This window comes from Vidua chalybeata, chromosome 7 (genome assembly GCF_026979565.1).
Source record: "Vidua chalybeata isolate OUT-0048 chromosome 7, bVidCha1 merged haplotype, whole genome shotgun sequence".
NCBI lineage: Eukaryota > Metazoa > Chordata > Aves > Passeriformes > Viduidae > Vidua > Vidua chalybeata.
The window spans coordinates 13,331,996-13,385,937 of NC_071536.1; the positions used below are offsets into that span (position 1 = coordinate 13,331,996).

The following is a 53,942-nucleotide window of genomic DNA, read 5'->3' on the forward strand; positions in this document are numbered from 1 at the left end:
GCAACAGAAATAATTTTTTAACTTCCTAACTTCAGCATTCTTCCATCTTTGTGTGAAACATCTTTGCATCCTGGCATCTGGACCTTGCGACTGAATATAAAACTAAATAGATTTTCATATGGAGAAACTATAGCCAACTCCTAGGTCTCTAGCTCAGTTAACAGCCTACAAGCACTTCTCAAAAATGACTTTTAAGCAAATGTCCCTGGGGGGAAGAGAATAGAATGATAGTTTTATATAGTTAGGAACCTTTGACAGTTTTGCTACAAATTACCCCCTTAAGTAGAATGAAGATTTACTTTCTAAAATGCTCAATACTATTTCCTTAGGTAAAAAACTTACATACCAAGTGTTTGGAGGAAGGAATGATTTGGTGGCTTGTGGGTGTTTGGTTTTGTTTTGTTTTTTTTACTGGGGGAGAACAACAATATCCTTTGAAATTCAGTATAAGGCAAAGCTCTGATGAATTTTTCCTTTTTCCACATAACTACTAGTTATACTGGTTCTGTAAAACAAATCAAGTCTTACAAATATTTCCATAATCTTTTAAAATTACACATAAAGATCCCTTTTATGAATTCAGCTAAATAGCAAAAAGAGCTATTTAAAGAACTGTGTGAAACTGTACATAAATCCAAATGTTTTAACATGAGAAAGGAGAAAATCAAAATCTTACCTCGAGTGTCAGTTAAGACCACAACTTTCTTTTCAGAGCAGGACCACAGCATAAATCTATTAATGCTTTCTTTTCCATCTTTGCTTTTCTTCCACCAAACTCTGTCTAAATTTAGGATTACTGTCCCCCCTTCTTCCTCCAACTTAATCTAGATTTTTGTATATTATTTTTCTCATTCTGTTCCTTCTTCCAACAACTTAGAGGAACATGGATAGCTTGTTTTTCCTTGTTAGTAGGTGTCATTCACCAAAGCAACAACCTTTTATTAGTGATACCTCCAGAGAAGCCTGTTTTAAAGTGAATCCTATATTTTCTCCACAGCAAAAAATGCTGAATATTCTTGATAGTGCAATAAAATCTATTTATTTAAGATGGGAGGACAATTTATTTACCTATAGTGATGTGAACATCATGTCCTGGGCTAGTCTGGTATAGACATGCATATTAGCTACTTCTAGCACATCCCTGATAATACCAATGAGTGCTTTCAGACAGAACACCCTTCTGCTTGTTTGTCACACATATAGCAGAGTTGTATATTGAGAAACTGTACTGGGATTAAACTGGAATTTTTGTCTGCCTTTCAAAACATAACAAATGAGGTATAATTTATTTTCCTTTATCTACAGAGAAAAATGTAACACACTGATCCTCTTATCACTCTTGAAACATGCACATGATAAAAAAAGAGAACACTTTTCAAAATCTGAGCATTAATGAATTGGCCAATTAATGTAATTCAAATATTAATTGAACAGGTGAACTGCAAGGATAACGAAAAAAAACCCATGTAAATACTTACCTGACATAATCAACAAACCAGAATTATGAGCTCTTTCCAAACATACATAAAATATACTGCTAAAATATATATGTAAGGCCCAGAATTATAATATTTAGAATAAAACAGATAAAGCTCAAATTTTAAGAATTTGTAAATGCATGTGAGATTATACAGCCTGCCACTGTAAGTGCTGACCTATATATACATCTTATTTTTTCAGGTCTTCACATTTAAATGCTATCAGTGATGTTGTTGTTTCAAATCTCTAAGTAGTGAAGTTTTGTCTTCATATAAACAGCAATTGTCTCCATTGAACAAGTTTCAGCTCAAATGAGCCAAATTTACTGCTCAGCAGTAGGACAAATACAGGAATTCATAACATATGCATTCCACTAACATGTATTAAAAAATGTAAACATTCTGTATTATACCTGCTGTCATGGTATCTGTGGGGATGATGCTGCAAAACATCCTGAAGGAAACGCTCCATCAAGCTACTGGTACCCATACGATTCCTACAGTATGTTGTAAAATGTCTGTGCTGGGAGCTGAAAATATGCTGGTGAAAGATGCAACAGATGATTAGTCTAATACTACTGCTAACACACAGGCCTATTCCTAAAAATTCCTTCCTAGGTTAAACATTACACAACTGCTATGAAAATATTTAAATAAACAGAAACATTTTATTTTACTATTTTAAAATAATCTTAATTGAGTTTTTTAAGTATGTTTAGGCAGTCTCAAATAATACCAAAATGTATTGAAGCACGTTTCTGAGTAGGAACTTAAATTAGTGGTTCTGGTAGCTGCTGACAAATCTCTTCTAACTAGTACAAATACTCTCACAAATCTCAGAGCTGCTCACAAGTCTCTTAACCAGAACAAATACTATAAATGTATCTGTAAATTACTTCTAATATTATTGAAATTCATATGAGCAAACATCCTGTAATTCACTTAAATTAACAAGAATTTTCTTAAGTGCAGAAGATTAAATAGCCTTCTTCTTTCTCATTGAAAAAGTCTGTACGACATGAGACTGACAAAAGAACCAAAAATGGTTGATCAAACGTCTCCAGCCTCGATATCTAACATATTACTATAACCCCAATACTTTAAAATATATAGAGATCTCAAGATTAAAGACACAGAGAAAACCATGGATGCAATGCAGAGCTGTGTGGCACTTCAGAAAAGCAGACTGCAGCAGCTGTGCCACTCCATCAGCATCTTTTACAACAGGTAACAAATAAGCAAGGTATCTTTCTGAGGGCACATATTGTGCAATTCACAAACCACTTATTTTTCACTCAGTATTGGTTGTTCGGTGTAGAAACTGATATTTATGAGTTGAGCCTTAGGTACTCCTTGCTATCTTCTGCGAAATTATGCAGAAGCTGTCTTACCTGTTCCAGATTACTGTAGTGTACGTGGCAACAGTTGCAGTATCCTTGTCTATTTTGCACAGTGGATGCTCCAGGCTGAGGATGTTCTTGTCCTCTTCTGTGTAAACTGAAAGAAGCATGTAATATTGTCAAGACATGTTGGGTTGTTTAATCCATGTCCTTAGCATGGAAATGCTAAATATCTATTTTACTACAGAGATGGGAAAAAACTTGCAAGATAAATGTTTCCATTTTAGAATTGTAATGGTAAGTGAGACTATGTATTTTAAAGTATTCTCAAGCAAATGTCACTAAAGAACTTCTTCCTTATATGCAGAACAAAGACAGCTTGAAGGCACAGTTAGCTGAAATCAGAAAATAACTGCCTCCAAAGAAAAAGGCAGAATCATCTTTTTGTTCATCTGTTTGTTAGTATTTTGAAATAAAAGAAGAAAAGACCAAAAAAACTTGACATCCACACAGTAGTTTGGGGCACTACAATGTGCCTTCCCCACAGTTTTTAACAGTACATGGGTGTAAGATACAAAGGACCTCCAATCATACACTCAATCAATTTTGTGTCACTGTCATCCATTACACAACGTAACAGATAAGGCTGAAAAGCAGATTCTTCCCATTTTACTTTGGTAAGCAGTAAGATGGATGCCACTTAGATCATCACCTAACTTACCTGCTGCTGCTGTCCTGTCGTGGAGAGCCCTCAACACCATGTCTTTGGATTCCTACAGAAAAACAAAAACAACAACCAAGAAATAAACCAACCAAACACACTTGTAGAAAACACAAAAACCAACAGAGTATCATGGAGATGGAGAGTTTTACATGCACTAGCTACTTCTCTTACATTTGTCAAAACTACTATTTTAAAGGAAGATAAAAGGTTTAGTAAGTTCAAAATAGCATGATGAGATTCTATTGTCAGCAGAGTTCATCCAACAATTTCATAAAATAAGCTTTACTCTTTCATAGCTGAGGTGAGTGAGTTTTTCTACTGATTTGTCTGGGTTCAAGACTAGGCAATCTACATTGGTACAGCAACATCCATGATTACGGAGATAAAATGTGAAGTGTCTCAAACAGTTTTCAACAGGACAAGAAAATTACACCTACATGGAAACTTTGTGGATGATTCAGAAGTCACTCCTTCCATCTAAGTTCCGTAATGAAATTTAAGAAATCAAAGTATGCAACTGAACTACAAGATTAGCTAATACTTCTATTGACAGTTATTACATTTTTAAATGTAAGTTCAACAAAAACTATTTTGAACTTTTTCAACTTCTTACCTTGTGCTGAAGAAGCAGAAGCTTCATCAGGCCGTTTGATTCTCTCAAACATCTGTAAGTAAAAAATGTTTAAAGTCAGTCCATGCTCATACCCACTGTATCCTGAAGCTACAAGCTACAAGCTCTTTAGAAGTCTGAACTGTTTCAGTTATAGACCAATACCTGATTTAAATGAAGCTGCATTCTAAAAAGAAACTTCTGCTTTCTAGGTTACCCTAATATTACATTTAACAATACATTTTAGCTTTGATAGAAGGGGGTAGCTTTTAATTAGTGAAATCAAATACTATACTTATGAGCACAGCCCACACTCTGTTAGGTTATTAAGCAATAACCTTGTCAAATTAATTAAATTACTTAATTTCCTCAGTTGCCTTAACAATTAAGACAAGAGATATATGTAAGGTAGATACCTTAGAGTCACCAATCTTCCTCATCCACCAAAGCTGACTCCAGACTAGCAAGCAATAAATGTCAAACAGGAGGCCATTTGCAGTGCAGGACACTTCTCTCATCCCATCTGGCAACACAAAAGTTAAAGAGCCTTTTAAAATAACATTAATAATGTATGTTTTCCATGCCCTAAGACATGTAAATTTTTCTGTACCATTTTGCAAACAGTTGAACAAATCTTTTTTAAGTCTGCAGCACATCTTTTCTAATATGGAAGCAATTTTGACAGTCTTTCCTATATAAATGTTAACAGTTCCTTCTGGAATAACTTTGTTTCTTCTTTCTTCCTCATGGGCCCTGTGTACTAAACGTTGTTGTCATTTCCCAGAATATGCACTGCTCATGATAAAATACCTGAGGTGTTATAGCAGTTATGGCCAGAAGGAATATCTTCATAGCTCAATTTAAACACCCCCTCACCCCCCAAAACAACGCAATCCACCAAAACACCAAACTCCTTCTACTTCCCATTGTGTTGCAATTTATGTAATAATATTAAAAAACAAAATAAACAAGAAATCCCGGGTTTTCAAATAAACCTTTTCATCTGGCAGCTGAGAAAAGCTTTTCTGATAGATCAACTGATCTCAGTTGTCCTGTTCTATTTCCTATACACTGCCAGGACCCGAAAGAAAGTGAAGGAAAAACACAAAAAACTATCCCTCATGAGTTATGCCTTATGTAAAATCACTTGTTCTACCTGCTTGAAGTCAACTTCCTGCTATTTTAAGTCTTACATACAATCTTATATGATAAAGCTAAAAGTGTGCAAGAGTGTAGCAGCCACAGAGGAGGCTACCCCATGGGTGAGGTAGTCAGGCAGCTCCACAGCCAGAAGGGGACAACCACAACCATTCATCCCCATCCACTGCCCCAAAAGGAGATTTAAAGCACCTGGACACACCAACGTTTAGTTTCATCTCAAAGATGCTAAGCAGTGGTAACTGCAGTATGTTGGAGGATGGAGGAAGGCCTATTGTCTTAGAGGAATTTCTTAGAGGAAAACCTATTCTCTTTATATCAGTGTTTTGAAAAACCATAGTGTACAGGACAAAGAAATAAGTCTGAACTCAAACTATATACAGCTTGCTTAGCATCTGAAGTCAAGCTTAACCCACAAGCTAATAATATTAAGGAAATCTGCTACGTAGATGCCTTATTTATGTTACCAAAATCTGGGTGGCCTGAGATCCTTACTTTTTTAAAAGAGGGACTACAGCTATAAATCCACAAAGGATTTTTCATATCTCCAAGGAAAGACTGCAAAATTCTGCGTTAGTTAAGATATTGACAGTGGGAACTATCTTAAACTGTTGGATTAAGAGTAAATAAATAATATCTATTCAAGGTTAAGCTTCAGTGTTTTACAACCAAAAAATCCTTTAAATTATAACAAATGTATAAACAACCAGTTACACACAGAAATATTTGATTTTGTAAAATTCTAATCAAGCTATTTTAGCAGCTGTCTCTAAAAACAATGCTTCGTTTTGGCTTCATTGAATTACTCTGTGCACAGCAGGCAGAGAATGAAAAACTTGAATCATATTTAACAATGAAACCAAAAGGTATGAAACGTACACATTAAAACTTTAAAAAATAATTTTTAAAAATCAGTGGTGCATTCTGATAGTAACTGAGTGTCAACGGCATCCGATAAACTCTCCAGACAGTGTCACTCTTGCACCGCAACAAGTAAAATAAAAAGGGTGAAAAGGCAATAAAAACTGCTCCTCGAAATACACCTCACAAACATCTCCGCCACCCCTTCACCTGAGAGCAACTGTGCTGGGCAGGCAGGGGGAGAACAAGTCCCTCCCCTAAGCAGGGGGACCTCCCTTCCCACAGCACTACCACAACAGGGAGGCGGCAGCTTCTCTCAGGAGCGGCCTCTGCCTCATGGCCTCACCGCAAGGCGCGGGTCCCATCCCGGCTGCACCGAGCCCGCGGTGCCCGCCCCGCCTCGCCTCGCCCCGTCTCCCGCCGGGCCCCGCCGCCCGGGGCGGAGCCGCAGGGCCGGCCGGCAGCCGAGGGAGCAGGGCCGGCCGTGCCCGCGGGCGCTCCGCCCGCCCCGCCGGGAGCCGGCACCCGCCGCCGGGCGCTGAGGGGACGCTGAGGCGGCCGCGCGCTCGTCCGCCCGCTCCTCATTCCCCGGTGCCGGCTCACCTCCATCATTCCCCGTTCGCTCTTCAGTGCCTCCCTGGGGTCAAGGGACGCCATCCTGTGCTTCCTGCTCCGGGTCGGCCGGCCGCGCCCCGCGAAGGGAATGGCGGGAGCTGCGGTTCCCGGGCCGCTGCTCCCGGCGCGGCTCGGGCGCCTCCTTCCCTGGGCTCCGCGCCCCGCCCGGCCGGGATCCCGGCCCGCAGCCGCCATGCAGGCCGGGCTGTCGGGAAGTGGCTCAGCGCGGCTCGCACGGAGCCCCAAAGCCTCGCTTCCTGCAGCACAGGCGCTGGAAAACTGCTCCACAACACCTCGGGGTGGCGTCTTTTTGTCAGCCCCGGCCGGGTGGTTTTGGTTACGGAAAAGTTACCTCTTAGCTAAGTTTCATTTCAACAACTGTACTAGTCATTTTCTCCTTCAAATCACACTATTTCGTGTAGTTGAGAGTAGGCTAAAGCGTTACCTTGTTTTATTTTCGGCCATTAAAAGTAGCTTGCTTTACATGGTGTGGCTTGTTCAAGTAGGTTTTATCAGAACGTTAAAGTCTGACTTTATCAGAGTTAATGCTAGAGCTGCTTCGCTTATAAGTGGGCTTAAGAATGTGACCTTACCTCGGGTTCTTTTATTTTCATTTACAGGGTTTTGAACGTTTACCTCATCTCCTGTGGGAAACCCGCCATTGCATATTCCTGTCATTATGCTGAAGCAGCAGGGTATTTAAGTAATCCAGGCAGTCACAAAAGTCAACACAACACCCTTATGTGTGAAGACAGGTGCAGATACAGGCTCGGATTGTGCAGTGGAGGGAAAACAATCCTGAATGCACTGCAATAAGGGAAATTTAAAGAGGTTGCTGTAAAACTGTGCTGCTGTGTGGCTATGTGATTATGAAACCATGGCTTAGAAATGTCCACCCACGCTGAGCAAGTAATTCAATACAAATTTCACATGACAGAAGAGTAGGAGAAGGCCTCTCTTTAGGAAGGCTGAATTTAGTTGCTGATGCATTCTTTTGATACATGCATGCCTATGAATATATCTTTCTTGCTGAAAAATAAATATTAATTACAAAACAAAAGTTGCCTGATGATGGTTTGTTGCCTAGTACGATACACAACTTGGGAAAACTGGAACTTTCAGCTGAGTGCATTTGGATGCATGAAAGGCTCAGGCACGTGCCCAAATTATTGCTCGTCAGCAGAGTTCATTGTTTAAACATGTGGCGAACACATATATAGACATGTTATTTTAGGCTAAAATAGTTTACTTTTATGGTGGTTTATAGCAGGATTAGTGAGTTACCGTGGCTCTGCTAACTCCATAGCTTATTGAAACAAAGGAAGCTTGGTTACATAGCTGAGGCACTGAAGTTTTTTTCCAGACCAGCTCATGTGAAAACAGAATCCCTTTTTAGCTATGCAAAATCTATGCAGTCTGTTTTATAATGCCATACAACATGTCCTCAGAATATTCCTGAATATTTTTGCAAGATAGAATGTAACATTCTATCTCTTGGACTGTCACTCAAGGATAGCAGAATTTAGGCTTGTGTTGCCAAGTGTTTCTTAGCTTTCAACTCTTTCTGTATTTATGAGCTAGAGGTTGCACCTTGATTCACATTCAGGTAAGGCGTTGAGAGAGATTACTTACTTTCAGTCTCCTCTTCCCACTAGGGAACTACCCCTCACATATGTGCATGAACATTGAGTAGGGCTGACAAACTTCCCTTCCCCTTAAAGAATTATACTTTCTCCTGATCTAAGCATCAGACATTTTCTCTTTGCTGGTATCTTTATTCATGTGTTCAGATTTTAAAAACTGCCCCATACCTTTCACTGCATTGCTTTCCACTTTTACTTTGATTTGTTGTGGTTTTCACTTCTGTTATCCAAATGTAAATCGAAGTTGTATCTATGAAGTCATTAAGACAAATTAATGAAGACAGACTTTTTCTTAAAGAGTGTCAAATAGCTTCCGACAGCTGGGTTCAGATTGGAAAAGAGAGAATGTGATGAAAGAAAATCAAGCTCAGTAAAACTAGCTGGCAGGAAATTCTTGGCTATGTTTTTAGTTTGTTGCATATGTACTTTATGCATTCTGATGTTATAAGCCTAATTTATCCTTAAATCATTGTTTTGGTAAAGTTCTCCAAAGGATCTGAGGTAAGTGTTGACTGTCTGACAGTTGAAACTCTGGGGTTTGAGCCATGCAGAGGTTACTTTTGCCTAATGTTCCTGAAGATGGGTTGCTGGTTTTAGCCTGGATTATAACAAGGCAGTGTGACTACATGTGTAGATTTAGAGAACTTCACATTCTGAGTAACCTTGGGGAAGAATTATCTTTCCAACTTTACAGTTGAGTGGCTGTTCCATAGTGCCTGGCACTATATTAAAACCTTTAATTCCTAAGAAGTAATTGTAGTCTTCCTCTGAAAAATCTGATGTTGGCCACTGGCCGATATCAGGTATGATGGAACAATTATCTGGTCCTCTAGAGTATTCTATTTTCCCACTTTATTATGAATTCTGTGATATTTAATAAGGTTTTCCAAAGTAAAAGAAAATAATTTGTCATCAGTGCAAAAGGCAAGGAAAATCTCTTCATAAAACAGAGCTTCTTGTTTTCTTTGCTCTGCTTTACTCAAACAGTTTGCTGGGGTTGACAGATTACTATTATACATTGATTCTTCTCTATTATAAGAAAATATTATTCTTCTTCTATTATATTTGAATGAAAAACATATGTTTTTTAAAAATAATAATGTTTTAAAGCATAATAATAATAATATTTTTAAAAATAATAATTACTCTGATATAGCACTGAAATTAAAAAAAACCAAGACCATTTTTTTCTCTTTTTTTGAAAGAGGCAGATTTATTATGGGCATTCTGCTTGCTTTGTCATTATCTAAAACTGAACTTTGCTTTTTTTTTGTATTCAAAGTTTTTTAATTTTAGCATAAGACTTTTACATGAGCTAATAATAAAAACATCTTCAATATGCAGGATATTAGCTTAACCCCAAAACTTAAAAGATACTATAAAGGTTATTGGTTTTGCTTCTCATTTTCTTGCCACAACAACCTTCTTAAGATTTAAAGTTTGAAACTTAAATTTTCTTTTTAGTTGCTTAATTGTGTAATCAACCACATTGGCAGTTGTGTTATAATTGAAACATGATTGGATAGTGACCAAGAAAAAAGTTTGAGATATCATTTAGAAGCTTTAAAGGACAACTTTAAAAAAATCATTTTTGAAATGCATGGGCTGAGCATTGTCTCCTAAAAATATTATTTTAATTTCTTGTAATCAGGTCTTACATTTTTAAAAGATTACTTGAAATACAGAACAGTTTGACTCTTTTTCCAGTATCTTATTAGAAGAAAATCCTCACCTAGCCTATTTTTGTTGTTATTTGGAGGCCATGCTACTGCTTTCACCCGCTTGCCTTGTCAGTTTGTGGGTTCTACGCATTTTTTTCCACTGAAGTTGCTCTCTGTTTTTTATTTCTGTGTACATGTACAGGACATAGAGATTTTTATTATAATAGTGCTGAGAAAAATTCTGGGATGCACTGACCCCAGAGGGTTTTATTACTGCTGTTAGGACTGCTGTTGCTGTTCATTTGGTGGCAAGTGGTCCAGAAGGAACAGCTGAGGAGACAAGTCTGAAAGGATTGCTTTAAACAGTATGGCTACAAAATGTATCCAAATCCAGTGCTTTCAGAAATTTTCAGCCTTTCTGTGTGATGGGCTTCTAATCATCTTACATTAGATTTCAAATCCATACCTTAGTTTTGCTGCAATTGTTTTGAATCTTTCCATCAGCTTAAATTAACTTGGTTTTAGGGTGTTCTGTTCTAAAAGAAAATGCAAAGAAAATAAATCAGCAGTTGAGAAGTTTGTATGCTAAAGAGCATTCTGCTTTCAGAGAACACGTTTTCATCATAAAATGCTGAACAGTTTCCTGTTACAGTAATTTCTGTTTTCAGTTAATGATCAGTCAGTTAACCTCTCCAAAATAACTCTGCCTGATTTTTTAGGGTAGTGACATAAAGGAAGGGTCTAGGTCAGTAATTAGGCTTGGAGTTGCCTGTACATGCCTGCTCATGAATTGCAGGATATTCTTTGACCTTCATGTTGTGCATGGAGTTTTTTTTATAACTTCAAAAACAGTTGCTCCTTAGAATTTCTCTATTCTGTTTTCCCATCGTTTCATATTTACTTCCAAATATAACACCAATTTTAAAATTGTCTGATTGATATAGTCAGATTGACCCTTGAGAATTGCAAGATTTTCAAGTGTTACTGTTGATTACCAAGTTACTTGGAAATATATGATAATTTCTCACGTGTATGTGCTAGAAGATACTATGGAAAGTCGTGAAATGACTCCATTTCCTCCATGCTCAAGGGGACTCTGCAGCCTGAGAGCCTTCAGCTATGAAGGCAACAGAAACAGCAGAGGTTCTTGTGCTAGCCACAGTCGGATAACATGGTGGAAATACACTTATACTCAGAACTGAATTAATCTCGTCTGCATAGCACAATGTTTGCTTTAGCCTGTTTTAAACCATCCATTTTGTTAACAGATAAGGTAACAAATGAATGTGGCTTTTTAAATCAGATGCCAATGTAGAGTGTCTTGAAATATTTTAAATGAGTATAGTAGATGACTAATTCTCCCTTATACCCTACCTCACATTTTGTCATAGTAGGAACTGAAGGCATTTTTGGGTAAGTAAGTATTAATTCCCATTACTCCAGCAGGCTATAATGTATTTCTGATAAAAAGAGATCATTTTCTCAGAGCTGCTTGGAAGTTTATTAATTCTGTTTATCAATAATTTTCAAGCTCCCAGAAGTTTTGAACCAGCTTTTACCCCTTGTAATATTCTGAATTAAATGTTTATATACATCCATTTTAAGGGAACTTTTCTGATTTTAAATAGATGCATATGAATTTAAGATAATCCAGAATGTAAAATGCTTCCGCAGCTTCCTTTTCTGTAGTGCCATTTTTAGGAGTTGAGAAGTTCCAAATATATACTATTATGTTGAGTCATTGGATGTTCTGCAGTTTAAGGTGGGGTCAGAATGTATTCCCAAGGAAGTTAATTAAGTGTTATTTTTCTCTGCTCTGGCTGTTCTAAATCATGTAAAACTTTTTTAATGTTCCCTCAATAAACCACATAAGATATTCTCTTATGTCTGAGAAAAAGCAGACTCTCTACTTTGCTTTACCATGGGAATAATTCAAAGAGAGTTTTCTTTATCCTATTCAGGAAGCAAGCAGAAAGTTAAACAAGAGAAGTCCTGGGTTTTTTTCCCAAGGACAAAACTTAATTTTAGACTAGGAATGCTGGTATGTAAAAATATTAATATTTGAAAAACATCTCTTTCTCTTATAGTTTGAAAACACAGAGGTTTTCATAGAAAAATTTTAAAAGGGAGAAGAATAACTTTTAAACAAAAAGCCTTTCATTTGATTTGTGCTTCTTCAGCATTTCACCTACTATTACTTTTGATCAGAGTTTAGCCTCTCGCTTTTTCTGATCTATTCTATGTTGTTAGATTGTCTGTGTTTCTAATACTGAAGTAATCAGAGTTCAATTTCTGGTTTGCACCCAAGGTACATACAATTAGTGTAATTTCCCTTTGCCTAGTCTTTCAACCTGAAATGGAAAAGTGATTGTTCCCTTCTCCACAAGCTTTGCTTCTCTTCTCTTAAAAGAAGGGAGCCTATTTTTCTTGAAAAAACAAGTAGCAACTTAAATATCCTTTACATAAAATGCTACGTCCGATCTCATGGATTTAGCATTTTATGTAAAGGATATGGACTACCAATTCATGTAAATTCCATATTGAAGTTCATGCTAAGTGCTGAATTTGGGTCATATAGTCTTCTTTAAATTAGATTGCAAAGTAAGGAGGATTTAAAATTAACCTTTATGTGTCTTCATAGAGCTTAAGAATCAGAACTAGAATGGTCAAATAAATATCGGGGGATTTAGCTGTCTCTTTGCTTAGACTGATATCCTATGCCTCATCCCCTGAGCCCACTGCTGACTTATTAGACATGGTGTTAATTTTGCTTTTATTGAAGGCCAAGAAAGAGTGAAGGTTGACTTATACACTGAGCCCTTAACTAGCAAAGTGTTTTTCAGAGCATCTAATAATTTGCTTTGCCTCTATCACAAGTAGCAGGTTTATAGGGATTTATCAGCTCCCAACTCATTAGAGGCTAAGAACTGGGTAGGATTTAGAAGCAAAACTGTTATCAGAGAGGACAAATGCAGAGCAGTAGACAGAAACTTGCATTGGTTCTCCCTATCTCACATTCATTTCTATGGATAAATAATTAAGTCCTTGTGGAGTCAAGGTCATGTGCTCCTCAAAACATGTTTGCATCCACTAAACAGAAAAATAGTCTGACAAATGTAGCTGACTACAAAAAGCAACTTTAAAAATACAAATTAATATGTATTGAAACCACCAAACCAGGAGCATCTCAGAACATCCTCAGAATATCTATAGGTCATTGAGTTTGATTTAGATTTGATTTGCATCAGCTTTGCACTTGGTGGTCAGGAACCATTCCTCATTATATAAAAGGTGCAAACTGAATCTTTGCACTTTAAATGGAAAATAAGATCTCTGTTTGTTGTAAGCATAGGCGTAAGCAATTATGCTGGGACTTGCATCCTGAGTAGGTGGAGCAACCTCAGTCCTGAAGAGGTGTGGTTAAAGTTCATCCCTGTGCTTTGGGTTTCTTTGAACCCAGACTGTCTAGGCTTTGGGCAGATTTTGAGACATCTGACTCAATCCAAGGTGTAGTAAATTCTGGCTTCACTTCTCAGACCTGTTTACAGAGGTTACTCTATAGTTTCAGGTAAATTATGTGAGGTGAAAAAGAGCAAGTTGGTTAATCCATACACCAGTACTGAAGATATGAAAATATTTTGTGAAATATGTAGTGAAACAACTATAGTTTGCATAGCCTTATTTTTGTGTCTCTAATCTCTGTAGATCTCTCTGAAATATTTTTTTCCAAACACTGACATTCCTTTCCATGGGAGGAGACAGCACTTTGGTTAAAATGGAAAAATACTGTTGTTGAGTTGGCTGGTTAGCTATTCAATTAATATAATCTTTAGGACTCACTGACATATATCAGAATTTTGGTTGTCAAGAAACACTCTGAAAATTCCATGGATTTCAAGTGTTATCTGAGTGGCAAGTATTATGTCTTATATTACTGTCATATGAATATAGAACTTGAATACCTGTGGTCTGAAAGTTATGTAGAAAATAATTCCTACTTACTTGTGGAAAATGAGAAAAAATGCACATATAAAAGCAAAATCTATGGAGGAAAAAGAGTATTTCTAATGGTATTTCTTCCTGGGTATCATATAAAAATACATTATATAATAATAGTTTACATACATTATATAATAACACATAATACATACATCACAAAATGTATACTATAATAAATTATTCTCTAATATTCATTATTTCATAGAATTAACACCCTGTTGACTGTGTTTGCAGGAGTTACATGAAGGAGTTACATGAAGTGCTGCAGCTTGACCTGGTATGTACATACATTCATATATAGATATATAGCCAAGCCATATATGCTTGTGTGTTTTGACCTGACTAAAGTAATGAGCAAAGATTTTGCCTTCTGCAGAATTATTGAATTTCTTCAATGTGTTATACATGAAAATCTTTCAGATCGTTAATGTCAGCATAGAAAGAGGTGTGGACCTGCCTAAATGAGCCAAACCTTCCTTCATCGGGTGGTTTGTTCAAATGTGTCGCTGGAGAATTTTGTCAGAGTTGCTGACTCTGGTATATAGTGGGTAGTTAAGCCACAAGTAAACATTACAGCTTTACCTAAAGGATAGGCATGAATAGCCATTAGTTTCACAGGAAGGGAGGAAATTACCCTTTTCCTGATTGTCAGGTAGTTAAACGTGGTCTTTCCAGAGTGGATTTTAGTCGATGAAGTATTCAAACAGTGCGGACAAAGGAACAGTGAAGAATTACTTTTCTAAAAAAAGACCTAACTGTAAACAGCAGTAAGTAGTTGCTTTCTTGTGTTGTTGAGCTTAATTTAACCCTGAGAAAAACTAAATATATTTTGTTTGATCTAATTTGCAAATTCTTGGTTTGTACAATTTAACTGAATTAAGGAACATTGATAGAATATTGATTAGTGCTGAGATTATCAGCACATACTAATAGGCAACTTGGTAAGATCCAGTGGTCCCAGGGGTATAATTGTCAGAACGATCAGGCAATTGTTGGCAAACCAGATAAATTAAAAGTTACTTTTTAAAAAAAATTGTTTTGTAATTTGTGCTTTACTGGTTAATACCAGTAAATACCAGTAAAGCATTTCTGGAAGTTTTTCCTCTGTATATTTTTTCCATACATCCTGTGCTTTTGTTTTGTTTTATAGGGTTAAAAAGCCCACAAATAATAGTAAGTGATTTTAAAATTAACTTGCTTTTCAATAGACCCAGTTTATTCACTGCTGGACAGCCCGATGTCTATTATCTGTATATAAATCCTCTCCTTTGTTCTTTTTCCATCAGGTATAAAGTAGTAGTTCCCTGATTTGCAAGATCCAGGTGCACTGTATGCTGATGAATGCATGTCCCTCTTCAGAGCTCTCTGGCAAATTGGCTTTGATAACTTATCCAGTTGAAAAAGCACAAATAACACAGCAAAATACAAATTTAACTTCCAAATAGAAAAAGGAGAAGACAAGAAAGTAAACAAGGTATTTTTTTTAATTCACTAATTTTCTTTCAAGCTTATAACTTTCACAAAATTATCTGCAAAGATCACACTCAAATGATGTCAGTGGTTAATGGGTTGCAAAAAAGTGTATATTAAAAAGCCATGTAAGTTGTGACTCACCATTCCAGTTTACTGTGTCTGAGCATAGAAAGAACTAAAACAATGAAAGATTTAGAGCCTAAGCTTACATTCTTTAGGGGTTTAAGATTTCCACCGTGGTTAATCAAAACTCTAAACAGAAAACAAGCAGAACAAAGCCCTTTCTGATTGAATGCAATTTTCTTGGTAAAAATTTGTTTTCTTATTTTTTTTTCTCCCATATGTTACTATGCTGGTTATACTCTGAAAGTTGGGTAATTGCCTATCAATCAAAAGTCCTTTTCAATGGAAAAGGAGAAAATCTAGGTAGGACAGAGAGGTAAAAAATTATTCTAAATGCAGTAATCTGCTGTTCTTGAAAAAAAAAATCTGATTTCCTATGAAATTAGGAATTCATTCATCCATTCATTTTAACTTCCTCTGCAAAGTGACTTTTGGGCCCTTAGCATTTGGTATTTCATATTTGGTGCAGTGGTAAGGAAGGGTGAAGAAAATTGCTCCGTGGGGTTTAATCCTCCCTTGATTCTGAAGGATGGAAAAGCTGAGGTATCAACACCAGTATATGTTGCAATAGTCACAAACCTGTTTTTAATTTATGTTGAAGGGAACAATGCCTTAGGGACAATTTCTTACTACCCCAAACTGCAAGAATCTTTTGCACTCTCCAGAATGCTCCCTTCACCGGGAAGAGCATTTGGCAAATTGTGACTGTTTGCTGGGGGTTTTATCTTTTTTTGCTGATCATGTCTGGGGGTTATCTACCTCTTAATTTTCTCTTTTGTCCTGCTGAAATAATACTGAGCAAACCTTTGAATTAACTGCCTTACAATAATCAGATTTGGCAAAATACCTGGAGAGCCACAGACTCATGTGCCATTACAGGCAAAAAAACCCTCAGCAGATCTGTTGTTAAACGGTGCCTGTATTTACCTTATTCCAGTATTTACAAAATAAGATAATTACTGTTACAAGAGCTTTTATTAGTGAAGATTCACCAATCAGTTACCTAGAGAAAACAGGAAAACTGTAAAATACAAGAAATAAACAAGTGTAATGCTTTCCTCAGGCAACCCCCTCTGTTTGTCCCCATATATTCCCAGGAATCCTGCTCCCCTGTCCTTTCCTTATGGTCCAGGGGCTCTGTGCATAATCCCCATCCTCCTTTTGTGGAAGTAGAGGCTGTCCCACTCGTGTACAATGTACATTTAAAACTTTAGTATACATGTATAACTTTCAGTGTTTAAAGTAATATTGGCAGAACAAGAAGAACTGTCATGGAGGAAAGACAAAGAAGACTAGTTTTGCTAGAAGGAGTTTTTGGTTAAGAGAATCTGTGGTCTGTGAACCTAAAGAGAGTTGCTTAAGAGCTGATAGCCTTGTTAACCATATGCTGAAATCCCAGTTTAACTGATCTCACTAAGTGCTTCACTCACTCTTCTGTAGTTTTTTTATTGTGGTTTTGTTTTTTCCTTTTTTTTTTTTGTGCTTGGTTGGTTTGTTGGAGATTTTTCTTTCTAATTTTTCACTGGTATCAATAGATTTACTATCTGGAAAATTTGGCCTTGACTAGATTCAATCGGTGTTGAACATGTTACATGTTTTGCATTAGGGACAGCGGAGTACCACTATTAAGATATTGTTTCCACTGGCAGGGTAGACTGGCAGATGCTTAGCTGATTTTAAATGGTATGATTAGTGTGGTACCATCAGAGTCAGGTGAGCTGTGGTAGGTAGATACTAGGGAAATAATATTTCCATTTTACTGACTGAGAAATTGAGTGACGTGGAGATCATGAGGCCTGTCCACAAAACCTCATCAGGCTCTTTACAGAACTGAGAGTCAGGCCCAGTCACCTAAAATCCAGTTCAAATTCCTGGCCAGTGTTACACTCTCTGACGGAGAGAGTCACTAATTAGTGTTTTGAAGATCTTACTTCTCTCTTACACACAAAAGGAGATTAATCTACTAATCCTAAATACCAAATGAATGTATCACACTGTACAGTTACTAAATGATGCTTTCAGTGTGACTTTTTAAACATCTTTCAGCTCATTCAACATTATTTTCTATAAACCAGAGTGCTTACAAAGAAATACTGTTCAACCTCTTCTCTGCAGAACAAAAAGCAGCCCACAACTGTAAGGTCTCTTTCCATTCATCAGCCACCACATCTGTTGCTTGCTTGGACACTGACCAAAATGATTCATTCAAATGTCTAACATTTATTTTTGGTGAAATACTGGGATTATACAGCGTGGCAATATTTCAAAAATGGGTCTAGAAAACCAAGGGAAGTTGGAAACAACTTCCTCAGCTGAAAACAAACACAGCGTTATATCATTCTGCAGCTTTATTAGAAGGAAGGCAGTGGCCAAGTGAAGCAGCTGGAATCACACTGAAGTGACTCTGAACTCTGCAGATCATTCCATTCTTCCTTCTGCTACAGAGCTCAGATCCCTGATTTACAGTGCCTTTTGTTTCAAAGGACTAAGCAAGGTAGGTCAAACTCTCTTGTATTTAAGATCTTTCTCTCCCTTCTCTTCTAAATAGTGAGTCTCTACAGCTGCAACAACACTTGCAGGCAGATGTTGTAAGGTGGTATAGCATATACTGGCTAAAAGAGCTTCTTGGAAGCAAGAATGTGATACTCATTTACTTCAAAGATTACTTTGAACCACCCCAGCATCAAGAAAAGGTATGAAAATGTGTGTGAATTTTTAATTACTTTTGAATATGTTAATACACACTTCAAGGAGTTTTACCCTGTCAGCGAATGGTAAGTGACCCTGACTTAAATCTCTCTCTCCCCTCTGTGTCCCCTAGTGTGTTGGATTTAATTTTTTTGTTTGCTCAGGGATAGTGTGTCTTCTATAGCTATAGCAATTTCCAGTATAATTAGTTAAAAATACATCATTTCTGATCTGAACAGGTTCTCGAATAGAAACTGGAAATCATTTCAACTTAAATAGCAGATTAACAGAATACTTCTGAAGAATTGCAGTTCTGCAGAATTAAATAAGGTTTCTGTGATCTCAGCTGGAAAGTGTGTGTGTTTTCCCTAAGCATTGTGGAATAAGGTAGGATATGGATCTAGCTTTCAGTAAGGATATTGGAAGTGCAATAAGATCTGAAGCCCTGTATGCTACTGCACAATGAGACAGGAATAGGTTCCACCTGCTATTCACACTTAGTGATAGCAGTGTCATTGTCACCTGTCGCCTTTCTAGATGAGATCTTGCAAGCCAAACAATATCCCAGACCTGTTTTTGTGGACTTAGAAAATATGTATACATTGAATATTGTTTTTGAATTAAAACACATTTGATTTCTAGCTGAATAAAATCGTATCACTGAATAATATAAAATGCTTATTAATTCATAGCTAAGGAGAAGAGAGTGACTAAGGGTATGTCAAGGTAAAGTAGTTTGTTAGAGCAGATTTGTAGAAACTGATTTCAGGATTAACTTACTTATGATAGGATAGCTTACTTTCACTATCATAATGTTATTGTTCTGCCTCAGAGCTGGGAAATGCAAATATTTTGATAACCCAATATAATTTTGTTTGATGTCACTGCAACTTCTGGCCAAATTTAAAGCATTATCAGCAACTTATGCCAGGCAGACAGGATAGAGGTCCTATCAACTTTACTTCAATCCTAGGGATTTTTTATGTGCCATAAGTGAGTCCACTTCTGTTGAACTGAGAATCTCTTTGATTGTGGCACAGTGGAAGTTATTTGACTCTGGAGAATGAATGTATGGTTTGGATTCTCTAATTGCCTTTGTGGAAAAGTCAGGGACACTCTGTCTAATGATTCCTAGGCAGAATCTGATTACAGATTTTTACTGCATGGGTGAGGGCAGAGGAAAAGTGTTGATCAAAATAATGCAATTTCTATGTCCTGTACATTATACATTCTTTCTTTTCATTTTAAGAATTTCTTTTTCTGCTGACAACCAAATGAGGAACTTCTGAAATACTTCCATTTTTGTTTATTTCTGATAGATTCATTCAAGAGGAAAACTTATATCTGTTTCCTAAAAAAGCCAGTTGCCTTAAAGTATTTTCTTCTCCTTCTGTTTTTTAACAGACACTTGAAGTTTGTGATCTGTTATTTGATATCAATTTTGTATTAATAACTCTGCTATTCCAAGCACTAAGCAGCAGCTAGGTTTCCAGGGATTGTAATCTATTAAATGGTCTTATTATTTGCTTATTTATTTATTTAGTCTTATGGAATGTGCCATCAGTTCAGCTGTCTCTCTTACTGTGGTGGCTGGTTGTCTGGCTAATTTGCACTCATTATTTCTGATAATGGCTTAATTTGTGTTCATTCATTCTGAAGCGAGCAGTTTTGCCACAGTGCTGGGCTCTGTTGTGGCTGGCTTTGCACAAGAGAGCTGACTGTGAGGAGCAGTTCCTTGTGGCCTTTTAGCAGAAGAAAGGGATTGCTATGACTGGGGTAGGCAGTGTCCAAGAGACATTGCTTCTAGAGGGGAGATGCCATTATGTGGAGATGAACTCTCATAATTGCTTTCACTTTTACAGTGTGCTGGGGGCTCCTGAGACAAAAAGAAAAAGTTGTGTGTCCTCAAAGGTAGCATATAGTACTTCCAGGGGAGTTCAGCTACTTCTGTACTCTTTGTATCTTCAGTATGTTCCAGGGGTTGAGGGCCTTAAAGCAGGAGCAAAAAGCCACATATTAGCCCATGGTTGCTTTCTGCTGGCTTGTTGCTCCTACTTCTCTTCCCCTACCCAGGCTTTCTTGTCCCTTTTTGATACTTCCTGAAGAATGTATTTCAAGAATCAAAAGGCACAAGTATGAAGAACCAGCATCTTTTCCCTCTATCCGCTGAAGATATTTGCCTCTTTATTCATTTGGCAAGTTTTTCTGCTCCCAGCTTTACCTTCAAATTTACTGTTTGGCTTTGGGCAAGATATACCTCTTCCTTTCCCTACTCTTGTATGTGTTTATTCTGTTTAATTATAAACAAAGCAGGAATTGTCTTTTATTACATGCTGTAGTGCCTAGATCCTGTGAGGCTTTGATCTCAAGGACTAGGGCCTTTGGGTACTTTCCCAACATAAAATACTTCCTTCTTTCAGCAAGTGTGAGCCTGACACACAAGTTTTATTCCCTTCTGAGGCCTTCTAGAGGAGAGAGAGAAAGTGATGTGTAGTAAGTTGTGTACAGTCAGTGTACTGCCACTCCCTACGCTCCCATCTCTTGTTTCTAGTAATGCCCTTTTACTAAGCTTCACCCCCACATCATCATAATGAGGTATTTTGGAGATGTTAAGAACTGTTGCCCATTTAAGAAACCTGAATAATGTTGTACCATATCTGGCAGAGTCAAGTGAGAAGTGATTTGTAAAGGTAATATGGGAAGCCTGTAAAACCAGTATTTCCAAGCTCCTAATGTAACACCTTAATCATAGGTGCCTTATATTCCTATCAGTGCTGGGGAGTGTTCCCAATACTGTGTTAGGGAAATAGATAAATATCTGGTCCTCCTGATACGGTGTTTAACAATATGAATTTTTCAATTTTGCAGGAATAAAGACAGTACTTACTATAGACCTGATCTTATAGTAAAAAAAATAGTTGGCTTTATATGAGTAGGGAAATTAGAATAACACTCATACAGGAGTAGACACCCTTAATCTACTGTATACAGTGATCCTAGTATATTAACTCTGAGGACATAATAAAATATGTTATCCAAAACATTCCAGCTGATAAGATATGTACTAGCAGTATTTTGGAATTGCATGTTCTGATCTATCCATGCAAGACTATGTGTCAAGAGTAATATAAGCATAGCAATATTACGTTTATGCTAGAACAAACTGCTGAGTTATATAAATGAGGGGTAGAATAAACCTAGGAAAGTAGAGATCAATTTAGAGGGCAGTATACAACCAAGCATATTGTAATAAGTGACTAGGAAATTAATCTGCGAAACTGAATAGGATATAAGGAGGCATATTAGAGGAATGAGTTGTGGATCTCTAGGGTTATTTCTTAGCGCTTCTTTTTAAAAGGATGTAAATATAGCAGATTGTAACCTATTTTTTATCTGTTACTCAATAGATATTTTGTATCTTGCTGGAGAGAGTGTTACTTTGGATTTCTTCTGTAATGATCTGTTGTTACTCTGCAATGCCTTTTGAATGGCTGTAGTTAATTAAGTGTCCTTAATTAGTCTGGGAGTCAACTGCAGAAAAAAAATCTGTCCATTTACTCTGTATCCTCCACTCTCACTTTACTATTTTTTTGGTTGGAGGTAGTTGTGGTTAAAGCATGTGTTTTTTGAAATAGTACAACCATTTAAAAAAACATGCTCAGAGCTGCATGATCATGTAATGATCACATGAATGCTAGTCAAAATATTCTTTCATCACAAATATGTGAAACAGTTGCAAAGTAAAAATTCCAAGTAATTTTTGCATGAAAACTTTAAAAAGCCATAATTAATTAGAAATGCAAGCATTCATTATCCCATCAGTCCAGTCACTGCGAAGCTGAAGCACTTAAATTTTTTTAATCAGCTATCTCTGTTGCTCTAGGTATGTAGTTATTATGGTGGCTTATAGCCAAAGAAAATCCTGCTGGCATTTGAGGAGGAATAGAAAACACGTGAAGCTTCCATGGAACAGCACTTGATCAGTGTGTTACCTCCCAGCCAGTAGGATTCACGGTGTACCTGCTGGGCTCTGCCGTCTGCGAGCCGTGCCTGGCAGCTCTGGGGTGTGTCCTGGGACTGCTGAGACACAGCAGTGGGGATGGCAAGCAAAGGGTGCAAATCCAGGCTGCTTTTCTGTGCAGGGAAAACAGACCAGGAGCAGTAAGGGCTGCCCAGGTAAGTGCTGTCTTCCTCCACCACAATGAGCATGATGGCACAGGGGAGCCTCCCTTCAGGAAGGGAAAGGTCTCCCAGAGGTGAATCTGGTTTCTTCACCTCACCATGAGAGAAGGGACAATGCTAAGTTTGAGAAAGGAGGATAGGAGTGTGGTTGAGCCACTAAGCAGGGACTCTAGATTTAGCACTTGGTTTGATCAGAGACTTCCTGTGGGTCATTCTCAGTATTCTCCAGTAAACCAGACTGATGATACTTCTCACTTGAACCTCGCTTCAATAAGGGTTATGAATACTGAAGCATTATGACTGGTTATGTAAATACTTTGGCAGTGCTGACACATACATCAGGCAATCAGTTGGAAATACATCAGGCAATTTTTAAATCTCAAGTGTCACTGTTTAGCTAAATGTCTATATTTTTTGTGAGAATATTAGATTTTTCTCTCTAAAAATGGTGCTACTTTTAAGTGTTTCACAGATATGACCAGTCATTTTCCTGACTCTGATGTACGAATTTTGTGGTTCTGTGATTTGCAGTGGCTACAGCAACTCCTTACATTCCAAAGAAATATTAAAATCTATATTCTTACTTTTAGCTGTATTAAGAAAAGGGAATAAGAGCAGAAACAAGTGCTAACTATGGAGTTATCAAGTGCCCTCCCCTTTGCCAGTGCATATCATGGGGACATCTGGGTTTCTTTGTCATTTTTGGGAATGGAAGACTTGGTGCTTGGGATCAGCTTGAAAATAAATCAGTTTCAATGATATGTAGTTGGTGGTTGCAGACATTTATCAGGTCTCTGATTGTGGAAATGGTACACTGCTCAGTTGCAGCCACTGTCTAGAAGATATTTTATATCCAGGCCAGAACTACTGTGATACTTTTCCTATTACAGCAGCCTTATTTAGATATTGGATTTTCCATTTTTTGTTTAACATTTCTGTGTTGGCAAAACTGCTGGTCTGAAATTGTAGATTTACCAATATTAACTGAGTCTGTGCTATATGAGTTTGTTAATCCTGTAGCACTCACTTTGTGTGAAGTGTTATCAGGCTATTATCTGGTCAAAGGACTTCAATACCACAGATGAGATGGAGTGTTATGACTAACAGGGTCATGCTTGGCCTTGCTTGAAGAAAGTTAGTTTTGGCCTAAGTTCTAGGACATGTCTAGTTAGTACATTGCAAATACATTTCTAACACTGCTTTCCTGAGAGACATAATGGAGAATGATTGTTATTTGCATTCCTTTCTTATCTGCTAGAACAAATCCATCTATATTGTGGCTCAAAAACATTTCCAGTCACATGTCATATCTGTTGTGACCCGCTGTAGTTATTGAATTCAGGATGACATATGAAGTAATTAGGTTACCATATATCTAACCGCCATTAAAAGGATAGTCATAAGACAATTGTTTGTGTGTGTGTGTGTGAAAGAGAAAACATAGACACAAGCCTTATTCTGCTTTTGTGTGTACCAGCTTAAAATGCTCCTTACCTAGTAGCTTTGTCTGCAGGGCCAGTTTTAGGCTGAATCTGTAGCATAGCTATGATTTATTTTTGTAGTATGAGTGTATCAGGCACCTCCTCCTATAGGAATGTTTCTGCATAAAGGCAAGTGGTTGTCTTGTCTTTGTCCTTTTGAGGGAGAAATGTGAGTCTATGACAGTCTGTAATTCCATCGGTATTCCTCGTATTCTGATGTACAGACTTTCTGGTTACGTGATTTGCAGTGGCTACAGCAACTCCTTACATTCCAAGAAATATTAAAAACTACATTCTTACTTTTTTTTTCAATTTCTTTTCAAATCTAGCCTATATCTTTGTAAAATGCTTACCAGAAATACATGTGTACCTCTAATGAATTTGCTCAGCCTTCTCAGTTTTGAACTTTACAGATAAACCACCAGGTGTATTTCATGTTTATGTTTTTGAAGCTTGATAAATTAAAAATTTGTCACCTCAAAAGTTCCAAAAAAAATTATGAGGGCTTTCAACTGAATTCAATACCTGGATAAACTTGCTGCCACAATATGACAAGCAGGCTCTAAGTGACCATTTGTAAAACTAGTTGTTCTCCAGCTTTTGACTCTTGCAGATGACAGAAGTTGAAGTGATGCAATCAAATAAGCTTTCCTTTAGCCACTGATAATACACATGGAATGTGATGTGCTCACAGTTGTTCAAAAAGACATTGATAGGAGGGTTTGTGTAATATCTTCCCTCTATGAACTGAACTGTTGAGACAGCCAACCCTCCAAACCATAATTTTCCTAGTAAGTCAGGACCCATTACTGTGACCTCTGAAACCAATTTAGCTGGCCAAAGGCTCTAACAGTGTTTGTCACACTGAAAAAATAGATTTGGGGACTACCACTCAAATATTTGTGTTGACTTTTAACTAACAGAGACAATGAATAAACTCTTCCCTTTGACCTTTCTGTAAAATTCAAAAGTAATGAGGACCCAATGTGAGAGAGAGAGGTTGTGTGGGCTGAGTCCCAATGTGTGGTCAAGACTGCCAGTGTAATTCAGTTAGGTCCTAACTTGTGTGGTGCCCAGGGAACTTTGAACCCCCAGGAGGACTTTGCTTCCAGTGAAGTGGATGAAAATTGCAACTTTTTTGTTTGTTTTCTTCTATTTTAGACTGAAAGCCCAATGTAATTTAATTCCAAAGCCCTTGCACTGACCTCAGGGCTGAGGTGTGGAGAGGTCAAATGACTTCCCTTGGCCAAACAGGATGCATGTGGCATAGCCATGAATAGGTTCCAAAGTGCTGTCCCATGGCATAACTCTAAGGCCATTCTTAGTGTGACAAGAGCTGTTCTATTTTAGGCAGATCCTATCATTTGTCCAAGTTGTCATTATGGCTTAGCTGTAATAGTGGCAGAGGACACGAACTCTAGGTACTTTTAGTAGAAGGCTGTGAATATATCAACTGAGATCCAAGTCTGTAATTCCCTGTTGAAATACAGGGAAAGACTGTTCATGCAACACGTGGTGAACTCTCTTCCCAGCAGTTCTGTGGCTTTGTATTTTAGAAATATTTCCTGATTATTTGTATTTCTTGGTAATTCTGCTTTCTGTCCCAAGATCTGAAAGTGCCAAGAGCCATCCTGTTATATTCCTATAAAGTCATTTAGAAATTAACTTCTGTTTTACAGAAGAGGACAGGAAATGAAACCTCCTGGTCAACTGTTTTCATAATTAAGCAACTGAATCAAGGAGGCTTAGTTTTCAGAGCTGCTTGTGGCTCAGCAAACAGGAATGGACTCGTCAAACAGCTGCTGAGCATATACTTTACACAGGGTGTTTACTATTTAAAATAATTTTTTTTACAAAAAGGACAGGATGAAATCTATACTTGGTTATATTAATCCATATGCAACAGAACACTGTTCTGTAACCTGTGGCTGCTCCCAAGGCTTATTGGCAGGCCTCTAACCACACTTTCCTGTTTATTGAAAAATCTTTTCTGTGCACTGGCTCCCCAGACCGGCAGACACTGAGCCAGTGAACTGCACCAAACCTCCCTTACCCTTTCTAGCAGTTGTCTTAAAGCCAAGCAGAAACTGCTGTCTGAAAGTATTGTTTTCTTTACTGAGCCTCAGTATGCAAACACATTCATGAGAATGTTTCCAGCTTGGAAAGTAAGCCATTTGTCAAGGATCATGCAGGAAATTGGTGACAGAATAAGGAATACAATTAGATTTCTTCACAAGACCTAGACTTGAAATGCAAGATAGTTTTGACTCTGGAAATTTATTAATTTAAGAGTCATGTATTAAGAGATAATGTGTTTCAGGACCACAGAGAAACATCCCTGCTGAATTATGGTTAATGAAAAAAAATCTGTGTCTTCATTGATGTAATCCAGTGTAACTCAACTGACAATCACCTACTGCTTATCTTTTTCAGGACAGGGCTTAACACCACAGGTCCTGCTATAGAAGTGCTTCATATATGTCAATGTCAGAAGTAAAAGTTTCTGGGCTTTGCAAATGTAATTGGCAGTCTTTGCTGAGCCTAGCCATGGAGTCTAATTTCAGCATCTGTACACTGGGAGCAGTGGTAAACAATGTTCCTTCTGCTTTTTTACTCCCACTGCTAAAGAAGACTCCCTGCATTGAAGACTAGAGTTAGAGAGGAGGAAAAATAGAAGCCTGGAAAAATAATTGCATTCTAAAGGTGTGCTCTTTCACTGGAGTTTTAAACTACAAAAGGCTTGGGAAATATTTGGCATTTATTTGGGTGTTTTTTCTCCTGTAATACATCATCTTTAAAATACTAAATATAAAATTAACATTGTTGGTCAGTAGGCAAATGTTTATAATTGTCATTATAGTTGGACATTTTTTTGTTTAGTTGCATAAATTTGATTTGAAGGTACAGTTTTTTGTATAGGCAAACCCACTTTAAAATCTAGTTGTTAACCTGACTGTCCTCTGAAACGGTCCAAATATAATGTTCCAGATGTTAGTGGTACTGCTCCATGTTTATACTCTTCTCTCAGCAGCTGTCAAGCTGTTTGAAAAAATTACTCAGATGGGTGGTGGTGGTATTTAATGTAGAATCCACCCCCCAGGGGCATGTAATTAAATAAATGCAGCCCAATAAGTGTCATTTATCAGGACAGCAAACCAAATAACATTCTTTCAGCCTGATGTAAATCACAAATGCTATCATAGCCTCTTGACAGAACAAGCTGTGCTGATTTTTACTACATATTTTTTTAATCACGAGATATAAAATTACACAACCTTTTCTTCCCTTCCCTGTCTATCCATCTACAAATGACAAGTCTAATCCTGCTAATGTGTGTACACATGCGTAGCTTTGCTGATGTAAGTAATCCTTTCAAACTGAGTGAACTACTTTTTGGAGGAAAGGTAAGTACAGGAATATGAGTTTGCAGATGTGGTTGTGCAAGCAGTGTGCTCTGGAGACCCCTCTCCTGCTGTCCTTAGCATGCTGTAATTAATGGCATTACAGGAATGCAGGGCTGAGTTCCAAAAGCACGGGCTGAATTTTGGTTTGGGAATGGAGATAGCGCTCAGAAATTTAGCGGTAAGATAAATCATAGTACAGCTAATAGACTGCTCTCAGGCACACATCTTCAGTGCAGCTAAGTCCAGCCAAACTATTCAGCTTTAAATGATGACAGAGTTTCACAGAATAATTGTTTTGATAATGCAGAGACTTTTGTCCGTGGCCACATGTGATGTGCTGCAGCTTTGTCTATACTGCAAACTAAACACTGAAATAATACTGTGAAATAACTTCTGACTGCTTTTCTTTCTGTTGTTCAAACTCTATTTCCTGTCTGTTTTCCTATTAATTTCTTTTTTTCCTGTCCGTTTTGGTTTATATTCCACTTTCGTCTCCCCCTCACCTTTCCTCCCAACCACAGAAAGAATTTCTATGTGAAAAAATCATGTTGTACTTGCAAGTTCCAGAAGCTTTTGCAAGGGAAGAAAACTGAGAAAATTCTGTAATTGTGTCTTAAAAAAAAAAGAAGGACACAAATATTTTCATTTATAGGTCTTACAGTGTGTTTCTTGTCCATGGGAAGCTTTACTTTCTTTCATCTATTACCTGTTTCTCAGCTCTCTAGTGGAAGAACACCACAGTGTGTATTATCCCTGGAATGTGTTCTATATATTTCCTTCTCTACATTCATTGCTGTATTAAGGAAATCCAAGATGTTAAATGGGCCTGAAAATCATAATTTCTTGATACAAAGATGTACATGGAAGAGATTAATAAACCCATGAACTTTTAGTTGCTGGAGAAATTGCTGTTTGTCATTTTGTTTACAGAGCAGTAAAGTATAAAACCTGACCAGAAAAGATTAGCACAGTCATACTTCAATAAAACTTTGCATCTGGTCTCCTAGAAATTTATCAGTGATACTGTGCTCAGTGATGTCTGTTAAGAAATTAATGTAAGGAAAACAGTTATTGAAGATTTCAAGTTCTGTTCTGATTTGAACATTTCTTGAAATGCCTGTGACCAAATTTCTTCAGGAATTTTGTGCTAGCAACTGACAGATAAAAGGTGACAGATTTGCCAAACTAAGGCAATGTTTTATTTTTATGATCAAAAACTTGAAAGAATTGCAGTTTACTATTTACAGTGCAATAAAACATTTCTCCTTTGACCATTTCATTTCTTTTCTTCCCCAGAAAGCCACTCTGCAACATGACATATGAAGATTTTGACAACTACTCTTATTTCTACTATCTGTCTGAGGAAGATGAGTCACCCCAGTCCTCCCTCAGCATTGCCCATATTATTTCCCTTTTCTTTTGCAGTGTGGCATTTCTGCTGGGAGTGCCAGGTAATGCCATTGTCATCTGGTTTATGGGCTTTAAATGGGATAAATCTGTTTCCACACTCTGGTTCCTGAATCTGGCTGTTGCAGATTTCATTTTTGTTCTCTTCCTGCCCCTCTATATTACATACGTGGCAATGGGTTTCCACTGGCCTTTTGGGAAGTGGCTCTGCAAAATGAACTCATTCATTGCACTACTTAATATGTTTGCCAGTGTTTTCTTCCTGACATTCATCAGCCTTGACCGCTACATCCGCCTTGTCCACCCAGTCTTTTCCTACAAATACAGGACTGTAAAGAACACCCTCCTTCTGAGTGGGGTCATTTGGATGTCAGCTGCAATTATTGGTGGCCCTGCCTTGTACTTCAGAGACACAGCTACAGGCCTCAACAATGTCACCATTTGCTTCAACAACTTCCATGTACATGACAGAGAACTTTTTTTGCTGACACATCACATTCTCATTTGGGTGAGGCTTGCATTTGGTTACCTCTTTCCTTTAGTGACCATGGTTATTTGCTACTCACTGCTGATTGTCAAAGTGAAGAGGAGAACTGTATTGACTTCTAGCAGGCTTTTCTGGACCATCACTGCTGTAGTTGTAGCTTTTTTTGTCTGCTGGACACCATATCATATATTCAGCATTGTGGAGCTGTCTGCTCACCATCATGAAAACTTGCATGACTTACTACAGGATGGCATGCCCCTCTCCACTGGCCTTGGTTTCATCAACAGTTGCCTCAACCCAATCCTCTACGTTCTGATTAGCAAAAAGTTCCAAGCCCAGGTCAAGAGCACGGTGTCTGAGGTGCTGAAGCTGGCCCTGTGGGAGGTGAGCCGCTCGGGAACAGTCAGCGAGCAGCTGTGGAGCTCAGACAGCGCGCCCGTGCACTACTGTGAAACTGCTCAGTGACTCTCGTGTCACCAGCTCTCCCCAAAGGAGCTGACAGGAGGTCTGCAGGTGTTCTTGACTTCACATCTGCCAGTCAGATGTGCATCTTTGCATATACAGCTTTCTGTAAACAGCTGGCTTAATTGCACTTGCTGCTTTAATTGAAAGGTTTTTAAGGGACACATGATTTGCATGTGTGCCCTTGCAATGCACATACAGCCTGAACTGAAAGCTAGCAGCACAGGTGGAATTACTCTAACTGGGCTTTTGATGAGGAATGTTGTTGTAATCCTGTTGGTTTGCTGTGGTTCCATAGCTCATTGATATCAAAAGGACACATAATAAAAATATTTTTCCTTGCCATTGCTGATACCACTCTTAATTGAGGCATTCTCATCCAAAAGGCTGTGGCCGTACATCACTGCATCATGAGTCTCCTGATTGCCTACTACTGCCCCAAGGAGGAATCCCCTGGCTACATCCCACCTAAATGAAGCTATTAGTGGCGCCACTCTGCAGCTGGAGAAGAGTCCCAAGATGGAGAACACTGAATTGCTGCCTTCTATTGTCAAAAAAGAAAAATATGGAAATAAAATTCTCTGCCTGCTCTTTATCTTACACTCAAAACTAAGACAGGTGACCCTGTGTTTTGGGGTCACTTACTGTATTTTTAGCACCAGCTGGGCGCAAAATTCTGAGCATGTGTTTCATATAGGTATTATGCTCATTCAAAATGTGCAAAGAATTAGTGAAAATATTTCTTACAACTTCTGTGCCACACTTCTTTTTCGGTTTAAACAGAGGTTTACAACTAAAGATTGCTCTTTATTACTTTTTCAAGCAAAGGTAAAGAAATAATATAACATTTTGCTTGCCTTAATGTCAAGCTTAAAAAAATGGGTGGAGTGAATTCATCAGTATTCTGTTACAAGTCTGTAGCCAAATTTGGACTTCTTTTCCAAGTAAGAGGCAAGACAGTTCATCCAGGAAATAGAGTCCACTCCCATAAGAAAGATGAAGTAGTCCCAGTTATGCTGTATTCTGTTCCAACTTGTTGCTTGCTGCAGAATCACACATACATCAATGCAAATATATATATGCTATGTGGAGTGAACCAATTTCTGATGTAGTGCCACTTAATTAAAAAGTTGAATGAGGGACAAAACTCTACTGAAAGTAAAAGCATAGAACTTTGGGAAAATTTGAACTGTTGATTCCTAGTTATTGGCCGAGGCATATAGAATAAAACTGCCTTTCAGATAATTTACCTAGTTTATATGGCCTGCCAACACATTAGTAGCATTAATGCTATAATTAAGTCCTTATGTGTAAATAGATTTGCTTTTGTATAAAATATATATGGGCACATCCAATATTGGTAGCTGTACAAATAGAAACAGCCTGACTGTGGTCTGTAACTATTTCTTTGAGCTCTGGTTTCAGAGTCTAAGAGTCAGGCAGGATCAGTGGAATTTTGGAGTATTTCCCTTTGGGTTGAAAAGCTGGTAAGCAGCATTCTTTCTTTGAGTCATTTGCTGCCTGGTACATAGTTGCTTGTCATAATATTTTGGCACCATGCTGCTGTATGTGCCTAAATCAAACATTTTGCAGTTTTTCTTCACATGTTCCCTGACATCTTTCTAAGAATGATGTACTCTCCTGGCTGTAGTCCAAGTGAAGTAATAAAATTTTCTTGTTTCCAAAGAGCATGCTCATTTGCTTTTCTTAGCAGCAATGTGTGGTGACTGGCTTTTCTTATAACAGCTCCTTCCCAAAGATTTTGCAAGGTGAAATCAAGCCCTGGCCTTTCTACTATGGGATTTAAGGTTCATGTCAGCTTTCTTCAGCTGTGTGCACACACATGTTCCTATGTACAGTACAGAGAATGATTTTCAAATGGGGGAGCATATATGTTCCATCTTGGATAAAGGATGAGAAAGTGTGGCCTGAAGCAGACAGGAGGAAGACAGAGGATAGAATTTAATAAGGCCAAAATCAGCCTTGATCTATGGCATAAAGTGGGTTAACAATTGTGCAATGTAATGGCTACCGTTCACACCAAGATCAGTTACAGAATTATCTAAATAATTTCTTTAAGAGTAATGCAAGATAGCTAAACAAAACAGATAAGGCTCTAAGTTTCTGTTTCCAAAGAGTCTCTAAAACAATACCGACAATTCTATGCTGCTTGGACTGAGGAACACTCATTCAACTCACCATCATGGAAAAAAAAGGGCCAGAAAAAGGAAAAGAATCAGTGTCATCATGCAAAGAGATACTATAGAAATAGCTATTGACACATTTCATAATGGACAGGTTCTAGTCACTTTTATCTTTTTCCAGGACAGTTTGTGTTTCTGAAGGTTTTTATGTAGATTAGTTTTTGTTAAAACTGTTTTCCCAGTTTTTATACATTCCTGTATAGAACATATTGAAGTTATGGAATTTTCTACTGATCCCTCTGTTATGGGAGGCGCTTGGGACACTTGCCTCTTTTATTCCAGGGTGCTGATTTTTCACAGGCACAATGACACAGTAATATACCAGCACATACCCAAACACCACCTAAAACCACCTAACACATATATGTGGATTGAGCAGAATACTCTTGCTCACATACCCACCTGTTTTTTCACTGGGAACACTGTGCTCTCTAGGATTTTTTGTTTCTTTTGTTTCTGTGCAACTTTTTTTTTAATATCAGGGAAAAAAAAAAACAAACCCCTGCCAAAACCCAACAAGACACAACACACAAGAAAGCTCAAGAACCAAAGAGTTTGTGTGTGCACGCTTAGTGTAAACGTAACACACACAAATCCAGTCTGGCAGGTCACATGGATGACTCAGTGCTGCATTTTAACAAAGTTTCCATCTATAAATCAAATCATCTTATCCACTTAGGGCTTTAACTTGAAAGCCAAGAAAAGAGTGTCAAGGTAAACGGCACATTGAATGGGAGGTCAGAAAAAGTGATGGTCAAGATAATCAAATCTGTATTTTTGAGGCAGAATTTTTAATAATTAGTTTGTCTGATATGGTGCTTGCCAATTTCTTACTTTTAACAGCACCATGACAGAATTGGTAAAACTAAGCTACATGATTTAGCAGAAGCAACAGCTAGAGAATTGCCACAGAAAGGGTATTGTTTAGGAATTAGGTTTATGGAAGGTGGCAAGTGAGCCTGTAACAATACTCACTTTCAGATCTTTAACCATGCTTTAAGCCTCTAGCAGGCAGATTTTTTTTCTGAGACAAATTATAAACAAAGCTCTTACATAATCTGAAGTTGGCAGACCTTTAAACAAGGAGAAAGAGGACCTGCTGTGCCAAATAACTGCACAGATGCTCTATGAAAAAAAACAGCAAAAAGAATTACTTAAGATGCAGCTGTCAGACTTTGACATTGGGCATCTTCATCTCAGAGTGACCGATGTGGTCACATAAATGGATTCCATTTCATGGTCACAATAAATCCTGTCAGTCCAATGCAAGGCATTGAATTATGAATTTCTTTAGAAGCTTCACAACTTTGACAGCTTCTACATTTGTATCAATCCTACAGACAGTTTTTGGGATTTATTCCTGCTGGTTCTTCAATCACTAAAAGAAATGTCAAAATCAATCTAGAAACCAATCTGGAGCTGAGTAAACAGCTCAAACTGCTGTTACTGTCACTACTTTTTATATCTTTTATTGTGTTTGCATTTTCAGCTATTTTTTTCATGTCTATGTCACGAGCACGTGTCAAGTTTATCGTGTAGGTCAGACAGACCCTGCAGGACCCTGCAGTGGCTGCAGCCCGCGGGCAGCTCCCGGCTCCTGCCCTGCTCCTTGGGCAGGCGCCGCACCCGCGGCACCGCTGGGCTCGCAGCGCCCCCCGGAGGCACCGCCCGCGCCCCGCATGGCAGTGGCCCCTCTGCAACATCATTTGCTGCGTTAAGACACAAAACTCGACGTAATTTCATTGCAAATGTGTCCAAGCCTCAGAGGAAAAAAAAAAAAAAAAGTTCCAAGTCATGGAACAGGTGAGAAGGTACCAGGGTAGTCGCAAGCCTTATCTCTACAGCACTGCAAGTCACTCAGAAGTTAGTTTCATCTCCATCAACGAAGGCCATGGTGTATCTGGTTAGTCACCACCCTTACTAAACAAAAGGAATTTGTACTGTTTACCCACTAAAACATGCACTTTGACTGAGCCCTGCTCCTTTCCCTTAGAACTATCCCTCCCTCAAGAGGAATCCCAGACATTTCCAAAGATGCAATTTCCTCCACAGATGGAGGAAAGCATTTCAGTATTTTAAAGCCATGGTAATGTTAACTCTGAAGTGATGGTCTGCTCATGCTCCTGGGTACTACAGTGAGGTGTCAGAGCAACTTCGAAATTCAGTTTCAGCTTCTGCTTTACACACTAAGAAAACCTTACATTTGTGAGCTGGATTACTCTAAGATTCTGAAACAAGCACAGACACTGCACATTTTTTGCAACAACATTTATTCTAGGTATATCAAGACTTAAATCTTATTGAAAGCAGCTACATCCATTGATTGTACATAGTCTTCAAAAGCTGTTATTCTCTCTTCCAGCATATCTGTTCCAACTTTATCATCTTCAACAACACACTGGATCTGAAGCTTTTTGATACCATAGCCAACAGGTACTAGCTTGGCTGCAAAACAAAAATAAGTATTTAGTACTCCTTTATTGGTGGAATCTCTTAAAAAACAGACCTAAGAGTGAACTGACCAAAGCAATTCGCAGGAATATAAAAAAACAGCCTTTGGTCCACATTATGAACCATCTAATTAAGAACTCAGCATTCATCACAACTGACTGAAGAAGTTTTTTTCTGTGGACCTCCACCCCTTCCCCAAACCAGTGATGCGGGTGAGTAAAGGTGTTTGCTGCATCAGGAATTGTACAGGGAGATGCAGGAGAGCAGAACTTAAGTCCTATAGTTTTAAAACCTGTATTTCAATCTTAACCAGGCCACTGAGCTAATAAACCTTTTCTGACCATGCAAAGACACTGAAGTACGGCAGTATTGCAGCTCCCCCATTACAGCTACCTACATTTCATAGGTCAGCAAACAGTGACCACACGTCCCACTGCTCATATACTGTCCCACAGGCCTGCACTCTCCCTCCTCTCCCTGCTCTGAAATTTCCCCATACTTACAGGATCCCCAGACCAAGCCATCTGCTTGAATGCTTCGAACACACTCCTCTAGTTTGGCCATGTCTGTCTCATCATCCCAAGGTTTCACATCAAGCAAGATTGATGACTTGGCAACAACAGCTGGTTCTAGGGGAAGAAAATCACCATGAAAAGGTAGGCATCTTCCAAAAACTCATGAATATACTTGCAAACTGGTTTTACGAGAGCAACTTATCCAATTTCATGAGCAAGAACCTGCTCACATTGCTGTGACAGGCCTCTGGTACCAAGGTACATTTCTGAAGTAGTGCAGCTGTGTACACCCCAACTTTCAATATGTAGATAAATTTTGTATACACAGATTTGAGCAGATGACAGTGTTTGTTACATAGGAAGTCCTTCTCAGAACATCTGAGAAAGAGCCTAATGCTGTGTAACAGTTTATCTTCCACAGAGGGAATACTGCAACTGCTACAGTTCTGAACAGTTCCAGACCAGTAGCTGTGGAGTAACTTGTGTACTGCAGCAGTTTCTCTAAACTTTTGAAGAAAATCTTTGCGTTACCTCCATTTATGTAGAAAGCCCAGTCTCTGGAAAGAACAAGCAGGAGTGTATGAACCAGAACAAAAAGCATGTTAATATTCCTATTTGCTATGGGAAGGCTAAGCTCACTGGCAATTCAAGTGAAGCTAATTACTCCTGTCTCGTTCCAGTCAAGCTGATCTATTATTACAGTTAATTAGTCTTTCTAGCCATCCTGTTCACATGCATGAAAATTAACTCAAGCGTAGAAGATGAGAAAGTTCTCAGCACACATACTTTTGGACTTCTTTGATTCATACTGAGCCAGACGTTCTTCCCTCAGTTTCTTTGCTTCCTCACTTTCCTGAAAGACAAATTTGCAGTTACAGGAAAAAGCACCAAATCTCCACATCTCCAAAGCACTACCAAAATGACTGGCATCTACTCAGATAAAAACAAATCATCACAACTGTCAGCCGAAAGATGGTGATTTTTTGTTTTACTCATCATGTAACCAGTCAAAGTTGGACAGTTCACCCCATTGCAGCATGTTATTTTCTAATTTTTTACCTTCTAAGCTTTCCTATTCTGCAAAGCTAGCAACACTTGAGAATTTCAAGTAGGATCTGTTATCGAGGTCAGAAACATAAGCATCTTCAACTAGGTCAAGGTGAAAATCTGCATACCCGATTTAATTTCTAAAAAGCAATAGGAATAATACAAAAAGGTCACAAGTACCTCCTCATCGTCAGATCCAAAAAGGTCAATGTCATCATCATCTTTGCTATCTGTGGCTGCACCTGTTGTGTCCTCAACATCAGCAGGACCGTATTTTCCCAAAGCCTTCTTTACTCCTGGCAAGCTGAAAGAAAAATGCAGGTATTAGGAACCTCCTCAAACGTCAATAAAATCACTGCCAGTTTATCAATGCACTTACAAATCTATTTATAATAAAAAACTTGTGCTAAAAGAGTAAAAACCCAATTTTGCTACTTGAAATCAGAACCTCATGAAAGCCAGCCCCCGATGCTCCTGACATGTCAGCTGTGTAATCTGTGGGTATGGGATTAGCTGTAGCTCAAACCTGCCCAACTAAGTACATGGATAGGAAAAGCTTTCTTATTGGAATCCTCTATCTGCACTACATTCTGTCTAGGAGGAATTACCAACTTCTTGTTCATGCTTCCCTACAACTACTTTAACTTGTTTAAAACCTAGTAAGTCACTGAAAACACATTACTGCATGGTAACTGCTCTTTTCCTACATTTCAGTGAACAATTTACCCTAAACCCTTGCTCTCAACAGGACAAGAGACTAGAACTTCCTGAATTTACCTTCTCTTGCTGTTCATATGGTCCTGTTATCTTAGAGTAAGATCACGGTTGTATTGCTAATGTGAACAGCTGTTACCAAAGCCATAAAACTTGCTTTTGATTTCGTGAACCCTAAGCAGTTTCCAGATACTTTGTGAAACCACTTCAGAATCTCAATCTCCTTTAGCATTACAAAAGCTTCAGAAACCGACTAGAAACTGAGCCACCCATTTTTGGAAGAGTTTCCTCCAAAGAAGACTGAGGCTCAGAGAAAGCAGCGTAGCAATACTGACCCTACCTATGCTGTACGTTTTCAGAGAGGCTTGCAGTCTCCACGGATGTCAATACAGCACCTTTCATGAACACATAAAACCACTAAAAGAGAAAAGAGATACTATTTCTTTTCATATCGCCTTTTCTTTCCATGTCCTTCGGTACCGCAAATCATTAATTTTGTCCTCCGTACTGACAGAAGAGGTCTGCCCTGTTTCTGGCACAAAATGCCACGTGGTGCCACTGGAAACCAGTTTTGCTCAAACTGGAAGAAACAAACGCAGCAATTTGTAGGCTAGTTCGGGGAGATATTACAGCTTCGAGTTTTACTATACCTCGCCTTTTGCTTTTCATACGACTTAATATGATTGTACCACCGGAGAGCGTGGAACAAGTCTGCAGGCGGCGGGGCGGCGATCGCTTCGAAGACTGCTATGTCAGCCTGCGAAGGAACGTACCTGCGGAGAACAAACCGAGTTATCTCCCTTGCTCGAGACACGCAGGAACACATGGAGCAGCGGCGGCCGCCGAGCAGCGCCGCCCGTGCAGCTGCCGGGGTGACTCAGGGCCCTCCCGCGTCCCCACCGCTTGTCTCCGCCAGGCCCGACTCACGTTCCCCGCACCCCCCTCTCGCCGCCTCTCACCCCTCGATGTAGCTCTTGTCGGCCAGGAAGTCATTGAGGACGCGGAGGCCCGCGGCGGACTTCAGGTCCCCGAAGCCCATGGCGGCGGCGCGCGGCCCACACGCTGCGCCCGCCCCGACCGCCACTGCCGCGGGAAAGGACCGCGGCGCGCCTGCGCCGGTCTTATATAGTGCCGGTATCCCTCCGCGGCTCTGCACGCAGCTGTATTCCTCCGCGAGAGCGAGCCGCGAGGTAGCTCCTCAGGGGTTGACTGCTGCAGCGCAGGGCGTGCAGCGGACGGGACACCAGAGGTGCGGGAAAGCGTCGAAGTAATAAAAGTGAGGCTGACTATAAGCCCTAGGAAGGTTTGCGGCGTTACACGGACTTTGTAACATTGTACTGTGGCCACACCCCGCCCTGCTGGCAAAGCGGAAGTTGCCGGAGCTGAGCGAAGGAAGAGACGGAAAGGGCCGGAAACTGCCGAGGGAAGGGCGGTGCGTGTGACGGTGGCCGAAAAGGCTGTGGGCTGGCGGCGGTAATGACGCGTGTTATCATTCCCCTATAGCTTGCCGGAAATACCCGAAGTGGTTCGCTCCGGAGGTTGCCGAGCGCGGACTGCCTGTACGGAGATTGCCGAAGAGGGCTCCGGAGATAGCCGAAGGAGGCTGAGGTCAGCGGCGGAGAGGCCCGAGGCCGCCGCCGCAGAGGCCGAGGCGGAGCGCAGCCGTCCCGCGGCGCCGCCGCCCGTCCCGCGCCAGGTAACGGCGGTGCCGCCGCGGGCGGCTCGGTGCGCGCGGGTGCCGCTGCTCCGGGCGCCTCCGCCGCCGCCGCTCCCGATGTCCTTGACGGGCCGGGCGACGGGCTGGGGGCTGCCCGGCGGGCGGCGGCGCCTCCAAGGTGACCCCCGCGCCGGGTAGCGCCGTCGCCCGCCGTGCCCTCGGCCCCGGGGACGGCGACACTGGGCCCGCCGCCGCCGAACTGCTCCGTCCTGTCCGTGGGGGAGCGGGGCCGGGGCCGGCGCTCCGCTGCAGGCGGAGAGGCCGCTCAGTGACGTTCCTATGTGTGATGTATAGATTGGTAGAGAATCATGTCTTGCCTTTGAAGGAGGTAACTCACTGTCCCATAACTGTACGTGTAGGTGTGCGTACGTGCTCCTTTGCCACTGGTGTAGAACTTCTTTCTCTACCTGTTTAAAACTTGCCGGCAAACATTTGAACTGATAACAACAGTGCTGTTTTGTCTCTTACCAAAGCACCATGCTTCGACTGCTTGCCGTACCCAGGACCTTAGCTGGGGTCACCCAGTCCTCCAGAGTATGTGGTAAGTGTCTGGGGTTTATATCTGGGTCTCTGGTGATAAATGTATGTGCAGTTCATTTATCAGAGGGCACATATGCATACTCGCTTTGCAGGCTAAGGGATTCTGTGTTGGTAGAATTGGGATTCTATCAGCACTCTGTAAGGAAAATCAGGAGTAGGGGGTCTGATGGTTTCCATCTAGCAGTAAGTGAAAGTTGTTTTTGTTTTCTTTTTCCATATCCTTCAGGGCGTACAACTGCAACAGCAGCCAGCAACCAAATAGAGGTGTTTGTGGATGGCCATCCTGTTTTGGTGAACCCTGGAACTACAGTCCTGCAGGTGTGGGGGAACGGCATTCTCAATTTTCTGGGACTTCCCATCTCACTTCTTGGCAGCATGTTCTGTTCCATACAGCAAAAAGCCACCTGCATTTACATCTTGCATTTTTTTAGGGGTGTTTTAACTGACTGTGATGCAATTTCATGTGATAGAAATCCTTGGGGGAATTCAGTGTTTGAAAAAGAAAAATATGCCATGGTTGATTAAAAGAAGATGCATGCAGCATCAATCCCAGCTGCAAAACTTTATTCAATGCAGTAACAGACTTCAATAAATTCTGGTTGAACTTCTGTCTCTGAACACTACGTGACCTTGTAGTCTTTCAGAATCTGTACGTTTTGTATCTTATTACAGTGTGTCTTGGGTAAATGAGGGATAGTCTCAGTTATAAGTTTTTAGGATTCATAGTGCTCATGCTTAGCTGCTTTTATTATTCTTGGTGTGGGAAGAAAGGGAACCTGGATCTCCCAATCTGTACAGAGCATTGTTACTTTTCAGGCTAAAATTTCAAGTGAAGACTTTTTTAAAGAAGTCATTAAATGAAGATGTGGTATAATGGGTTAGAACATTAAAATACACAGTTTATTTCTAGATATAGGCCTTGTTCTTTGGATACAAATTACAAATTTATTTAGGCATTAGAATTGTCCCCAGCACGAACCTAGTACAACTTTTTCCTAAATGTTATTTTTTTTTAATTAGCTTTTCAGTTTAGATAACATGGTTCTTTTTGGTAGAAATTGTCAGAAAAACTAGATCTTGTTAGAGTTTTTTTATTAAATTCGGTGGTATTTCTTCTGGCAGGCATAGCTATATTGCTGTAGCATAAATCCCATTAGCTGTGTGGGTTTTATGCAGGAAAGGCTGTCTTCATCTGGGCTCTGGAAATCTGTTGGCTCTGTCCTCCTGTCTCCATTTCTGTCATGTTGTCTTTGAGTTTGGGGTCTGCTGAAGTTGAAGATTGACTCTGCTGGAGTACCTTTATACAGAGGATATGTGTTATTGGATTATCAGAAATTGTTATGCTCATGATGCTCTTTTTGTTTTTCAATTTTTATTTTGATGCACTTTTCTGTAAAGAGTGTGTTCTTAAAAAGTTATTTTTATTGCTAGTGCCCTGTTGTAGAGAATTCTCTGTATTATTGGAGGAAAGAATGAAAGAGAGGTCAGTTTTCATTTCCTCAATCATTTACAAAGGTTAGAAAAACTGTATTTGTAATTGATATCCTGACTTTTTTTTTGCTTTGTCACAATTTTTTATTTATGGTCACTTCTTAAGATGAAAGGTCAAGTGCACTCTGTTCTTCAGCACTGACAGTGTTACTCTTTGAAAAACTGCATAGTGTTTTCTGAGGTGAAACTGAAAAGTCTGACTAAGATTTAATTTTCCTCTGCTTCTTATTTTTTGATAGGCCTGTGAAAAGGCTGGAGTTCAGATACCTCGTTTTTGTTACCATGATCGTCTCTCTGTTGCTGGAAACTGTCGGATGTGTCTTGTGGAAATAGAGAAAGCTCCAAAGGTATTGTTTGTGTTTCATAGGAATTGCAATATGGAATATGCAATATAGAATTCAATAGGAATTTTTTGCTGTGCTTGAGCCTAGTTTAAATCTTATAAGTAATTAGAGTAATTAAATCTTACAAGTAGTTAAAATTTTATAAGTAAATAAGTATAAGTAATCCAATAAGTAATTGTTGTCATTCTCTTGGACATGAGCATTTGATAGCTGCGTGTTTTGCTGTTAGATGCATTTTATGCTTTGTAGTTCAAGCTTCAGCCACACATTTTCAGCTGATACTACATAGATAATAAACTTCAGATACTGTATGAATTTAGCTGTAGGATTAGTACCTGCAGGTTCATTCTAAGTAATGATTGCAGTTGGTTAGTAGTTTATATTTTAATGCATTGATATCTGTTGTGAAACAGTTGATTTCAGGAGTGAACACTGTCTTCAGAAGTACTAAGAAATCTCTGCACATTCTTTTAGAGTTCAGTCTTGGATTAGAGATTTATACTCACACATAAAATTTTTTAGCTCGCCCCAACTTCAATTCTATACTTAGAGCTTTGTGTCTCTGGATATGTTGGGTTATCACTAAAGATGGAAGTCATGATGTGATTGAAAAGTAAAAGGGATTTGTTTACAGAGTAGGAGTTTTTGTTACTCTTGCAGTAATCTTGAGAAGAATTTTATTACAAGACTTTATACAGGCTTTGTGCAAATAAGTGTCTTGTAAACAATTCATACTCTGAATTCCAGTTCTGGAGGTTTTCTAGATGTCTGCTGAAGCTGTTTGATTTGCCTTGTATCTATTACAACTGACATTCTTAATGCTGTAACTGCTCAAATTAAAACTGGAAATTGTAGAATTTTAAACTGTGAATAAATCATAACTAATTTAACCTTTTTTATATAGCAGATTATTGATAAATATGGCTTCTAGTGACTTTATCAGTTAGACTTTTTTTTTTTTTTTGCTTTGCAGACCTCTTTATTTCTATTTATTTATAACAGATACCTATGCTAGAACTGGGGAGGAGGAGGTGTGGGTTTGTGCCCATGCTGAGAAGAAAAATATTTTTTTCATGCTTGCTTTTTATTGTGATTGCAGCCAGTTGCTGCTTGTGCCATGCCAGTTATGAAGGGCTGGAATATACTGACAAACTCTGAGAAGTCCAGGAAAGCAAGGTACCTTTCTTTTAGCCTCCTTTGACTGATTAGGTATACTCTCTGCCAAGTGATGTTAAGCTGATATTAATTTAATTCTCTGAACCTAACAGAGAGGGTGTAATGGAGTTTCTGCTGGCAAATCACCCATTGGACTGTCCTATCTGTGATCAGGGTGGAGAATGTGATCTACAGGTACAAAATCCAATTAAATTATGTAGACTTATGTATAATGCTGTTGTCTTAGGTAAAATTGTGCTTTCCAGCAGCCTGGATATGTGTGTGTACTATTGTCTATTTTAGGACCAGTCAATGATGTTTGGCAGTGATAGGAGCAGATTTAGAGAGAGCAAACGTGCTGTGGAGGACAAGAACATTGGCCCCTTAGTCAAAACCATCATGACTCGGTGTATACAGTGCACTCGGTGCATCAGGTAAAGTCCTTTACTGTCACTGAGGAGAGTACTAAGCAGGCATATTTGTGTCAGTTTGTTACTAGTGAAAGAAACCCCATGAGGGGTAGTCAGTTTTTTAAAAAGTTATTTTCTGATTGTATTTAAAAATTTTATTTCTGTTAGTGACTGATAGCTGATTTCCTGGAGCTACCAGACAGGAAACAGAGAAAGATAGGCAATGCATGAAAGTGAAATCAGAGTTCTGCAGGGCAGAACTGCCCCCATGGTGTTGGTGCCAGAATGCATATGTGACTTCCTCAGCCACAGCTGTAAGATTTATTTATTTTTGATAGCCTCTGGTAGCTATATTTATGCTGTTCTGTAGCCCTGAGATGCTGTACTGGCCAACTTGAGCCAGATGGAAAAGAATACAATGTACCCAACTAGTTCTAGAAAGAACTTGTTATTTAGGACTAATCTTAGTGTAATACAGTGAGTATTGAACTGCTGTGTTTTTTGATATACCTCTCCCTAGTTTATGTAGCCCTTTCTGAATGAAATTTTGGAGATGGTCCTATACGTGGTGGCGCTGACTAATGCACCTAAACAATTGTTTCCTTCTTTCAGGTGTATGAAATAATGTTTTATCTTAAGAAAATGAGATGAGGGCTGAAAAATGTTCTGTGTTGCAGTTGTATATGCCAGATGTGTTTCTTCTTCTTTGTGCACCTACCAGGTTTGCTAGTGAGGTTGCGGGGGTAGATGACTTGGGAACAACCGGAAGAGGAAATGATATGCAAGTTGGTACTTACGTTGAGAAAATGTTTATGTCTGAGTTATCAGGAAATATTATTGACATCTGCCCCGTTGGTGCTCTTACCTCCAAGCCATATGCCTTTACTGCACGCCCGTGGGAGACAAGGTAGGTGTCTTAAACCCTACTGAAGACACAGCTTTCTCTGTTTGTTGTACACTTTATCTTATAATATGTCCATCTGTGATACTAAGGATTTTCTCTGGTTTTCATTTTTTGCCTTTTTGTTATAGATTTTTCCATAGACTGAATAACATAACATAACACAAATTTTGTTACTTACAGCTTATTTTGTAGACTGTTCTTCCCTTATTTTTACTCTAAAATGTTTTGGACTTGTAGGTTGTGCCGATTGCTTAGTAAAAGATGCGTATAAAGGAAAATACTAATTCATTAACTCACTAATTGTTGAGGATATTATTTAAAATACCTTGTGAAACCAAGCTGTTCAGCCTCAGAGCAGATCTCTGTGTGATTTTCTTAAGTAGTTGTTTAACCCTAAACAAGACCTGAAACACATTCAGGAGACAGAATCACAGAATGTTAAGGATTGGAGTGGACCTTGAAGATCATCTAGTCATAACCACCCCTGCCATGGGCAGGGACGCGTCTCACTAGATCGGGTTGCTCAAGACTTTATCCAGCCTGGCCTCGAACATGCTAATTTGACCATCCCAGTGATACTGAAAATCTCCAGGAGCTGTTGTAAGTAGTCTGGAGGAGCCGAGGAAGGCGGAGGGAAGTGTCTCCTCACACATCGGCTCTCCGGGAAGGTGGAGGGTGTAATTACCAACCGTGTCCGCTGGAAGGCGCCCGAAGCACGGAGCCGGCAGCGGTGCTGAGTGCAAGCCCCGGATCTGTCTCCACCAGCAATTTCGTCCTGTCATAAACCAGTGGCACACTGTGGCTGAATTGCATCTTTAACCCACCTTCAAGAGATGATAAACAGCAAACAAGGAACATATACAGACAACAAGGTGTTATATAACACTGCTCTGAGAATGTGTGCAGCAACTCTGAGACCAGCACCTGTTAAACTAATACAATGAGAGCTTATAGCGAATTTGTTTTCACGTGCTTTGGTCAGATCTGTTGTTACCTCAACTCTTTGTGCCCCACACTGGATGCTTTAAAAGACTGTTGTTATTTAACTCAGCAAGCAGCTAAATACCACATAGCTAGTTGGTCATTTCAGGCCCCCATGTGGCATAGGAGAGAAAATTGGGGGGGAAAAATGTAAAATTTGTGGGCTGAAATAAAGACAGTTTAATAGGATAGAAGAAAATTACAATAACGTTAAAAGAATTAGAATGTACAAAGCAAGTGATGCAGACTACAATTGCCCAGCCAGTCCCTGAGCAGCAGGCCCCAGCCAGCTTTCCCCTCATTCACATGCTGAGCTTGCTGCTGTGTGGTGCAGAACATCCCTTTGGCCCGTTGGGGTCAGCTGTTCTGCCTCTGTCCCCCAGCTTCTTGTATCCCCCAGCTTCCCTGCTGGTGGGACTGGGTGAGAAGCTGAAAAGTCCTTGATGTGGTGTAAATGTTGCTTAGCAACAGCTAGAATATCCCTGTGTTATCACACTATTCTCACCTAAATCCAAAATACATCTCTATACCAGTTACTAGGAAGAAAATTGTCTCTATTCAGGCCAAAAATAAGACACTAGCTGCTTATATATGAAAGACTGCAAGTGGTTTATTTGTTCTTCTAAACAGGAAGGTAGAGTCAATTGATGTTCTTGATGCAGTTGGAAGCAACATTGTAGTGAGCACGAGAACTGGAGAAGTGATGAGAATTTTGCCAAGGCTGCATGAAGATATCAATGAGGAATGGATTTCTGACAAAACCAGGTGTGTGGATGTGCTTGTACCCACATGTGTTTATGCATACATTAAAGGCATGGTTTGGAGAACCAGAGATGTTCGGTATTCAGCTGTTAGTATTGTAAAGCTACAGTGAAGGAGAATAATTGTAAAATATGTTTTGTAATTCTATAATTGAAGTTGCTGAGTTTTCTAATGTTCTGATTTTTGTAACATTTTTTCACGGTAACTTATTTCTGTTACTGATCGTTTTCTGAGTTTTTGAGAAGGAAGTTAAAAGTTAAACTTTCTGGGGAAATATTTCTTGGTTTTTTCTTTTCTAAAAGCCTGCAATTAGAAAACTCACTCACAGAATTATAGACAATTATCTTTGTCTTTGCTCTTTAATGATATTTTTGGTGTTCACTTAGGTTTGCTTATGATGGTCTGAAGCGTCAGAGACTTACTCAGCCAATGATCAAAAATGAGAAAGGAGTATTCGTTTATGCCTCATGGGAGGATGTATTGCCTCGTGTTGCTGGTGTGGTAAGAACAATTTTCAATATAAGTAGTCTAAAATTAATTTCTAAAACTGGATGTATTACAAATAATATCAAATTACTTATATTAAAAATGATTTTTTCTTTAAGTTTAGAGGGGAACATCTGACTTCTAATCCATTGTGTTTCCACTTAAATTTCTTATTTTGACTAATATTTCATGTTTCATGGATTGGACCTTTTACAGAACTTTTTCTTACCATGATTTCATTTGGAGCATTGGGAGAGAAATTACTTTTATTTAAATAGGAAAGTGAACTGTTTCTTCAGAAATTTAGGAGGAAGCAATTTTCCCAAATACTCTGACCTATCTGAAGTCATCTTTAAATTTATTTAAACTGTGCTATCACCACTTTTGCCATCAAAGACATTAAGTCTGTATTACTTATATCTGAATTGTGCTTTCCTCAGTGCTTTCTCTGTGTGGTGATTGATTCTGCAGCTCAAATGAAGTGCTGCATGACTGCTCTGGATTTTGATTAAAAATTTTATGTGGGTGAAGTAGAATTGAATAACTGTAATTGAACTTTCCTCAAGGATGTTTTTGCCCATGGTACAGTAGCAGGGTTTGTTACAAAAGCTATTTCTTCTCAGATAATACCTTTAAGTTTACTACCAGAGCTTGTGTTATGGAAGTTTGCATTCTGTCTGCACTGTGGCTTCATTAAAATAAAAGCATTCACCAACCTTCCTCTCTCACCACACCAAATGAAAATTAGCTATATCTGAGTGATAACTCAAGTGGTAGAGACCTGCATAGAATACAGAGAGCTCTTCTTTGCTTATCATGAATTCTGAAGGAGCTGGAGCTGCTGCCTGGTGGGAATCAGACATCAGCGATTGGTTTGTGCTACTCCAGGCCAGCGGTACACTGCTGGCTTTGGCACACCCTAATATAACAAATATTTACCTGGCCTAAATGAGAATTTATTTCCGTGGTTTCTTTTGTTTATGTTTATGTCTCCTTTCTCTCCAGCTCCAGTCAGTGGAAGGTAAGGACATAGCAGCAGTTGTAGGAGGGCTGGTGGATGCAGAAGCACTAATAGCTCTGAAAGACCTACTGAATAGAATGAATTGTGATACACTCTGCACTGAAGAGATCTTTCCTACTGCTGGAGCTGGGTAAGAGGACAGGCAATGTCTGTCTATAATTGGTATGTTAATAAAGTTTCCAGTCTGCAGATCATCTCATGACAATATTCTAAAATTAGGAGGAATAAGAATTGCTGATGCATTAGCAGGGTTTATTTAAATTTACAGTCCTCACATACAGAGAGTATTTATGGATTGTGAGTTGATTCATAGTCTCTACTCCAGCAAGGGTTGCACACTTACCCCATGCTGTACTGAGTGTACAGTTGCTGCAGTTTAACAGTCAGTCACTGAAAGCCAGTTACACTCTGTTGTGAGCTGGATAAGTTAGTCTATTTCTATTTGTGGTGTGAAAACTTTAGTACAGTTATAATTAGTAATTTGGATTGAGAAATCTATTCTTTATCTTTCTTTTCCTGAGATGAAAAAGTATTTTGAGCAGTTATAATCTTTACCATAGCTTCATTCCTTCCTTCGACTGAATTCTTATCCTCTTTCTTCCATCTTTTTGTTATAGCACAGATTTACGCTCCAACTACCTGCTGAATACCAAGATTGCAGGGGTGGAGGAGGCAGATGTCCTCCTCCTGGTTGGCACCAATCCACGCTTTGAGGCACCGCTTTTTAATGCTAGAATTCGAAAGAGGTTTGTATTCCTTGGTGGTGAATAAGCACATTAATCCATCTGGATTTGATACAGTGCTCGGTTGGAGCTGCAGGCAGTAACTTGAGAGCATTCATTCAGATGGGATCATTGGATTTAGTTCACCTTTTAGTAAAGGGAATGGTGATTTATGTGTGGAAAAAGGGTAGTACCCTGTAGTGTAGAGGTAGTTCATTCTTGCTTTGACATTTTACATTAAGTTCATCTACTCAGACATTTATTCCTTTGTTACATTACACAGACACCTCAGATTTTCTGTTTTATAGAAGTCTGTTAAAGCATATTCCTTAAAGATTTATTTTCAGCATCAATTTATTGCTTTTTGTACTGTAACAAATCAGATGTGCTGAATTTAGAAGTCGTCATTCCAGTTTAACATTTTCTTTGCAAAGTAGTGTGGCTTTCCCAAACTTTTGAACATAGCTAATTCAATTTTAATAAGCTATGAGCCAAATGAGGTCTATAAAAGCCCTGTCCTTCCTAATTTTGGGATCTTTGAAAATACATGATTTTAAACAGTAATGGTGTTGAAATTTTGAAAGGAGAAAATGCAGTGAGACTTTTGAATGTGTATTTTCATGTATTTTTATAAGTCTACCATGAGAAGCTGCAAAAAAAAATTTCTAACCAGCTAAATTTGTCCGTGTTTACCTAAGAAATAAGTGGATTTCTAAAACTGAATTGGCAGAAGCTTGGGGGGAGGAGGGAATTGAGTTATGAACTTGTCACATAAGGTGTGTTGCTGTACTGTTTCTGGAATATATCTAGAGAAATAATCCTTCTAAAAAAGCTAGAGGCTTGTTTAACAGCCAAAATAAAGCTAAACTGCATCTTACCAAAACAATGAATGCCATTTAAATTCCTTTGCAATGCTATTTTAAGTTACTGCTGAAGTTATAATTAGTGGCTTTGGTTGGGTAAAACTCTGTATTTCTTGAATTTTTAAAAAACGTTTGTTGTATTTTCAGCTGGCTTCACAATGACTTGCAAGTGGCCCTTGTCGGCTCTCCTGTGGATTTGACCTACAGATATGAACATCTGGGAGAGTCCCCACAGATACTTCAGGACATTGCTTCTGGCAAACATGCCTTCTGCAAGGTACAGAGAAATTAAGAGTGTGACTGTTAAATTCCACAGGTATTGAGTAATAATCTGAATTCCCCAGAGACAGATTTGAAGAAAAGTACCATCTTGTAGATGGGGTTGCTTTTAATCAAATGCAGAGATGAAGTAATGATTAGTGTGCACCAAGTATGTATAAACTGTGTAATATATTCAGGTGTGTAAAACTTTGCAGTGCAGGAAACTCCTGGGATATTTCTTGACATAAAACAGGCTGTTTTAGGTGCTGCTGTGTGGTTATTGAGTGTACAGTTGTGTACTGAAAAGGTAGTTTCCTGCTTACAGCAGTTTTTCTTGGCTTTATCTCTAAATGAAGCAATTACTATTTTGGAACCGTAGGTTTACATAGAAGACTTATGGAGAAATTTCGTGATTTATTACATTATCTGTCTCAAGAATTGTCTTTGTAGCTGTGGAATGGATTTCTGATTGTTGGCTTGCACAGGTCCTTGACAATGCCAAAAAGCCAATGGTGGTGGTGGGCAGTGCAGCCCTGCAGCGCGGTGACGGAGCTGCCATCCATGCTGCTGTTTCCACCATTGCACAGAATGCCAGGGCCAGGAGCGGTGCTGGTGCTGATTGGAAAGTCATGAACATCCTGCACAGGTTTGCTTAAAAACTTTTTTGGGAGCAGCTTGCTTGCACATTGGGCTACACAGGTTACCACAATGTATGTGTACAGATTGCTTCCTATATACATAAGCAGCTTATTGGGTTAAAACCTGTAGGGAATATAAAAACCAGAAATACAAGCTAGCAAAAACTTCTTAATAAAAATGGGTTCCTTGACCTGTCTCTCCATGAGTTTTTATAAATTCATGATATTCAAATGTAGAATTTAAGGTTTTGATTTAGACATAGAATACGAGAGGGCTTAATAACATCTACCACAGTAGGATGCACAGCAGACCAGTGTCACTTGCTAAATGACTGCATTTTATCTAGAGGAAGAAAAACAAAATGGCAAGAGTATTTAAATAATACGGTTTCTTTGTTTGGGTTTTTTTAATGTTCTTTTCACTGTGCAGCTTCTCAACTGAATAGTTAATAGAAATGCTTCAAAGATTTCCATTTGAGAGCTTTTAATCTTAGCTATTCAGTTTGTCAGGATATTACTCCTTTTAATAGACAAGCTTCTCTTTGAACAGTCCTTCACCACTCCCTTTCTAAAATTCTGACTGTCAAGTTGACCATCTCTGTAAAGGAAAAATTATTTCACCAAATGTAATGGCTCTCATTTCTGGAGACTCAAAAAATTCCTTCTGCCAAAAGCAGCCCCACTGATGTAAAAATAGTATAGTTAGAGCAGGGCTTGGGCCTCTGAAGGAAACTCGAATATAACATTCTGCTGCTGAAACTGAAATATTTAGTACCAAAATAATGATGAGTTAAAGAACACTCATGATACAAGTGTGGTTTGGCAGTCTTTCATATTGACTTCCACACTTATGGTGCACCATCCGTTCAACCTTAAGTGTAAAAAGCAATCTAACTTATTGAAACTCTATATCTGACTGTGTCAGACAAAATGAGTTATATTGGAAGATCTGTACTCTAGAGAGAATCTTTTCTTTTAAATAAGACTGGTACCTGATTATGGAGGATTATGCAAAACAGTTGCTTTGGAAAAGGAAGACTGCCAGAAAATTGAATTATTATTTCATTCTTTTAAAAGTGTTTTTATGTGTGAATAAATGAATAGAGATAAAATAGTGGCCTTAAGTCTTTGATGATTTTGAGTAGTTGATGGCCCGGGTCTTTCATGTTCCACATGAGTGCTCTAAATTAAAGGCCTGATGAGTTTCATACATAGCTGAAATGTCATCTGAAGCACCAAGCTTCACCAGTGAGCTGCATGCCACTAGGTCCCAACTTTCAATACCTGCCTTTATTTTTGCTATCGCATCTTAAATAGGTGAGATTCCCTGTGAAAACTTTAAATGGTGTCAGGTTGTCAAAATGCAAAACTAACTTGATACTCTGTCAAAAATTTCAGCTGCCTTTGAGCTTCATGTTTGTCTTGTTCCTATTAGGAACCTCTTACATCCTTTCAAAATATTTAGTGTAGAAAAAGAAGTTAAGTCTGTTCTGATGGGAGAGGGAGAATTCTGAAATTACTTAAAGTCATGATGTATTTGTTTCTACAGGGTTGCAAGCCAAGTTGCTGCTTTGGACCTGGGTTTCAAACCAGGAGTGGAGGCAATTAGGAAAAATGCTCCCAAAGTATTGTATCTCTTGGGAGCAGATTCTGGTTGTATAACACGTCAAGACTTGCCAGAGTACTGTTTTATCATCTATCAAGGTAATTAGTAGGTGTAAATTAAGAATGTTGCTATTTTAATAGTTGGAGTAAAAGTGTAAACAGTGGTATAAAACCCTTTGAGGAATTGTAGCCTTTGTTTTCTACCAGGAAAGGGAACTTCTAACACATAATTGAGATACTGGTTACCTATTTCTTAGGTAAAGATGGGAAACTCTTGATGTGTTATAATGTAATATAAACCAGTATAAGGCTTCTGAAACATAGCTTCAGACCTGGCAGACAAAGCAGCATTAGTTTCCAGCTGTTCTATCATACTAAAACATGATCTTATGTTAATCTAAGAATCCTTGTTCCAAGAACCTCCCAAATCTGAGTGACTATAGAGACTGAAGTACCATTTACTCCTGCTTGTAGTCTATTCATTCTCCCCAGAGTATTAGCCAAATAAGACCTCAGAGCAGCCAGCCTCATGGGCTTCAGGTTACTGGCTAAGCAAAACTTAGAAAATCCTTTTTTTATGGGAACACAGAAATTCTGTCTTAGTAAAGCATTTCTATTTATTTTGACTTACTTCTGTCTCATGGTTGTGTACTGTTTCCTCTTTCCATGTATTCAGGGCATCATGGGGATGTGGGAGCTCCCATGGCTGATATTATTCTCCCAGGAGCAGCATATACAGAGAAAGCAGCCACATATGTGAATACTGAAGGTCGGGCCCAGCAGACAAGAGTAGCAGTAACACCTCCTGGGATGGCAAGGGAAGACTGGAAAATTATTAGAGCTGTCTCTGAGGTACTGTTGCTGTTCTAAGTTGCTTCTAATAAAAGTATACTGAGAGGTTAAGTTGCTTTTTGTAAACGTTTTCCAATGTAAAAAAAAGATAGATTTTCAGGAAAACACATTGTTCTATAAAGCAATGTTCTGTATTGAATCCTAGGTTAATTCTGTGAGTTAAATCGTATTGGTTCCCTTTTGAAGATAGTTCTAATGTTGTGGTTGCTATATGCTGTTGGAATGCATAATGGATGAAGCTTTGCAAATTTTGCAGGTCTTTGTGAAGTGCTTTAGAGGAAGCTGGTGGGAGCATGCAGTTTATTGCTTTTTAGAAAGAAAACAGCATAGACTCTGAGACCAGGATCTGGTATCATTAGATGAGGTCAAATATGTGCTCACTACTCAGAGGGAACAAGATGCATTGATAATTGCATCAACTTTTACCTCATTTAGTGGTAAGCTAAGGAAAATGCAAGTATGGAAGGGGACAAGTACTTCCTTTTGTTTTTATCCTTTGTATAGCAAATAGGTCAGCCTGGTTTTTAACATGGGGAAGTGATCAGAACACTGACTTTGCTTCAGTTTGTGCATTCTAACTGCCTGTGTGTTCAGGAGTGTAGATTTTTCCTCGTTTTACTTTAGAGATGTTAATGGATTGGTAATCTAAACCACTCTGAGTTAAATCCCTAGACTTGATGGCATTTCTTTCTGTGAATCTCTCAGTTGGCTGGTTTGACCTTGCCTTACGAGAACCTCGATCAAATACGGAAGCGTTTAGAAGAAGTATCACCCAATCTGGTTCGATACGATGATGTGGAAGAAGCAAACTACTTCATCCAGGCAAATGAATTGGCAAAGGTAAGCAAAACTGAAGCATCTTGGCATGATTTAGTGCTGTTACATAGCATAATGCCTTTTTGAAAAATCTTCATATGTAATACGAGAAGCATTTTTTGACCTACACTGAATGCACTGAATGCAGAGTTTACTGAACAAATGCTTTGGTAACAAGCTCCTATCATACAGGTGACTTTCTTTTCCTTTCTTACAACAGTTAGCAAAGCAACAGCTTCTTGCTGATCCTCTTGTTCCACCTCAGCTCACAATAAAAGACTTCTATATGACAGGTATGTATAGGGTGGTCTTTCCATTCTGAAACCAGAACATTTTACTTAGCTTTACAGTAAGGTTCTTATGATTTGTTTAGAGCTGTCCACTAAGATATATAGGATTTGAGTCTCTTGAAGAAACAAAATTTTTCAGTAAAATTATTTGGAATTTATGTAAAGCACAGACTGTATTTTCAACTAAGTGATTTTATTTATCCTCTTCGTATCCAGTCTTATACTAAATTTATTTTGTATTGTGTCTGTGCACTGACATGTTTGGATTTTTTTTTTCACAGATTCCATCAGTAGAGCATCCCAGACAATGGCCAAGTGTGTGAAAGCTGTTGTTGAAGGTGCCCATGCTGTAGAAGAGCCATCCATCTGCTAGAGACTAATCAGACTTCCACCACCTTCCTCTAGGTTTTTGTTGCAGTTAAAGCTGTGACTGATACATTTTTTTTCAAAATCTATTTGACAGGCTGTTGTATTTTTTTTTCTTCCTTCATTCACATTTTCATCGCTTCAAATAGCCCCATCATACTATAGGACTGTTGTTGTGTCTGAGGCAACATGCAGCACTCAACTTACTGTACCCAGAGGCAGGGTACATGATGATTGTATACAAATAAATTATAAATACCAAGCCACCCCATTACCTGTGTAATTCATGTAGCTCATGCTTCTTCCATGAAAATAATTCAGTAAGCAACTCAGACTCAGTAAATCTGGATTTTCTAGAAAGGGGTTTACATGGCAAAAATACTAGATTGTCACTTCCTTGCAGAGTATCCAGGTATGTTAATATTAAACCCTGGTCAGAATTTGAATGCTATTTTTGTAATGTACTTTTAAAGCAAGTTGTCCCTCATACCTAGGTTATGCCAATGTTCAGACCTATCTGTGCTCTGGATACTTGTATGTTTCTTCATTTTGTTTCAGTTGAGACTACTCTTGGAGGAAATACAAATCATTTTGATATTGTGGAAAAAAAATTGCAGCCTTCACACAACTTCCTCATACTGAAGTGCTTTAAAAATTAGCAGAAAGACTAAAGGCCTTTATACCAGTTCAAATACAGAAAAAAAGTTCTCAGAATAGTTTCTCTATGCATTGATCCTTATATAGCAAAGTGGGGGAAGGGGTTGTGTGTGGTATTTTTTAGTTGGGTGGTTGGGGGTTTTTTATGCTTTAGAATAACTTCAGAACAGTGACTCTCTCCTCTGTATTATGCTGGTTCATGTAAATTTGGAAGAAGGATAACTTCCTTTTCAACTGGCTACAGAAGTTCAGTGTAATTTTTCCAGGAATTGTGAATATGGGAACAGTATCATAAAGCCATGAATTCCAACTGTATTATTTAAAAAAAAAGGTG

The 53,942-nt window shown here is 38.9% G+C and overlaps 4 protein-coding genes and 2 non-coding genes across 10 annotated transcripts in view; 2 read left to right on the plus strand and 4 right to left on the minus strand.

The window, feature by feature from the left end:
- ZDBF2 (zinc finger DBF-type containing 2) overlaps window positions 1-6,588 on the minus strand; it is a 12,858-nt gene extending 6,270 nt beyond the window's left edge. The window contains exons 1-6 of the mRNA XM_053948158.1: window positions 6,518-6,588; window positions 4,569-4,675; window positions 4,156-4,207; window positions 3,540-3,591; window positions 2,870-2,975; window positions 1,892-2,019 (exon numbers count right to left, since the gene is read on the minus strand). Coding sequence (XP_053804133.1) covers window positions 1,892-2,019; window positions 2,870-2,975; window positions 3,540-3,591; window positions 4,156-4,207; window positions 4,569-4,675; window positions 6,518-6,536 — 464 coding nt within the window. The 5' untranslated portion in view covers window positions 6,537-6,588. The remainder of the gene's footprint in view (window positions 1-1,891; window positions 2,020-2,869; window positions 2,976-3,539; window positions 3,592-4,155; window positions 4,208-4,568; window positions 4,676-6,517) is intronic.
- A 7,744-nt stretch (window positions 6,589-14,332) lies between these two features.
- Window positions 14,333-30,271, plus strand: CMKLR2 (chemerin chemokine-like receptor 2). Of its 3 annotated transcripts, XM_053948453.1 has the most exons (5): window positions 14,333-14,366; window positions 15,376-15,563; window positions 18,032-18,179; window positions 18,613-18,760; window positions 28,737-30,271. In XM_053948453.1, exon 5 carries the CDS (start codon window positions 28,753-28,755, stop codon window positions 29,797-29,799), a length of 1,047 nt encoding a protein of 348 aa, XP_053804428.1. In that variant the 5' UTR covers window positions 14,333-14,366; window positions 15,376-15,563; window positions 18,032-18,179; window positions 18,613-18,760; window positions 28,737-28,752; the 3' UTR covers window positions 29,800-30,271. The 3 variants fall into 3 exon arrangements, with proteins under 3 accessions (XP_053804428.1, XP_053804427.1, XP_053804429.1); XM_053948452.1 differs by lacking the exon at window positions 18,613-18,760; XM_053948454.1 differs by lacking the exons at window positions 14,333-14,366; window positions 15,376-15,563; window positions 18,032-18,179; window positions 18,613-18,760 and adding an exon at window positions 22,471-22,549.
- A 3,980-nt stretch (window positions 30,272-34,251) lies between these two features.
- Window positions 34,252-37,865, minus strand: EEF1B2 (eukaryotic translation elongation factor 1 beta 2). 2 transcript variants are annotated; one of them, XM_053947135.1, is made up of 6 exons: window positions 37,687-37,865; window positions 37,378-37,500; window positions 36,194-36,317; window positions 35,753-35,819; window positions 34,955-35,080; window positions 34,252-34,445 (listed from the first exon to the last, which is right to left on the minus strand). In XM_053947135.1, exons 1-6 carry the CDS (start codon window positions 37,764-37,766, stop codon window positions 34,291-34,293), a joined length of 675 nt encoding a protein of 224 aa, XP_053803110.1. In that variant the 5' UTR covers window positions 37,767-37,865; the 3' UTR covers window positions 34,252-34,290. The 2 variants fall into 2 exon arrangements, with proteins under 2 accessions (XP_053803110.1, XP_053803111.1); XM_053947136.1 differs by lacking the exon at window positions 34,955-35,080.
- On the minus strand, window positions 35,309-35,442 carry LOC128791118 (small nucleolar RNA SNORA41). The gene has a single exon (XR_008431987.1). It is a non-coding gene; the product is annotated as a small nucleolar RNA SNORA41 (small nucleolar RNA).
- On the minus strand, window positions 35,894-35,973 carry LOC128791115 (small nucleolar RNA SNORD51). The gene has a single exon (XR_008431984.1). It is a non-coding gene; the product is annotated as a small nucleolar RNA SNORD51 (small nucleolar RNA).
- A 387-nt stretch (window positions 37,866-38,252) lies between the features above and the next one.
- Window positions 38,253-53,222, plus strand: NDUFS1 (NADH:ubiquinone oxidoreductase core subunit S1). 2 transcript variants are annotated; one of them, XM_053947132.1, is made up of 19 exons: window positions 38,253-38,423; window positions 38,918-38,985; window positions 39,211-39,302; window positions 40,715-40,822; window positions 41,919-41,995; window positions 42,088-42,169; window positions 42,278-42,408; window positions 43,106-43,291; window positions 44,900-45,034; window positions 45,418-45,532; window positions 46,523-46,668; window positions 47,156-47,284; window positions 48,271-48,400; window positions 48,870-49,030; window positions 50,572-50,726; window positions 51,304-51,479; window positions 52,185-52,319; window positions 52,516-52,588; window positions 52,867-53,222. In XM_053947132.1, exons 2-19 carry the CDS (start codon window positions 38,922-38,924, stop codon window positions 52,956-52,958), a joined length of 2,187 nt encoding a protein of 728 aa, XP_053803107.1. In that variant the 5' UTR covers window positions 38,253-38,423; window positions 38,918-38,921; the 3' UTR covers window positions 52,959-53,222. The 2 variants fall into 2 exon arrangements, with proteins under 2 accessions (XP_053803107.1, XP_053803108.1); XM_053947133.1 differs by lacking the exon at window positions 38,253-38,423 and adding an exon at window positions 38,637-38,772.
- The last annotated feature ends 720 nt before the right edge of the window (window positions 53,223-53,942 follow it).

Bases quoted from the DNA above. Each gene is read 5' to 3' on its own strand.
- EEF1B2 (XM_053947135.1), bottom strand. From the start codon at position 37,766: ATGGGCTTCGGGGACCTGAAGTCCGCCGCGGGCCTCCGCGTCCTCAAT. The intron at 36,318-37,377 runs GTATAGTAAAAC...TTTTTCTTTCAG, and splicing joins TATGAAAAGCAAAAGGCGAG to CTTGCCAGGAGTAAAGAAGG. The intron at 35,081-35,752 runs GTATGTGTGCTG...TTCTTCCCCTAG, and splicing joins TGAATCAAAGAAGTCCAAAA to AACCAGCTGTTGTTGCCAAG.
- CMKLR2 (XM_053948453.1), top strand. From the start codon at position 28,753: ATGACATATGAAGATTTTGACAACTACTCTTATTTCTACTATCTGTCT.
- NDUFS1 (XM_053947132.1), top strand. From the start codon at position 38,922: ATGCTTCGACTGCTTGCCGTACCCAGGACCTTAGCTGGGGTCACCCAG. The intron at 40,823-41,918 runs GTATTGTTTGTG...TTGTGATTGCAG, and splicing joins AAATAGAGAAAGCTCCAAAG to CCAGTTGCTGCTTGTGCCAT. The intron at 45,533-46,522 runs GTAAGAACAATT...CTTTCTCTCCAG, and splicing joins TGCCTCGTGTTGCTGGTGTG to CTCCAGTCAGTGGAAGGTAA.